Consider the following 72,089-nt stretch of genomic DNA (forward strand, 5'->3'; position numbering starts at 1 on the left):
GACAAGGAACTCACTGCACAGCCTGGAGTGGTGAGTAAGTCAGTCTCCCTGCATGACAAGCCATGCAGAGATGCCGGCAGTGATGTTACACTTGGTAGGTTTGCAGTTGTGCCATGCTCCTTCAATTTTTGGATAATCAATTGAACTGTGTGCTGTAAGATATTCAGAGCTTGCACTATTTTTTATAACCTAACCCTGTGACGCGCCCCCTGGGACATATTCCTTTTTGAGGGGAATACCCGGCACCGGATCAGATGGGGGGTTGTAGTCTCCGAGCGGCTGTGACCCGGCCCGTGCCCAGGGCGTCAAGCTCAGTGTTATGTGGCAGTCCTACAGATGTTATTAAGAGTTCTTTTGTGTCGACTACGCCACCCGTTGTGATGCGGTCACTGTGGCCGCCGCTGCAGCAGGTTCCGCTGAGGCTGATGGTGGATGCGCAGCTTGGTGGGATAACCCCCAACGGGAGGGGTATAGCCTCAGAGGGGACAGGCGCAGAGGATGGGGGTTGTGGTGGTGTAGTGCAGACGGCAATGAAGACAGAGTCGGGTTGTGCAGTTAAGGGTGTTTACTTACTGCAGATGTTGTACTGGTCACTCCAGCTGCTAGTGACCACCCGAGCCGTGCTGCGTCCACCAGGTCCTGGATCCAGCCAACCCCCAAACAAGTCCGGAGCGTGGCCCTGAGCTCTCTTTCTGTCCCGTTCTCTGGCCGTCCCCACCAGTAATCCACCTAGGTCCAGCTCCCTCAGGCCTTCTGTTGGGACACCCTTGGCCCTGGGTTCCCTGACCCTTCATGTGGTGTGCCTTCGGGGTGGATGTGATGGGTGACCGTGGCAGACGCTGCCCACGGTCTCCGGTCTCTGGCTGGGGAATGTTTTTACCCCCACCAGCTTGGGTTCCGGTACCCTGTGCCGACTCCTCACCCGGTGCTCTTATTTGGGTTCTTGGGTCCCTTCAGTCTTCCCCCTCTGGGTCTTTCTCTGCTCCACTCTCTCACTCAGGGTCTTGGTCTTTCTTCTCTCCTCTGCTCCTGACTTGTTCTCTGCAGCTGACTCACTTCCTGCATCTGATCCTCTGCATCTGACCCTGATCTTAGTTGGTGCCCACCTTATATACACCCTCTATGTGTGAGCTCAGGTGACCAGCACCCAATGAGCTCCTAACTTTACCCAGGCTGCTCCCCCTATCTGCCCCTACACTACTTGGGATGTACCACCCCCCTCCCACTCCAGCCAGGAACAGACTCGGTCGTACCTGCACATTTCTAAGTGGGAGTACCGTCGGTCTGCTCCTCGGAAATGGGATGTATGTAGTGCATGCAGCCTACCGAGCTCAGTTCCACACTCCATCCTTGCCCGGGAGTGGAATATCACACCTCTGGGTTGAGGTGCAATACTCCTGTAGCAGCCGAATCCTCAGGGTGCTACATTCCCCCCTGGTAAATCACAGCACGTCCTCGGGCTGTAAGGACAAAAACACCAAAAACATACAAAATTTTCATATAAACATAATAAAACATATAAAACATTATATATATAAAACTTTTCATATAAACATTCTCGTCGTCTCTTGTTTCAGGTTCCTCCTCCGGACACTGTGCAACGTGTGACCGGGTACAGTGCGACAGTCTTTCTAGAAAACATGGTTTTCCTATAAAACCAGTAGGGGGCGCTTTAGGAAGCGCAACTATTTACAGGGGAAGTTGGCCGCTCTCAGTCCTCGGCCAGGTAAGGGAAGGGAATGGCTGCTCACAGTCCTCAGCCTGGTATGGATACGGAATAACGGGTAAACAGTTCACTCATGCTGGTCCCAACGGGGACTATATATATGTAGCAACAGTTTCAGTTTCTTTATACCCCGATTGGGTAACTATTTACAGCTACTGCTCTGCCGCACTCAACGGCGTCTTCCTCCTGCTCTTTCTTTGTGGACAGTTTCAGTTTCAGGCCCGTCCGGGTCCTCTTGCTCCTCCTCCTCGCACCGCAACTCCTCCTCCGTCAGGCGGTGTACGTGGAGGGCGTAAGGTCCTTTGGCACACTTGTGCCGGGTGAAGGTGACCTCGTCTCCGATGTAGAGGTCACGACCTCTGTGCCCCTCCGGCAGATGGGACTCCACGTCTCTGCGCGTGACAAAGACGTCGCCGGGGGTGTTGTTGTCTCGGATGAAGCCCCACCCATGCTGCAGGTTAAACTTTATCACAGTCCCGGTGGTGCGGGGACTATGCGCTGCACGGGGGTCTCTCCTGGCCCGGCTCTTCTGCTCCGCGCTCTTTACTTGAGCTAGCTGTTCCCGGACCCGCCTCTCTCTCCGCTCCCTCTCGAAGTCCTCGAGCTGTTGGCGGCAGCACTCGGCACGCTCCGCTGCAGCTGCCCGAGTCTCTTGAGTGAACCCCATAAGATCTTCTCCGGTGGGGTCCCACTCAAACTGTGCTTCCGCTAGCGGGGGCGAGATCCTTTTTACGGGCTTTGGAGCCGGGATCAGGGGTTCATCCAGGGGTCTCTCTCTCCGGAGTCGGGGATGGTGGAACTCCGGTGGCCATATAAATGGCTGCCCATCCGGGCACGTATGCTGGGCGTACAGGTCCTCTCCCAGATGCGGCACTCTTGGTCTTATGGGCGCGGGCGCGGTGGTGGTGGCGCCCGGGTTGCCCAGGCCTTGCGGCCAGGCCTGGGGCACCTGGAAGGTGAAGGGCACCGTTAGGACGGCGGCGCCCTGGGCTACCTGGCCTTGCGGCCAGGCCGGAGGCTCCGCGGAGGTAGGGGGCGCTGTTGGTGATGCGGCGCCCGGGGGTACTAGGCCTTGCGACCAGGCTGGTGGTATTTCCTGCTTTGTCACGCTCCGGGTCGAGGCGCGTGACGTCACAGGGGTCGCTGCGGCGGCTTCCGGTCGGGGCCTAGTCCATAGCGGTGACATGGCGGCTACGGGCACAGCAGGGGGACTTTCGGGCTCTGCGACGGGGAGCTGGGGCAAGTGGGCGGTTTCCCGGCTTGGGGTATAGGCGTCCCCTTTACCTGCCTCCTTGCGTCCGGCTCCCTTCTCGGCGCCGTCTCCGGCCTTTGGTCCTCCCGCGCCATCCTCAGAGGCGGTCTGTTTCCTCTTCCAGGGTAGCGTGCTCCGTTGACTGGTCTCAGCTTGCTGGGCCATCTCCCGGCTCCATTCCGCCAATATCTCGCGCTGTACCCGGGCCATCCTCCGTGCGAGGCCCTCCAGGGCAGTCTGTGCACACTCCCGGTCTCGGGGGAGCTGTGCAAGGACCTCCACTAGGCCTAGTGGGGTCGTGGTATCTAGCAGGCTCCTGACCAACGGGTCGGTGCTGCTCTGCTCTTCTTCCAGCAGGCTCCTGGCCAGCGGGCCGGTGCTGCTCTGCTCTCCTTCCTCGGTCTTTAGCAGACTCCTGGCCAGCGGGCCGGTGCTGTTCTGCTTTCTCTCCATCTCCGGGTGAGCTCCTCCGCTACTCCTCGTTAGACCTCTTGCCTCCGGGTGAGCTCGCTCCAGACTGCTCCAGGCGGCACCCATCTTCGCTCTTTTCTCTCGTCTCCTCCCACTTCGAGGGCGGTCCCGGGGCAACTCGGTGACTGTCAGCTCCAGGGGGAGTTCTTTCACGCTGACAGACACCTCCAGCATCACAGTCTCTGTTGGTGGGGGCGGTTTCCACTTTTGGCGCCATTTTCTGTCCTGGCCCACGATGGGAGGTGGCCTCTTGCCCTCCTTTGGCACGCCCATAATGGCGTCCGCTGCTCTTCCAAGGCGGGAAATCTGCGGTTTTGGCGGGAAGCGTCGCCCAGTGGCGGGAAACTCTGCAGATGGCGGGAACAAGCTGGAAATGGCGGACAATCGGCGGGAAACGACTGGTGATGGGGTCCGATGGCGTGGACCCTCCGGAACCGGCGGGAGACTTCTTTCTGAGGTAAACTTGCACTTTTCTTCAGGCACGCAGTACCCGGGTGTTGCGGGCACGTAATCCTGCCGACTACGCCAAAGTTGACGCGCCCCCTGGGACATATTCCTTTTTGAGGGGAATACCCGGCACCGGATCAGATGGGGGGTTGTAGTCTCCGAGCGGCTGTGACCCGGCCCGTGCCCAGGGCGTCAAGCTCAGTGTTATGTGGCAGTCCTACAGATGTTATTAAGAGTTCTTTTGTGTCGACTACGCCACCCGTTGTGATGCGGTCACTGTGGCCGCCGCTGCAGCAGGTTCCGCTGAGGCTGATGGTGGATGCGCAGCTTGGTGGGATAACCCCCAACGGGAGGGGTATAGCCTCAGAGGGGACAGGCGCAGAGGATGGGGGTTGTGGTGGTGTAGTGCAGACGGCAGTGAAGACAGAGTCGGGTTGTGCAGTTAAGGGTGTTTACTTACTGCAGATGTTGTACTGGTCACTCCAGCTGCTAGTGACCACCCGAGCCGTGCTGCGTCCACCAGGTCCTGGATCCAGCCAACCCCCAAACAAGTCCGGAGCGTGGCCCTGAGCTCTCTTTCTGTCCCGTTCTCTGGCCGTCCCCACCAGTAATCCACCTAGGTCCAGCTCCCTCGGGCCTTCTGTTGGGACACCCTTGGCCCTGGGTTCCCTGACCCTTCATGTGGTGTGCCTTCGGGGTGGATGTGATGGGTGACCGTGGCAGACGCTGCCCACGGTCTCCGGTCTCTGGCTGGGGAATGTTTTTACCCCCACCAGCTTGGGTTCCGGTACCCTGTGCCGACTCCTCACCCGGTGCTCTTATTTGGGTTCTTGGGTCCCTTCAGTCTTCCCCCTCTGGGTCTTTCTCTGCTCCACTCTCTCACTCAGGGTCTTGGTCTTTCTTCTCTCCTCTGCTCCTGACTTGTTCTCTGCAGCTGACTCACTTCCTGCATCTGATCCTCTGCATCTGACCCTGATCTTAGTTGGTGCCCACCTTATATACACCCTCTATGTGTGAGCTCAGGTGACCAGCACCCAATGAGCTCCTAACTTTACCCAGGCTGCTCCCCCTATCTGTCCCTACACTACTTGGGATGTACCACCCCCCTCCCACTCCAGCCAGGAACAGACTCGGTCGTACCTGCACATTTCTAAGTGGGAGTACCGTCGGTCTGCTCCTCGGAAATGGGATGTATGTAGTGCATGCAGCCTACCGAGCTCAGTTCCACACTCCATCCTTGCCCGGGAGTGGAATATCACACCTCTGGGTTGAGGTGCAATACTCCTGTAGCAGCCGAATCCTCAGGGTGCTACACCTGCTTTACTCTTCTCCACAATTTGATCTGTCTAGTGTATTCCTTGGTTTTCATGATGCTGTTTGATCCTTTATGTTCTCAAAGAAACCTTAGAGGTCTTCACTGAATAGCTGTAGTTACAGTTAGGTCCATATATATTTGGACAGAGACAACATTTTTCTAATTTTGGTTCTAGACATTACCACAATGAATTTTAAACAAAACAATTCAGATACAGTTGAAGTTCAAACTTTCAGCTTTCATTTGAGGGTATCCACATAAAAATTGGATGAAGATTTTAGGAGTTTCAGCTCCTTAACATGTGCCACCCTGTTTTTAAAGGCACCTAGAGTAATTAGACAGATTAAATAATTGTAAATAAAATGTTCATTTCTAGTACTTGGTTGAAAACCCTCTGTTGGCAATGACTGCCTGAAGTCTTGAACTCATGCACATCACCAGACGCTGTGTTTCCTCCTTTTTGATGCTCTGCCAGGCCTTCACTGTGGTGGTTTTCAGTTGCTGTTTGTTTGTGGGCCTTTCTGTCTGAAGTTTAGTCTTTAACAAGTGAAATGCATGCTCAATTGGGTTGAGATCAGGTGACTGACTTGGCCATTCAAGAATATTCCACTTCTTTGCTTTAATAAACTCCTGGGTTGCTTTGGCTTTATGTTTTGGGTCATTGTCCATCTGTAGTATGAAACGACGACCAATCAGTTTGGCTGCATTTGGCTGGATCTGAGCACACAGTATGGCTCTGAATACATCAGAATTCATTCGGCTGCTTCTGTCCTGTGTCACATCATCAATAAACACTAGTGACCCAGTGCCACTGGCAGCCATGCATGCCCAAGCCATCACACTGCCTCCGCCGTGTTTTACAGATGATGTGGTATGCTTTGGATCATGAGCTGTACCACACCTTCGCCATACTTTTCTCTTTCCATCATTCTGGTAGAGGTTGATCTTGGTTTCATCTGTCCAAAGAATGTTCTTCCAGAACTGTGCTGGCTTTTTTAGATGTTTTTTAGCAAAGACCAGTCTAGCCTTTTCATTCTTGATGCTTATGAGTGGCTTGCACCGTGCAGTGAACCCTCTGTATTTACTTTCATGCAGTCTTCTCTTTATGGTAGATTTGGATATTGATACGCCTACCTCCTGGAGAGTGTTGTTCACTTGGTTGGCTGTTGTGAAGGGGTTTCTCTTCACCATGGAGATTATTCTGCGATCATTCACCACTGTTGTCTTCCGTGGGCGCCCAGGTCTTTTTGCATTGATGAGTTCACCAGTGATTTCTTTCTTTCTCAGGATGTACCAAACTGTAGATTTTGCCACTCCTAATATTGTAGCAATTTCTCGGATGGGATTTTTCTGTTTTTGCAGCTTAAGGATGGCTTGTTTCACCTGCATGGAGAGCTCCTTTGACCGCATGTTTACTTCACAGCAAAACCTTCCAAATGCAAGCACCACACCTCAAATCAACGCCAGGCCTTTTATCTGCTTAATTGAGAATGACATAATGAAGGGATTGCCCACTCCTGTCCATGAAATAGCCTTGGAGTCAATTGTCCAATTACTTTTGGTCCCTTTAAAAACAGGGTGGCACATGTTAAGGAGCTGAAACTCCTAAACCCTTCATCCAATTTTAATGTGAATACCCTCAAATGAAAGCTGAAAGTCTGAACTTCAACAGCATCTAAATTGTTTTGTTTAAAATTCATTGTGGTAATGTCTAGAACCAAAATTAGAAAAATGTTGTCTCTGTCCAAATATATATGGACCTAACTGTATACTAAGAATAAATTACACACAGGTAGAATCAATGTCACTTCTGGGGGCTATTAGTCACTCAAGATTTTACTTAAGGCTATCAGCTACATGGGGCTAAATTCAAATGCACATCACAATTTTACTTTACTCTTCACAAATACTTTTCTACTTTGTGCTGGTATATCACATATATATCACAATAAAATAGATTTAAGTTTGTGCGTGTAACAAGGAAAATTTTCTGAAAAGTTCATGGGGTATGAATATTTTTTCAAGGAACTGTATTTAACTTTGAGGTCAATATGTATTAATTAGCTTGTGTTTAATTAAATGTATAGTCTGCGGCCTGAATATACCTAGAAGTTTTAGTGTCTTTATTGATTAAGGGCCTCTAGGGATTCATATTTACATTTTGATGCATCTCACTGCGGTCTAATTTCAGTTCTGTATTTATTTGAGGGTCTCAATTGTTAGAGTGCAATATGTGTGTTCATTGAGATCCGTATTTCTTTGGGAGACATCATTTATTTTTGAGGCTATTCAATGACAAGCAGCCAGCAAGTAAGGAAACTTCAGAGCTGTGAGCTGGCCAAGAGACAACTTGAGAATACCCATCCTTTTAATAAATTAATCCATATTACTTTATAAATTGAAGACTGTGCGATTCCTTTGGTTTAGTGTTATGGCTTACATTTTGTGCCAGTCTATTTTAGCGTGCCAGTTTTGTAAGAGCTATCATGAATCACAAAGTGGAACACAGCGCAAATGCTGTATGAATTAACCACACACAATATGTGCCAATACTTGTACAAAAATGTGCCAAAAAGTGCCTGGACCTTGATACATTGTGGTCATCATGTTTGGCGTGTACTTGTTGATTGGATTTGTTAGGCCGGTTTCACACATCCGGATATTTCCGGTACCGGAGAAAACGGTACCGGAGATATCCGTGCCCCGTGTGACCGTGTGCCCGTGTGTGTTTTACGTGTGACATCCGTGTGTGGCACGTGTGCCGCATCTGGATCACATAGACGAGTGCCTGGGAATCAGCGGTACAGATAGCGCTGTTCCCAGGCGCCGGTGCTGAACGCTGCCGTCATCATGGTTCCCTGCCGGCACTATGATCAGAACCAGCAGGGACCATGATGAGGGTAGTAGTAGTGTACTCTCAGTGTCCCCACCTGTAAAATTAAGAATTAAATAATAAAATCCATATACTCACCTCTCCTAGGTATCCCCTGCTGTCCTGCATGCGACCCCCTGCTGCGGAGAAGCCGGGGAGAATGAGCGGCTCCAGAGCTGCGCTCAGTAACTGACAGGACACCTCTGTTGAGCTGCAGCTCTGGGGCGGCTCATTCTCCCCGGCATCCCAGCTTCATCGGTCGCATGGAGGACAGCGGGGGACACCTAGGTCCGCAAGAACACACTGAGGTGTACACAGACCTATTGATTTGAATGGGTCTGCGTGTGTCAGTGTCTCCGGTACGTGTGTAAACTGTCAACACTCGTACCAGAGATACTAACGTGTCAAAGAGCCCTTAGGCTATGTGCCCACAATGCAGAAATGCTCCTGATTTTTTCCTGAGCGTTTCTGCATCTCCCTGGCAGAAAAAATGCATGCGGATTTTACATGCGTTTTTCTGCCAGGGACAAGCGTATGTCCGGCGTTTTTCACAAGCGATTTTAGCATCACTTAGAAAAGTGCTTGACAACTTGGTCACACTATATAAATCCATGCAACCAGTAAGGATTTATATAGTGTGACCAAGTTAATAGTTAAAAAGACAGGTAAAAACTAAAAAATAAACATTATACTCACCTTCTGATGGCCCCCGGTCTCCTTCTCTGATGCGTCCGATGTGTTGGGCGGCTCGCGGTGGTCTAAAAGGACCTTCCATGATGTCATTTAGTCATGTGACAGGTCACGCGATCGCCGACGTCAGCAGTCGCGTGACCTGTCACATGACTAAATGACGTCATGGAAGGCCCTTTTAGACCATCGCGAGCCGCCGGGGAGCCAGGACGCATCGCTAAAGAGATCGGGGGCTATCAGAAGGTGAGTATAATGTTTATTTTTATTTTAAATTCTTTTTTTTTTACAGGTACTATGGTACTCGGGTCTGGAGGAGAGTCTCCTCTTCTCCAGACTCGGGTACCATCCGCACATTGAATCGTTTAATATCCGCATGTGCACATGTAGTGATGCGGATATTATGCGATTCAATGCAAGTCAATGGCGGTGAAAACCCCGCGATTACGCACAAATAATGGTAGTGCTGGGGATTTTACCGCAATGATAATCTGCAGCGGAAATTTCCGCAGCATGTGCACAGCGCATGCGGTTTTTCATTGGGGAACATTGCAGACCTTCTACCAAGCATTTTTTAAGTGTTTCCGCGGCAGAATTGCCACTGCGGAAACTCTTAAAAAATGCAACGTGGGCACACACCTTTGATAGCTTCTGTAACTACTGCGGCAGACATTTGATATTTAAACAACCAAGCAACCCACGACTAAAATTATAATGATACTTGTCCCAGGATATGAAGACATTCTAGAGATAAAGATTAAAATATATTTTTATTTAACAAATCCATAAAATGACATGGGCGGACACTGACTGCTTGGGACCCCTGTGCAAGAAATGTGTATGGGCCCCCCACCATTTATGGCGACAAAGCTAGAGATACAGTGCCTATAAGTAGTATTCAACCCCCTGCAGATTTAGCTGGTTGACACATGTGGAATTAACTTGGCATTGTGACATTTGTACTGTAGATCAGCCTGGAAGTGGGAAATGCACTGCAGCAAATTTTTTTTTTTTTTTTTTTTTTTTAAACGTTAAAAGTTAATTCAGAGTGTCATTTATTATTCAACCCCTCAAACCACAAGAATTCTGTTTGGTCCCCCTAAAGTATTAAGAAGTAGTTCAGGCACCAAGAATAATGAGATTCACATGTGTGGATTAAAGATCTCTTTTGCCAGCCTTTTCTGACTATTTAAGACCCTCCCCAAACTTGTGAACAGCACTCAGACATGGTCAACATGGGAAAGACAAAGGAGCATTCCAAGGCCATCAGAGACAAGATCGTGGAGGGTCACAAGGCTGGCAAGGGGTACAAAACCCTTTCCAAGGAGTTGGGCCTACCTGTCTCCACTGTTGGGAGCATCATCCGTAAGTGGAAGGCTTATGGAACTACTGTTAGCCTTCCACGGCCTGGACAGCCTTTGAAAGTGTCCTCCCGTGCCGAGGCCAGGCTTGTCCGAAGAGTCAAGGCTAACCCAAGGACAACAAGGAAGGAGCTCCGGGAAGATCTCATGGCAGTGGGGACATTGGTTTCAGTCAATACCATAAGTAACGTACTCCACCGCAATGGTCTCCGTTCCAGACGAGCCTGTATGGTACCTTTACTTTCAAAGCGTCATTTCAAGGCTCGTCTACAGTTTGTCATGATCACTTGGAGGACTCTGAGACAGACTGGTTCAAGGTTCTATGGTCTGATGAGACCAAGATCGAGATCTTTGGTGCCAACCACACACGTGACGTTTGGAGACTGGATGGCACTGCATACGACCCCAAGAATACCATCCCTACAGTTAAGCATGGTGGTGGCAGCATCATGCTGTGGGGCTGTTTCTCAGCCAAGGGGCCTGGCCATCTGGTCCGCATCCATGGGAAGATGGATAGCACGGCCTACCTGGAGATTTTGGCCAAGAACCTCCGCTCCTCCATCAAGGATCTTAAGATGGGTCGTAATTTCATCTTCCAACAAGACAACGACCCAAAGCACACAGCCAAGAAAACCAAGGCCTGGTTCAAGAGGGAAAAAGTCAAGGTGTTGGAGTGGCCTAGTCAGTCTCCTGACCTTAACCCAATTGAAAACTTGTGGAAGGAGCTCAAGAATAAAGTCCACATGAGACACCCAAAGAACCTAGATAACTTGGAGAAGATCTGCATGGAGGAGTGGGCCAAGATAACTCCACAGACCTGTGCCGGCCTGATCAGGTCTTATAAAAGACGATTATTAGCTGTAATTGCAAACAAGGGTTATTCCACAAAATATTAAACATAGGGGTTGTATAATAATTGACCCACACTTTTATGTTTAAAATTTAATAAAATTCAACTGAGCAACATAACTTTTTGGTTTGTAAGATTTATGCTTCTGTTCATAAAACCTACTCTCGTTTGCAGTTTGAAGGCTCTAACTTATTTGCATCTTATCAAACCAGCTAAATCTGCAGGGGGTTGAATACTACTTGTAGGCACTGTATATATATGTGTGGCTATATATACACCTCTTACATAGCCTCCTTTATTATGTATATTGCCGTCCCTTATTACACAGTGCCCTCTCTTGTTATGTACAGCACCGTCCCTTACATATTGGATTATTTATAGCCCCCTGTCTTTATTACATACTGTTACGGATCCGGGTGGTGGAACCTCTGTGCTGCGGTGCAAGGAAGGACCAGAGGGGCGTAACTAGGTATCAACTCGGACTGACCAAGGTCGTACGGTGGCTCAATCGACTCCGTGACCAGGGAAGGACCGAGCAGAGGGACCAGGTGCTACTCTGGGCCAGACCTTGTATGAGAGCACGTGACTCCCACGGGTCAGAAGGCAGGGACTGACCGGTACAGCAGAAGAGCACGGCAGGCAGGCTGACAGGTGATCCGGATAGACAGACTGGCAGACACGGCAGGTAACAAGCAGGAGCCTCCAGGTAGGCTGGCTGGTAGGCACGGCAGGTAACAAGCAGGAGCCTCCAGGTAGGCTGTCTGGTAGGCACGGCAGGTGACAGGCAGGTGCTTCCTGACACCTGGCAGGAGCGGGGCGTGCTGGTGCCGCCCTGCACACGCCGTACCCCCTGGGATCCTTCACGTAGAATGGAGCTTGCTCCCTGCTCCTTCCCGGGCCTCTATCCTGGGCCCTAACTTGTGGAGCCGAGTTCTGACTGAGCCTCTGCTCCTGGACTGTTCCTCTGAACAGCCCTCACTAGAACTGCACTGCACTGTAGACCTAATATGGCTTCCTATTATATACTTACTGTATATGTGCTCTGTGTATCTGTTTCCTCCACCCACACCCACTATTGGTTCCCCCTACCTTTGGGTTCCCCCCCTACTCCAGCCAGGGCCAGGGCTCAGCAGAAAACTACATTGTGTCTTGCCCCTCCTGCTGGCCTGGAGAAGTGTTGTGTTGGATGTAGGTGGTTGGGGTTCCATGCAGCACTCCCATCCTACCTGAGAGAAGGGAGACACCACACCTCGGGGTGAGGTGCAGTATCTCTGTGGCGACTGAACACTCAGGGGCGCCACATAAGCAGGCGGGCAGGGCCCATAGACAGACTGGCGGACTGGACTGTAGACAGACTGTTGGGCTGGAGAGTAGACAAGCTGGCGGACAGGACTGGTAGTCAGACTGGCGGACAGGACTGGTAGTCAGGCTGGTGTACTGGACTGGTAGTCAGGCTGGCGGACTGGACTGGTAGTCAGGCTGGCAAACTGGACTGGTAGTCAGGCTAGCAGCGGGACCTGAGGGCTGAAGCAGAGTTTAACACACAAAGCTACAACCTTGCATGGGCACCTCCATTTTGGAGGAGGTGCCTTTTATATGAGAGGTCCTTCGGCCATTGGCCGGGGACTCCTTAGGATGGCGCGCGCGGCCTCTTTAAGAGGGAGGGAGCGCGCGCGCGCCTTAAGCACAGTGCCCGGGAAGATGCGCGCGCCGGCAGCAGCAGGAGCGCCGGAGGACGCCGGGCGGGGAGCGCGGCGGTAAGAGGGACGGCGTCTCTGCCTGTCAGGGGGCAGAGACGCCGATACTACACATACCATCTTCTCTTGTTAAATATATAATGCAATAACGGCTAATGGAGCATGGGAAAGCTTCTTTTCTTATAGAGTAGCTGATGCACTGGTCTTCTGGTCACCGGGTGCTCCATCAGCAGTCATTTTATATCTAACAAGAGAGGACTATTTAATAAAGAGAGGGCGATGTGACTGACAAAACTAACAAGAATACGCTATGTAAGGGACAGCACTGTACATAGCAGAGGAAGCTATATAATAAGAGATGGCACTATATACTGTATACCGTATTTTTCAGACTATAAGACGCATCGGACCATAAGACGCATCTAGGTTTTAAAGGAGGAAAATAGGAAAAAAAATTAAGCAAAAAATGTGGTCATGATGCCCTGTTATGGGGGAGGGGATCTACTGCTGACACTGGTATTGGGGTAATGTCCCCCAATTCTGTTAATATCCTCCATCCTGGTATGTATGGCCCCTGCTTCCTGGTATAAGTGGCTTCCATCCCATCCTGGTATACCTGGCCCTCAACCCCATCCTGGTATGCATGGTACCCCTTGATCTCCCATCTTGGTATTCATGACACCACTTGATTCCCCATCCTGGTATGCATGGATCCCTTTTATCCCCCATCCTGGTATGCATGGCACGCCTTGAGCCCCCATCCTGGAATGCATGGCACTCTCTAAGCCCCCATCCTGGTATGCATGGCACCCCTTGAGCCCCCATCCTGGTATGCATGGCAACCTCTGAGCCCCCATCCTGGTATGCATGGCACCCTCTGAGCCCCCATCCTGGTATGCATGGCACCCCTTGAGCCCCCATCCTGGTATGCATGGAAACACTTGAGCCCCCAACCTGGTATGCATGGCACCCCTTGAGCCCCCATCCTGGTATGCATGACACCCCTTTATCCCCCATCCTGGTATGCATGGCACCCCTTGAGCCCCCATCCTGGTATGCATGGCACCCCTTGAGCCCCCATCCTGGTATGCATGGCACCCGTTGAGCCCCCATCCTGGTATGCATGGCACCCCTTGAGCCCCCATCCTGGTATGCATGGCACCCCTTGAGCCCCCATCCTGGTATGCATGGCACCACTTTATACCCCATCTTGGTATTCATGACACCCCTTGATTCACCATCCTGGTATGCATGGCACCCTCTAAGCCCCAATCCAGGTATGCATGGCACCCCTTGAGCCCCCATCCTGGTATGCATGGCACCCCTTGAGCCCCCATCCTGGTATGCATGGCACCCCTTGAGCCCCCATCCTGGTATGCATGCCACCCTCTGAGCCCCCATCCTGGTTGCATGGCACCCCTTGAGCCCCCATCCTGGTATGCATGGCACCCCATGAGCCCCCATCCTGGTATGCATGGAACCCCTTGAGCCCCTATCCTGGTATGCATGGCACCCTCTGAGCTCCCATCCTGGTATGCATGGCACCCCTTGAGCCCCCATCCTGGTAAGCATGGAACCCCTTGAGCCCCCAACCTGGTATGCATGGCACCCCTTGAGCCCCCATCCTGGTATGCATGACACCCCTTTATCCCCTATCCTGGTATGCATGGCACCCTCTGAGCCCCCATCCCGGTATGCAAGGCACCCCTTGAGCCCCCATCCTGGTATGCATGGCACCTCTTGAGCCCCCATCCTGGTATGCATGGCACCCCTTTATACCTCACCTTGGTATTCATGACACCCCTTGATTCCCCATCCTGGTATGCATGGCACCCCTTTATCCCCCATCCTGGTATGCATGACACCCTCTAAGCCCACATCCTGGTATCCATGACACCCCTTGATTCCCCATCCTGGTATGCATGACACCCCTTGAGCCCCGATCCTGGTATGCATGACACCCCTTTATCCCCCATCCTGGTATGCATGGAACCCCTTGAGCCCCCATCCTGGTATGCATGGCACCCCTTGAGCCCCCATCCTGGTATGCATGGAACCCATTGAGCCCCTATCCTGGTATGCATGGCACTCTCTGAGCCCCCATCCTGGTATGCATGGCACCCCTTGAGCCCCCATCCTAGTATGCATGGAACCCCTTGAGCCCCCATCCTGGTATGCATGGCACCCCTTGAGCCCCCATCCTGGTATGAATGACACCCCTTTATCCCCCGTCCTGGCATGCATGGAACCCCTTGAGCCCCCATCCTGGTATGCATGGCACCCCTTTAAACCCCATCTTGGTATTCATGACACCCCTTGATTCTCCATCCTGGTATGCCCTTTATCCCCCATCCTGGTATGCATGACACCCTCTAAGCCCCAATCCTGGTATGCATGGCACCCCTTGAGCCCCCATCCTGGTATGCATGGCACCCCTTGAGCCCCCATCCTGGTATGCATGGAACCCCTTGAGCCCCCATCCTGGTATGCATGGCACCCCTTGAGCCCCCACCCTGGTATGCATGATACCCCTTTATCCCCCATCCTGGTATGCATGGAACCCCTTGAGCCCCCATCCTGGTATGCATGACACCCTCTGAGCCCCCATCCTGGTATGCATGGCACCCCTTGAGCCCCCATCCTGGTATGCATGGCACCCCTTGAGCCCCCATCCTGGTATGCATGGCACCCCTTGAGCCCCCATCCTGGTATGCATGGCACCCCTTTATTCCCCATCCTGGTATGCATGACACCCCTTTATCCCCCATCCTGGTATGCATGGAACCCCTTGAGCCCCTATCCTGGTATCCATGGCACCCTCTGAGCCCCCATCCTGGCATGCATGGCACCCCTTTATACCCCATCTTGGTATTCATGACACCCCTTGATTCCCCATCCTGGTATGCCTTTTATCCCCCATCCTGGTATGCATGACACCCTCTAAGCCCCAATCCTGGTATGCATGGCACCCTTGAGCCCCCATCCTGGTATGCATGGCACCCCTTGAGCCCCCATCCTGGTATGCATGGCACCCCTTGAGCCCCCATCCTGGTATGCATGGCACCACTTTATACCCCATCTTGGTATTCGTGATACCCCTTGATTCACCATCCTGGTATGCATGGCACCCTCTAAGCTCCAATCCAGGTAGGCATGGCACCCCTTGAGCCCCTATCCTGGTATGCATGGCACCCCTTGAGCCCCCATCCTGGTATGCATGGCACCCTTTGAGCCCCCATCCTGGTATGCATGGCACCCTCTGAGCCCCCATCCTGGTTGCATGGCACCCCTTGAGCCCCCATCCTGGTATGCATGGCACCCCTTGAGCCCCCATCCTGGTATACATGGAACCCCTTGCACCCCTATCCTGGTATGCATGGCACCCTCTGAGCCCCCATCCTGGTATGCATGGCACCCCTTGAGCCCCCATACTGTTATGCATGGCACCCCTTGAGCCCCCATCCTGGTATGCATGGAACCCCTTGAGCCCCCATCCTGGTATGCATGGCACCCCTTGAGCCCCCATCCTGGTATGCATGATACCCCTTTATCCCCCATCCTGGTATGCATGGAACCCCCTGAGCCCCCATCCTGGTATGCATGGCACCCCTTGAGCCCCCATCCTGGTATGCATGGCACCCCTTGAGCCCCCATCCTGGTATGCATGGCACCCCTTGAGCCCCCATCCTGGTATGCATGGCACCCCTTTATACCCCATCTTGGTATTCATGACACCCCTTGATTCCCCATCCTGGTATGCATGACACCCCTTTATCCCCCATCCTGGTATGCATGGAACCCCTTGAGCCCCTATCCTGGTATGCATGGCACCCTCTGAGCCCCCATCCTGGTATGCATGGCACCACTTTATACCCCATCTTGGTATTCGTGATACCCCTTGATTCACCATCCTGGTATGAATGGCACCCTCTAAGCTCCAATCCAGGTATGCATGGCACCCCTTGAGCCCCTATCCTGGTATGCATGGCACCCCTTGAGCCCCCATCCTGGTATGCATGGCACCCATTGAGCCCCCATCCTGGTATGCATGGCACCCTCTGAGCCCCCATCCTGGTTGCATGGCACCCCTTGAGCCCCCATCCTGGTATGCATGGCACCCCTTGAGCCCCCATCCTGGTATGCATGGAACCCCTTGAGCCCCTATCCTGGTATGCATGGCACCCTCTGAGCCCCCATCCTGGTATGCATGGCACCCCTTGAGCCCCCATCCTGGTATGCATGGAACCCCTTGAGCCCCCATCCTGGTATGCATGGCACCCCTTGAGCCCCCATCCTGGTATGCATGATACCCCTTTATCCCCCATCCTGGTATGCATGGAACCCCTTGAGCCCCCATCCTGGTATGCATGACACCCTCTGAGCCCCCATCCTGGTATGCATGGCACCCCTTGAGCCCCCATCCTGGCATGCATGGCACCCCTTGAGCCCCCATCCTGGTATGCATGGCACCCCTTTATACCCAATCTTGGTATTCATGACACCCCTTGATTCCCCATCCTGGTATGCATGACACCCCTTTATCCCCCATCCTGGTATGCATGGAACCCCTTGAGCCCCTATCCTGGTATGCATGGCACCCTCTGAGCCCCCATCCTGGCATGCATGGCACCCCTTGAGCCCCCATCCTGGTATGCATGGAACCCCTTGAGCCCCCATCCTGGTATGCATGGCACCCCTTAAGCCCCCATCCTGGTATGCATGACACCCCTTTATCCCCTATCCTGGTATGCATGGAACCCCTTGAGCCCCCATCCTGGTATGCATGACACCCTCTGAGCCCCCATCCAGGTATGCATGGCACCCCTTGAGCCCCCATCCTGGTATGCATGGCACCCCTTGAACCCCCATCCTGGTATGCATGGCACCCCTTTATACCCCATATTGGTATTCATGACACCCCTTGATTCCCCATCCTGGTATGCATGGCACCCCTTTATCCCCCATCCTGGTATGCATGACACCCTTTAAGCCCCAATCCTGGTATGCATGGCACCCCTTGAGCCCCCATCCTGGTATGCATGACACCCTCTAAGCCCCAATCCTGGTATGCATGGCACCTTTGAGCCCCCATGCTGGTATGCATGGCACCCCTTGAGCCCCCATGCTGGTATGCATGGCACCCCTTGAGCCCCCATCCTGGTATGCATGGCACCCCTTGAGCCCCCATCCTGGTATGCATGGCATCCCTTGAGCCCCCATCCTGGTATGCATGGCACCCCTTGAGCACCCATCATGGTATGCATGGCACCCCTTTATCCCCCATCCTGGTATGCATGGCACCCCTTTATACCCCATCTTGGTATTCATGACACCCCTTTATCCCCCATCCTGGTATGCATGGTGTGACGCCCTGCGGCTGCAGGCGGTTACAGAACTCCTGGGTGTTGCACAGACGGATTCTCCCCAGTGGCCTCAATACATGCAGACACCTCCACCCAAGTCCACTAGATGGAGCCCTGTCAGGTATATATATACTGGGGGGTGGAGTTCAGGAAGTCAGTCAGTGGGAAGCAGTGAGTGCGACACGATGCTGCAGCACCAGACAAGCTGAAGTCTGTGTGCTGAAAGCCAGGCTAGGCCCAAGCTGCGGGCTAGTCTGGCTAGTGGAGAGCCTAGAGTGGGCTAGAAGACAAGGAGAGGAGAAGAGCCATGAGGGACAGAGGAACCACAGAGGGTTCGTCCCCTGATGCAAGCCGGGCACCGGGCCCGAGCCTATTGGGACCTCCATGCCCAGTAGGGAATCCGGTATAGTGAGGAGGATTTTATATCCCTCGGTCCACCCGTGAATACCGCACATTTAGAGGACTAGGTACCACGAAGGCCCCGGCGTCCAGGGATAGTGGTAACCAGGGGAAAGCCCTCGCCGCCAAGCATAAGGGTGAGAGAAACATCAAGGAAGCTAGACCCTGTTCCAGGCAGGTCAGAAGCTCCAGGGAGAGAGACAGGAAGATACAGAAAGGAGGCCTTACATCCGCTCACTGGGGAGCAAGTCCTGAAGTGCCCACCACTTACAAGTACCCCGGACCATACCTGCCTACCATCTGCAGTAAAGGTACTGAAACTAGCCCCGGTGTGTGTGTCGATTCTTCCTCTGACCCGGCTGGGTCCCCTCTCTCCTGCATCCCTTCAAACTCCACACTGCCTCGGGGGCCCGCTCCGCCTGTGGGGAGCAGAAACATCCCCGCTGCCATCCCATCACCCCCGGAGGTCTGCAGCAGCGCTGGTAATCCTTACCAGGTACCACAGGTGGTGTCACGAACTATTTATTTTATTTTTATTTCTATCCAAGTTCCAATCCCCCTTTTTGGTTGACCACCCTGGGCCACGGACCGGGCCAGCCACTGTGACATATTCCCCCAGCATCCATAGGCCCGGCTGCCGAGTATGCCATTGCCCTGGGGGTGCGTCAACTTCTGGCGTCACGAACAGGATTGCGTGCCCGTTGCCACCGTGTACTGTGTGCCTTAAAAGACTGTAACACTTACCGTGGTGAAGATTTCCCGCCATTCCTGAGGTTTCCCGCCATTATCCACCATTTTCCTGTTGCCTCGTGGGAAGAAGAGGGGCGTAACCGCGCGTAGTCCAGGCCCCACCTCACGCACTGACGCAGCATCAGGTCCTGGAAGGAGACCGCCGTGCCAGGAAGCGCACACCCTGATGTCAGACGCAAGGGGACGCCAGGTCCTGCACCGGGAACTGCTAGTCGAGCAGTTCTCCTCTTCCCGTCCGGGGGACCGCAACCGGCTCTACAAGCAGGAAGGTAGGCCGCAGTTAACTAGGGGGGCACAGCGATGGCGGATGATAAGCAGAACGCCGCAGCCCTCGACAACGCCCCTGCCCCGGGGGCGCGTCACATGGCACCCCTTTATCCCCCATCCTGGTATGCATGGCACCCATTGAGCCCCCATCCTGGTATGCATGGCACCCCTTGAGCACCCATCCTGGTATGCATGGCACCCCTTGAGCACCCATCCTGGTATGCATGGCACCCCTTTATACCCCATCTTGGTATTTATGACACCTCTTGAGCCCCCATCCTGGTATGCATGGCACCCCTAGAGCCCCCATCCTGGTATGCATGACACCCTCTGAGCCACCATCCTGGTATGCATGGCACCCCTTGAGCCCCCATCCTAGTATGCATGGCACCACTTGAGCCCCCATCCTGGTATGCATGGCACCCCTTTATCCCCCATCCTGGTATGCATGGCACCCCTTTATCCTACATCCTAGTATGCATGGCACCCCTTGAGCCCCTATCCTGGTATGCATGGCACCCCTTGCGCCCCCATCCTGGTATGCATGGGACTAGTGATGAGCAAGCACTAAAATGCTCAGGTACTTGAAGCTCGGTTTGGGCACATTGGAATACTCGGCTGCTCGACCCCCCCGGCGGTCTGCAGAAGGTCAAAAATTGCCCAAATCGATGGGAACAGTGCTCAATTAAACTTCAGGCAGGCAGAATATATAGGCAGACAGGCAGGCAGGGTATATAGGAGGGTGCATGAAAAACATAGCAGGGCATTCAGAACACACTAGTGCCCTCCGATTTTCATGCACCCGTCTCTTTAAAAAAGCCGGCCGGCAATTCATCAGCGGCATACACCGGTACCCGACAATTTAGAACAGAAAGCATAGAGCATCACACATAGATTAGATAGATAGAAACATGTCAGTCACATATACAATAAGTACAGTGACAGTGTTGGTTACTGTACTTGTCATTTAGTGTTAAAATAAAGGATTTATTTAAAAAAAAATTGGCGTGGGGTTCCCCGTAATTTTAGTCTCTACCGGAGGTTAAGCAGACGGCTGGGGCAGATGCTTGAAGCCTGGGAAGGGGGTAATACCCATGGGGCTTCCCAGGCTACTAATATCAGCTCCCAGCTGAATACCTAGCCTTTACTAGCTATTAAAATGGGGGACCCCCAAAAAAATGACGTGGGGTCCCCCTTATTTTAATAGCTAGCAAAGGCTAGGCAGACAGCTGGGGGCTGATATTACTAGCCCAGGAAGGGTGCCATGAATATTGGCCCCCTCCTAGGCTAGAAAAACCAGCCGTCAGCCACCCCAGAAATGGCACATCCATAGGATGTGCCAATTCTGGCACTTAGCCTTACTCTTCCCACTGCCCTGTAGCGGTGGCAGTGGGGTAATAGGGCTGGGGTTGATGTCAGCTTATAATGCCAGGTGACATCAAGCCCAGGTTAGTAATGGAGAGGCGTCTATAAGATGCCCCCATTACTAACCCCATAGTGAAAGTAAAAGAAAAACACCAACACCCAGAATAAAATCCTTTAATTGAAATAAAGACACAATACTTTAATGTTCTAAATTAAACCATACTTACCGTATCGCCCATTCCAGCTGAAGCCAACAATCTCCTGCAATAAAAGTAAAATAATAAACCAACCTCATCCTTACCTTTCCATGGTTCCCAGGACGGCTCCAGCTCTGCTACATTCACATGTCAGGCTGGATCGCAGCCGAAAGTTGCCATCCAGCTTGCCATGCCGCAGACACTGAGAAGCGCAGGCATGCTTGCGCGCCTCAGTGTCTGGCTGTGACGGCATGAGGTGAGCTGAGTTCATTGGACATGAACTCGGCTCATCTGGATGCCGTCACAGCCAGACACTGAGAAGCTTCACTGAGGAGCTTCTCAGTGTCTGCGGCATGGCAGCGTTCTGCAGCAATCCAGCCTGTCATGTCAATGTAGCAGTACTCAAGCTCCGAGCATCTCGAGTACTGAGATGCTCAGGCGAGTACCGAGCAGTGGCGAGCATGCTCGCTCATCACTACTAGGGACAGCTGCAGGAGCAGGGAGGGTAGCTGAATACAGCCTCTAGTCAGGGCTTAGGGCTTTACAGTCAGTTCCTAAATATATAACTGCCGCAGTTGACCACATTTTATTAGGGGATGAAAAAATGTACTACATTGTCATCCATACAGTTTACCCTGCTTTGTGTGAAATTATGGTGGTTTAAAAAAAACACTTTGCTACTACAGGTGGCCCAATTTTTTTGTTCCAAAAATTGACTATTGCCATCCATACATTTTAAAATGCTTTGTGTTAAAATTACGGTGGTTTGAAATTTAAAAAAAAAACGCTTGGCCTGCTACAGATGACCAATTTTTTTTTATTAATACATTTTAATTTCAATTAATCAAGGAAACTTGGTTTCCAGACACGTAGCAATTAGAAAATGTGTAAGGCGTCCGGTAAGGGACGGGGAAGTCGAAGTGCTGATGATGGTGTACGCAGATGCCAAGGATGTGGGGCAGGTGTGACTGTGCCTGTTGCTCGAGAAAAAGCAACACGACCATCCACAATACATAGCTTTCTGTCCCACATTGCAGGGAGGCACGGAACACCACTTCTGAAGCCACACCAGTGCGAACAGGTGGTCGGTTGGATAGCAGAAACGCTTCCAGCAGGCTTGCCAGCACCAGCCAGTCTTCCACACGGTACAGTCTAACCAGCCAAGAGTCTGGATCACTTAATCATTACCCTGATCCTCCTTCCTCCCACCATGTTGAATCCCAGGAGATCAATGATCCCAGACTAGGGACTCTGAGGAGCTCTTTACATCATCATTTCTTGATTGTGGCCTCTCTCCCTGCATGTTCTAAGAGGGACAGGACATGTTGTTTAGTGCACAAAACGTACTGCAGCCATGGCACAAGAAGATGATGGTGGGGAATGGTAAGACAAGGGGGCATCTTCTACGTCAGGAGGAAAGAAGGTTTAATCATAATCACCGACGCGGATTCTTTACTGTAAGAGCAGTGAGACTATGGAACTCTCTGTCTTTTGATGTTGTAATGAGTGATTCACTACTAAAATTTAAGAAGGTCCTGGATGCCTTTCTTGAAAAGTATAATATTACAGGTTATATATACTAGATTCCTCGATAGGGCATTGATCCAGGGAAGGAATTTTTTTCATCAACATGGAGCTTAGTGTTTGCTACATGTTTTTTTTTTGCCTTCCTCTGGATCTGTGACGCTTGCAGCCCTGCCCTGGGAAGATGGGGGATACTCGGAGCCGGGTCAGATGTTGAGGGGGATGCAGCCGTGGCCTGGACCCGTTCCGTGCCCAGGGCCGTCACATTAAAAATGATGTTAGGGCTTTCCGGGTTGAGTGGTAATTGTCGACTACGCCAACTGTGGTGTCTGGTGAAGGGCCACCAGCGCCGCTACAGTCCGCTGAGGCCCGGTGTCATGGCGGCTAAAGTTCTCGCTGCTCCCCACAGGCGGAGCGTGGCCTCAGGGCAGGCAAAGCAGGATGGAGGGGGAGTAGTAGTGTGGGAGTACGGGTACCGCGTTGCGTGGTATGGCGCGTAATGAACAGTCCGGAGGCCATAGGGATGAATTTCCAAGGCTTTACTCACAGTTCTCTTAAGCAGCGCAAGGCTTCTCCCTGCTCCTCGCGGAGTCCTGCGGCCACCAGGGACGGGGGTCCGACTACCTCCGAGGAAGTCCAGTGTTCCATAGCGACCCTACACCAGAGTGTTCCTGCACTACAGACTTCACCCTTTCCCGTCTGTGCGTGTGTAGTAGATAGGCCAGGTCTCCCTCTGAGCTCCTCTCAGGTGTAGGGCTCGGGTGGCAATTCCTCTCCATCCGAGGCCCGGTGGGATCCTCAGGGCCTAACCGGGCTTTCCCGTCCTGGACATAGAGTTTGAGGACGGGTGTCGGGGGCCGGTATCCCTCTTGCAGCCGGAATCCCTCTGAATAGATCAGGTAGGCGAGGACAGGTGGCGTACTCCGCTCCGTCTGCATCCTCCCCGGGAACCATTTGCTAGGGAGCCCCACTCTAAAGCTCCCGGGCCTTCTTGATCCTGGTCCTTGGCCGGGTTGAGACATTCCTTGTCTGCAACCTACCTCTCGTCCCAAAGATCGGGGTATGAGGGCTGCGTCCCATACCGGTGCAGGCCCACACAGGATCTGCGCTCCCGGAGGGAAGTCACATCACACACAGTTCATGACAGCACAGTTCGACCACTAAGAAGGACAGGTCCACACAGGAACAGGTTTGAACCATCAAAGGATTGAAGGACCAGAAAGAACCAGCAGAAAGACCGAAGGACCAAGATCCAAGATGGCATTCTATTAAATATGAAATTAGAAGTGTAACTAACTAACTGTTCCTCCACCCACACCCACTAACTGGTTCCTACCACTTTGTGTTCTCCAGTCTCCCTGTAACCAGGGGAGCAGCACCTAGTGCATACTAGCTCCCTCTGGTGGAAATGTGGTGTTGGATGCAAAAGGTTAGGTCACTACCATCACACTGGCCTTACCTCAGAGGAGGAACTCCACACTCCATTAAAGAAGTGCAGCATTCCTGTGGCGGTCGAACCCTCAGGGGCGCCACAGATCAACATGTTAGGCTATGGGTTGAACTAGATGGACTTAGTCTTCCTTCAACCTTAAAAACTATGTTACTATGTTATGATGATGAGACACAATTACTGATTAAGAGTGTTGAGCGAGCATGCTCGACACTGCTCGGTACTCGCCCGAGCATCTCACTACTCGGGATGTTCGGCGAGCACCAAGCATTTCCGGGTTGGCGCTCTTTACACGTTTGGCGCTCTTTACAGAGCCAATGAACATGCAGGGATTGCCAGCCAGTCACTGTAATGCCGCAGCCATGTTGTTTGTGGGCATTTGTGGCACCCCACGGGGTCTGGTCGCCACAGTGGCAGAAATACCATGTCTGAGAGCGACCATGGGTTTTCCTGATCAGGAGCACTATTGCATGCAATGCCTCCTGCCCCAGTCCAGAGAGGGGAGGAACCTGCCCTTTATAAACTGGATCTGGGGCAGGTGAGTAGTTCCAGAGACAGGAACAGAGCAGCAAGGAGCTCTGGAGGCAACACAGGAGCAGAGAGCCAGGGATTGGAGCTGATAGAGCTCATTCTGGCAGAAGACGCAGAGAACCGGACACCGGAGTCCGAGGCTGTGAGGATATCCACATCCAGCAGCAGAAACCAACTGGCAGGGGATTTCAGGTCCTCTGGCCATAGAAAGCCCGGAGGCTCAGTCACACGCAAAGAACCGGCACCGCCATCGAGGAGCGGAAGGTAATAAAGGCCCCAAGTCACCAGCCATACGGGTGAGCACCACACGGTACACTCAGGGACGTGGGCTACTACACGACTACAGCAGGGTAGCCAGGAAGAGTGCAGTCAGATGGGAAGGCCTACACCTCCACCTGGCCAGGGGGACTCTTGTTCGCTCACAGACTGACCAGGCCTCTAATGGTAGCCAGTACTCCTGGCAGGGCCTTCTTCATTACCAACAGTAAAGACCCTGAACTGCACTGCACGGACTCTGAGTCATTTCTGCTGCGCCCATGTACCACAACTCTCACCATCTACACACGCTGCCCTGAGGCTATACTCCTCCCATGGGGAGTTATACTACCCTCTGCTGCGCACACAACATCAGCCTCAGCGGTCTGCCCCGCAGCAGCGGTTCTCAGTGACCGCAATCCACAGGTGGCGTAGTCAGACATTTCAACATTAAAAACCAAGTAAACAGATCCGCCACTGGTTTGACCACCCTGAGCCACGGAACCGGGTCGCCGACACGGAGACTACAACCCCTGACATTACACAGAGACCCGGCTCCGGGTATTCCCCCACACACGGCCCAGGGGGCGCGTCAACTTTGGCGTAGTCGGCAGGATTTTGTGCCCGCAACCACCGGGTACTGCGTGCCTGAAGAAAGACGTTGATACTTACCGTGGTGAAGTTTCCCGCCATCCGCAGCCGTTTTCCCGCCATCCACAGCCATTTTCCCGCCATTGGGCGCCATCTTTGGGACGCCGCGCGGGAAGAAGAGGGGCGTGGACGCCAAAAGCGTGCGAGAGCTGAAGCCCCGCCTTACGCACTGACGATGCGCAAGGTCCTGGAAGGAGCCCAGCGGACGCCGACGTCACCAGCGCGTGACGCAAGGTCCTCTACCAAGCCTTCGGAGCCGCGGCCTACAGAAAAGAAGCAACGGAAGGTAGGCCACGGTTAACTAGGGGGGGAGGAAGACACCAGGAATGGAGGGAGCTCCCACCGCCAGCGCGGCTGCTGCCGCAGTGAATGCCGTTCACGATGCCGTATATATCCCCGGAGCCGCATGGTTACCCCAGTACTCAGGGGAGTCGCATACCCTGAGCGACTTTAAAGAAAGACTGTATAGCCTATTCAAAGTATACCCCCTGTCCGAGGAACAAAAAGTGAGCATCCTGATAGGCCAGTTAATCAGAGCAGCCCAAAGGGAAGTGAAGTCCTGGTCAGCCAGGAAAAAGGGGACTGTAAAGGAAATACTGGCCCGTCTAAGGGACACTTTTGATACCCGCACCTCAGCAGAGATTAAACTAAAATTTTATGGATGCAAACAGCGGGCACAAGACAGTATACGGGACTATGCTTTGAATTTGCAGGAGGTCCTGAGAGCCATTAAGCAGGCAGACCCTGACAGGGCCATCCGGGTGCTCCGAGAACCGGCACCAGGTGGCGCTGTAACCCACAGGCGCCCTGCTATCACCTATCACCAGGAGGCGGCGCCCTTGTTTGCAGAGCCTGTGGGAACTGATGCACAGGCTTTGGACAAAGCCCCGGTTGCGGGCCTGCACCATCAGGTCCAAGAGCTGACCAAAAGCGTTGCCGCGCTAACCAGAACTGTGCAGTCTTTACAGGTGTCCCCTCCAGGAAAGATCCAGCTGGCTTCCAGTCCGGAGGATGTCCCTTGGCGCCGACAGAGGAGGATCCCATCGTCCAGAGGAAGGCCCAGCGACCGCTACGACCAGGACGGACAACCCATCTGCCGCCGCTGCAACCAACCAGGACATATGGCAAGGTACTGTCATTTAAACGGGCCCAACCTGGGGCAGAGGGCCGACCCCCAGGCATAAGACCATCAGGCCCATTGAGCTGGTGTGATAATTACGTAGGGGGACGACCGGTCTTGCCTGTGGTGCTAGATGGCATTCCTATGAGTGCACTACTGGACACCGGGTCACAGGTAACCACCATCCCCTATGTGCTCTTTAAGCGGTACTGGAATGACTCAGATATTACCCGCTACCCAGATGACGATTTGAGCATCATCGCAAGCAATGGTCAGCCCGTTCCGCAGGTAGGATTCAAGGAGGTGACCATCAAAATTGGTAAAGTTGAACTGCCAGCGCAAGGACTGATTATTGTGGACATTGACCGTCGTGAAAGCCACCCTAAGATAACCTTGGGTACTAATGTTATTGAAAATTGTCTTGCAGAGATAATTATCATATTACAGCAGGTTGCGGTGAACGCCAGCTCCAGCCAGCAGCGTGTCCTACAAAAAGAGATCAGAGCCCTGATGAAAAGGCAACAGGTAGAACTGTCTGGTGGTGAGATTGGTAGTGTTAGGATGAGTGACCCGTTCCCTATCGCCATGCCCCCAAAAAGTGAGATGATGATCTGGTGCCGGACTGAAATCAGGTTAAGAGGAAGGGACTACCAAGCCATGGTAGAACCCGTCTACTCAGACAGTAGGCCCACCATTTTGACAGCACGGTGGGTGGTCGATGTACGCCATGGGAGGGTACCCGTCCGCATCCTAAACATTGGGGAAAGAGAAGTATACTTGCCCCGGTATGCCACTCTAGCCAAACTGTTCACCGTTAACCAAAACTCTGTAAAGGCCGTGGAACCCTTGCCTCCATTTCAACCAGAGAAGGGTAACGGCTCCAAGAAACAAATGGAGGACTGGTGTCAGAAGCTGCATGTGGGCACCGACTCCACTCCCTCACACCAAAAACAGGGAGTCTACCGGGTGGTGCAGGAGTACGAAAGAGTCTTTAGCAAACATCCGCTAGACTTTGGGCAAGTAAAGGGGGTAGAAAACCACATCCCCACAGGAGACCATCCACCCATAAAGGAAAGATACCGACCTGTACCCCCTGCACACTATCAGAATGCCAAGGGAATGTTGCGAGACATGAAGGAGACTGGGGTAATCAGGGACAGCTGTAGCCCCTGGGCAGCTCCACTAGTTCTTGTGAAAAAGAAAGATGGCACTATGAGAATGTGTGTAGATTACGGAAAGGTCAACCGTATCACACACAAAGATGCGTACTTGTTACCTAGGATAGAGGAATCTTTAGCTGCATTAAAGTCTGCTAACTTCTTCTCCACTTTGGATCTTACTAACGGGTACTGGCAGGTTCCTGTAGCAGAGGCAGACAAGGAGAAGACCGCGTTCACCACCCCGATGGGTCTCAGTGAATTCAACTGTATGCCGTTCGGGTTCTGCAATGCACCAGGAACCTTCCAGCGGTTGATGGAGTGCTGCCTGGGGCACAGGAAATTCGAGACGGTCCTGCTATACCTGGACGATGTCACCATCTATTCCAAAACATATGAGGACCATCTGAAACACCTGGCAGAGGTGTTTGACGCCCTGGCAGGCTACGGCCTAAAGGTGAAACCCTCCAAGTGTCATCTACTGAAACCAAAGGTACAGTACCTGGGACACGCGGTGAGTGCTGACGGAGTAGCTCCAGACCCTGATAAAATCACAGTGATTAAGGACTGGCCAAGACCCTCCAGCGTAAAGGAAGTGCGGTAGTTCCTCGGATTGGTAGGCTACTACCGAAGATTCATCCCCGGGTTCACCAAAATGGCAGCCCCTATGCAAGACCTCCTGTTAGGTCAGTCAAAGACCAAGAATCAGAAGCCGCGCTTCAGGTGGAACAAGCTGGAAGAGGAGTCTTTCCGCCAGCTGAAGATGGCCCTCACAGGGGATGAGATCCTTGCTTACCATGATTACGGCCAGCCTTTCATCCTCCACACAGACGCCAGTAATGTGGGGATGGGAGCCGTACTATCCCAGATCCAGCAGGGCAGAGAGCGGGTAATTGCTTACGCCAGCCGAAAACTACGGCCCACAGAGAAACCCTGAGAATTATAGCTCCTTCAAGCTAGAGTTCCTGGCAGTGATGTGGGCAGTGATGGAACGTTTCAAACATTACCTTGCCTCTGCCAAGTTCACTGTGTACACGGACAACAACCCATTGACACACCTGGACACTGCAAGACTTGGTGCCCTGGAGCAAAGATGGATGGCCCAGCTGTCCAACTATGAGTTTACCTTCAAATACCGGGCGGGACACACAAATGCCAACGCAGACGCCCTGTCCAGGATGCCAAACTTGCCGGACGGAGGGGAAGATCCAGAAGAACTGGAAGAGATTGAACTCCCTGCGTTCCACTGTCATGGGATTACCCAGTGTTCCCACTGTGTAAGGGATAAGCACTCTACCACGTTCAATCCCTTACCCCACTACAGCTGGGCGGAGACGCAAGACAGTGACCCAGCCGTCCGCCTGGTAAAAGAGATGCTGACACAGGATGATGCCCGCCTTGACCCAGACGCTCCGGAAGAGACCATACAGCTGTGGAAGGAGAAGAGTAAACTGTTTCTCTACAAGGGGAAGCTGTGCCGGAGAATTGTGAACTCCCGGACACATGAGCTGACCTGGCAGGTAGTAGTCCCGAGACGAGACGCGGCTATGGTCCTGGAGGCATACAACGACGGAGCAGGGCACTTTGGATGGAAGAAGATGGAGTTCCTGTTGCGTGAACGGTTCTTCTGGGTAGGCATGAGAGGGGCCATTGAGAGATGGTGCAGAGACTGCGGCCCGTGCCACCTGAGAAGAAAGGACCGTGCCAGCCAGAAGACTCCCCTGCAGCCCATCATCACCAAGCAGCCACTAGAACTGGTAGCCTTGGACCATGTGAAGCTGGCTCCAAGTAGGTCTGGGTACGTCTACGGACCACTACTCCCGGTTCCTGGTGGTGGTCCCTGTCAAGGACTTAACAGCTCAGACAGCAGCTAGAGCCTTCCAGCAGCACTTCTGCCGTCCACACGGGTATCCGGGGCAAGTGTTGACTCACCAAGGTCCAGCCTTCGAAACGGAGGTCTCCGAGGAGTTCTGCAACCTCTATGGCTGCAAGAAGATAAGGACAATGCCCTATCACCCCCAATCCAACGGATTGTGCGAGAAGATGAACCAGGTGGTGATAGACTTGCTGAAAATGTTGCCCCTGGAAGAACGCAGTCTGTGGCCTGAAAAACTGCCTGATCTGGTGGACTTGTATAACCACATCCCAGTAAATTCCACCAACTGCACCCCGGCTTACCTAATGAGAGCAAGACCTGGTAAGCTGCCTATTGACCTGGATATGAGAGTCCTGACACCCGAGGACACCTCGCCAGAGGCAGACTGGGATACAGAACGGCAGCAGCAGTACCGGAAAGTGCAGGAGAGTGTGGAGAGAAGTCTGTCTCAAGCAAGAGAAAGGCAAGAGAGGACTTACAACCAACATGCTCCCGCTGTTCCCCTGGCACCTGGAGAGAAGGTCTTGAAGAGGAAGAGGCGGCTCCATAAGTTAGACGACCAGTGGGAGAAAGACCCGTACACAGTACTGCCCTCAAGCCATGAAAATCCAAAAGTATGCGTTATCAGTAAGGATGGAGGAGACACCACAGCCACTGTCTCCAGAGACTACCTGAAGAAGTGTCCCGAGCAGCTGCAAAGCACTGATGAAGACCAAGATAGCCCTCAACCCGCAGAGGAAAGGGAAGAAATGGTCAGTACAGTACTCTGAGAATTTCCCCGGTCCTGGACACAAATTAACAATGCTATCGTGGTACCCGTCCTAACCTTTCTCCAGCCAGCCCCTCAAGGGCCTACAGAAGAGCAAGTAGTGTTGGGAAAGCAACCGGCCAAGGAGGCAGAAGATTCCATACCAGCTGCCCAGGAGAATCAACCCTCTGCTAGTAGTGAGCCTGCCGTGCCCGTGGTAAGCCAAAGAGTACGCAGAAAGCTGCCTAACCTACCCATAACATCTCCAAACACCTGTAGTGCAGACACTAGCGAGCCCACTACACAGGGGTGGAAACAGGGGACACAGAAAGAACACCACCAGATAGTGTGTTACGTAGGTCCACCAGGAGCACTAAAGGTCAGAAGCCCGCTCGCTGGAGAATCTAGAAAGAAAATGATATATACCTGTATATTGAAAATGTTGAAATGTTTTATGTTTATTGCATGAATAATAATTATGTTTCTCAAGTTACCCGACAGGGTCTATGGACTGACAGGTTATGGACAATGAATAACCGGAACTGTACCTTGTAAATAGTTGCACCTGTTAAGTGCCCCTTTTGTGCCAGACCACAGAACAAAAACTCGTGGAGATGGCTGAAGACGTGGTCCAACGCCGGATCATCGATGCCCTGTAGCCACCCCAGGGCCTATGTGGAGGGTTTGGGACGGGTCCCTCAAAATACATCTTGGGTGACATGGACACCTGGTTACGGAAGCGCCGTGAACTATAAAGACTCAACTCCTTGTACATATGTTGTTGTGTTATTGCTTATACCCTGTTATGTATGTTTTCATAAAATGTGTTTAGTCCCGGAGTACTAAAATTTACCAGGGGGGAATGTGGCACCCCAGGGGGTCTGGTTGCCACAGTGGCAGAAATACCATGTCTGAGAGCGAGCATGGGTTTTCCTGGTCAGGAGCACTATTGCATGCAATGCCTCCTGCCCCAGTCCAGGGAGGGGAGGAACCTGCCCTTTATAAACTGGATCTGGGGCAGGGTTAGTGATTAGTTTCAGAGACAGGGACAGAGCAGCAAGGAGCTCTGGAGGCAACACAGGAGCAGAGAGCCAGGGATTGGAGCTGATAGAGCTCATCCTGGCAGAAGACACAGAGAACCGGACACCGGAGTCCGAGGCTGTGAGGATATCCACATCCAGCAGCAGAAATCACCTGGCAGGGGATTTCAGGTCCTCTGGCCATAGAAAGCCCGGAGGCTCAGTCACACGCAAGGGACCGGCACCGCCATCGATGAGCGGAAGGTACTAAAGGCCCTAAGTCACCAGCCATACGGGTGAGCACCACATGGTACACTCAGGGACGTGGGCTACAACACGACTACAGCAGGGTAGTCAGGAAGAGTGCAGTCAGACGGGAAGGCCTACACCTCCACCTGGCCAGGGGGACTCTTGTTCGCTCACAGACTGACCAGGCCTCTAATGTTAGCCAGTACTCCCAGCAGGGCCTTCTTCATTACCAACAGTAAAGACCCTGAACTGCACTGCACGGACTCTGAGTCATTTCTGCTGCGCCCATGTTCCACAACTCTCACCATCTACACACGCTGCCCTGAGGCTATACTCCTCCCGTGGGGAGTTATACTACCCTCTGCTGCGCACACAACATCAGCCTCAGCGGTCTGCCCCGCAGCGGCGGTTCTCAGTGACTGCAATCCACGGGTGGCGTAGTCGGACATTTCAACATTAAAAAATAAGTAAACAGATCCGCCACTGGTTTGACCACCCTGAGCCACGGAACCGGGTCGCCGCCACGGAAACTACAACCCCTGACATTACACAGAGACCCGGCTCCAGGTATTCCCCCACACACGGCCCAGGGGGCACGTCACATTACAGTGATTGGCTGACCGCACAGCGTCACCTCGAGTATTTAAAACCGGGCGCCGCCATCTTGGACACAGTCGCTCCGAATCAGACAGTGTAGGGTCAGTGCTGCAGAGCTAGGGAGAGATTTATACTGCGAAATAGTGTAGGGTCTCTAAAGCCTGCCAAATCAAACAAACAGTCCTTCTCAGGACTAATATCCATCCCAGATATCATGCAGGCAGGCAGGCTGTATAGGAGACGCAGTGGTTATACCAACAAACACTGCATTACAGTCCTGTGTGCTCCTGCTGGTCAAATTGCTAGACTTATCCCAAGGTCTCAGGGGCCAGGAAAAATCCTTTTTTTTTCATCTAAATCCTGTTTTGTTTTCTTTTCCTCAGTCAGACTGTACAAATACCCATCTTATTAACTTTTTGGTATTTCCCCCCCACCCCCCAAATAAAAAAATTGAGTGTCTCGCTGACTGTTTAGACACCAATATATCTGTTTAAAAGAGTCTGGTGTAGGCCAGAGAACTAGAACTGTGTTTTTCCTCTTCCACGGTTCAAATCTGGGTGTTATCAACCTGCTTGCCTTATTTCCATTAAAAAAACAGTTTGACTGTGTCGCTGACTGTTCAGACACAAATATATCTATTTTAACAAGTCTGGTATACACCAGGAAATTATAACTGTGGTTTTGCAGTTCCACGGTTCAAATCTCTGTATTATCCACTTTTTTGTCTTTTTTGCATAAAAAAATACATTTTCAGTGTCTCGCTGACTGTTCAGACACCAATATATCTGTTTAAAAGAGTCTGGTGTAGGCCAGAGAACTAGAACTGTGTTTTTCCTCTTCCACGGTTCAAATCTGGGTGTTATTCACCTGTTTGCATTTTTTCCATTAAAAAAAACAGTTTGAGTGTGTTGCTGACTGTTCAGACACAAATATATATATTTTAACAAGTCTGGTATACACCAGGAAATTATAACTGTGGTTTTGCAGTTCCACGGTTCAAATCTCTGTATTATCCACTTTTTTGTCTTTTTTGCATAAAAAAAACATTTTCAGTGTCTCGCTGACTGTTCAGACACCAATATATCTGTTTAAAAGAGTCTGGTGTAGGTCAGAGAAATAGAACTGTGTTTTTCCTCTTCCACGGTTCAAATTTACTACTATTTACTACAGGCCACCTGGGCAAACTGAAGATATGGATGAACTCTTTATGTATCAAATGACCAAGTTCTCAAAAAAATATGACGTAGTGGTCATGGGAGATTTCAACTATTCAGACATTTGTTGGGAATCTCTCTCAAGTAAAACTAACAGGTCAAGCAAATTCTTATCCTCTCTTGCTGACAACTTTATCTTCCAAAAGGTATGGGAGAAAACAAGGGGATCTGCTACTTTGGATCTAATCCTTATAAACAAGGAGGAAATGGTTGAGGAGGTAAAAGTAGCTGGGACCCTAGGAGGCAGCGATCATGCTATTATAGAATTTTGGATAACTAGAGGAGGAAGACATGTGAGGACTCAAACTTTCAGAAAGGCAGATTTTAAGCGACTCAGAAAGAGAATAAGAGGGATCCAATGGCTGGAGGTCCTTAAGGACAAAAATGTCCAGGAAGGATGGGAAATTTTTAAAAATGTGATTCTCAAAGCACAATCGTTAACAATCCCGAAAAGTAGGAAGAATGGGAAGCATTTAAGGAAACCAGGATGGATGAACACAGAACTTAAACACATGCTAAAAAGAAAGAAAGAAATGTTTATCAAATGGAAAGAGGGAGGCATATCTAAAGAAGATTATAATGCAGTCTGCAGATCCTGCAGGGCACGTATCAGGTTAGCTAAAGCTGACAATGAATTAAGGCTTGCAAGAGAAGTCAAAAGCAATAAAAAGGATTTTGGGGGTATGTCAAAAGTAAAAGAAAAGTCAAAGATGCTATAGGATTTTTACAGGATGAAAATGGTGAAATGGTAAGAGGATGTTGAGAAGGCCGAACTTTTTAATTCCTATTTTGCATCAGTTTTCTCTCAGAAAGAAAATGTAACATAACTGATCTTCACTGTCCTATTAAAGGAATAGAAGAATCCAGGTTATCTGTAAACAGAAAGACTGTGAGGGAATATTTAGCTAACATAAATGAGTTCAAGTCTCCAGGTCCATATGAATTACACCCCAGAGTACGGAAGGAGATCGTAGAAGAAATTTTAGAACCACTCTCCATAATCTTTGAAAATTCTTGGAGAACAGGAGAAGTCCTAGAAGACTGGAGAAGAGCAAATGTTGTTCCTATCTTCAAAAAGGGAAGAAGGTGGACCCAGGGAACTATAGGCCGGTGAGTCTGACTTCTATACCAGGAAAGATCTTTGAACAAATTATTAAACAACATGTATGTAAGTACCTGGATAATAATGAAGTGATTAACCAGAGTCAGCATGGGTTTGTAACTAACAAGTCATGTCAGACTAACTTAATTTCCTTCTATGACAAAAATCACTGACTGGGTGGATCAGGGAAATGCTGTAGATATAGTATATTTTGACTTCAGCAAAGCATTTGACAAAGTATCTCAAACCATCCTTATTGAAAAAATGATGAAGTATGGAATGGACAAGGTAACTGTTATGTGGATTCATAACTGGCTTAGTGATCGGACTCAAAGAGTGGTCGTAAATGGCTTCACATCCAGTTGGATGAATGTCTCAAGTGGGGAACCACAGGGCTCTGTCCTGGGACCTGTATTGTTCAACATCTTTATCAATGATTTAGATGAAGGAATTGAGGGTAAACTGATTAAATTTTCTGATGACACGAAGCTAGGAGGGATAGCTAACACTAGAGAAGAGAGAGAGAGGCTTCAAAAAGACCTAAATAAACTGGAGCAGTGGGCAGCAACTAACAGAATGGTTTTTAACAGGGAAAAATGCAAAGTACTACATCTGGGCAATAAAAATGAAAAAAGCATATACAGAATGGGAGGAATAGAGCTAAGCAACAGCACATGTGAAAAAGACTTAGGTATACTAATAGATCATAGACTGAACATGAGTCAACAATGTGATGCAGCAGCAAAAAAAAATCTGGGATGTATTAACAGAAGCATACACAGTCTAGATCATGTGAAGTCATTATGGCACTTAACTCCTCTTTGGTCAGACCTCATCTGGAATACTGTGTCCAGTTTTGGGCACCACATTTTAAAAAAGACATTGACAAACTTGAGCAAGTTCAGAGAAGAGCGACCAGAATGGTGACCGGTCTGCAAACCATGTCCTATGAGGAACGGTTACAGGATTTGTGAATGTTTAGCTTGCAAAAAAGAAGACTGAGAGGAGACTTAATAGCTGTCTACAAATATCTCATGGGCTGTCACATTGTCGAAGGATCATCTTTATTCTCATTTGCACAAGGAAAGACTAGAAGCAATGGGATGAAACTGAATGGGAGGAGACACAGATTAGATATTAGAAAAAACTTTTGACAGTTAGGGTGATCAATGAGTGGAACAGGCTGCCACGAGAGGTGGTGAGTTCTCCTTCAATGGACGTCTTCAAACAGAGGCTGGACAGACATCTGTCTGAGATGATTTAGTGAATCCTGCTTTGAGCAGGGGGTTGGAGCAGATGACCCAGGAGGTCCATTCCAACTCTTACATTCTATGATTCTATGAAATCTGGGTGTTATCAACCTGCTTGCCTTTTTTCCATAAAAGAAAACAGTTTGAGTGTGTCGCTGACTGTTCAGACACAAATATATCTATTTTAACAAGTCTGGTATACACCAGGAAGTTATAATTGTGGTTTTGCAGTTCCACGGTTCAAATCTCTGTATTATCCACTTTTTTATCTTTTTTGCATAAAAAAAACATTTTCAGTGTCTTGCTGACTGTTCAGACACCAATATATCTGTTTAAAAGAGTCTGGTGTAGGCCAGATAACTAGAACTGTGGTTTTCCTCTTCCACGGTTCAAATCTCCTTTTTATTACCCTTGTGCCATTGATAGTGTGAGTATAAGCTATTTTACTTCATTTACAATGGGCAAGGCGTGTGGCAAGGGACGTGGAACTGGACGTTCTGGTGATGGTGCGTGCAGAGGATGGGGCCGTGGCCAAGGTGAAAATGTGCCACAACCAACAGCCACATCTTCTTGCTCCCAGTTCTTGACTGAATTACTAGGGAATGCACACAACAGCAGCTCTATTACGAACTGATTATTGTGCATAGGTTATTCATTGGATAGCAGATAATACTTCCAGTTACCTGGGCACCACCACCTCCGATCTGTCTTCCACACGGTCAAGTGTTAGAAGCTGTGAGTCTCGACTGCATACTCCTCCTCACCCTGATGCTCCTTCCTCCCACCATGCCGAGTGTCGTCAGACAGCAACTGATCCCACACTTGGACACTCTGAAGAGATGTTCAATGGTCCATTTCCATATTTGGGCCCCTCGCCTGCTCCGCTTGAAGTGGTGGAAGAGGAGATCCCATGTAGCGATGGCCAAATATTTGAACAGCCACGGCCACAGGAAGGCGACGCTGGCAATTTGTCACAAGAGGTGGACAATGACGAGACACAATTGCCACGAAGTGAGGAGGAGGACTGTGGTGTGGAAGTGGAAGAGGAGGAGGTGGTGGATGATCTAGTAACTGACCCAACGTGGCAGGAGGACACGCAAAGCGAGGCCAGCAGCACACAGGGGGAGGGAGGTAGAGTACCCCAACAGGCAGGAAGAACTATTGTGATGGCCACAGACAGAAGGCGGGCAACCGTTCCCCGTACCACCAACTTAAGGGACGTTGCCAGTACAACCGGTAGGTCTTCCAGAGTCTGGAATTTTTTTAAAGACTGTTGATAACCCCAAAAAGGCCATTTGTACCACCTGCCAGGCCAGCATCAGCAGGGGTGACAAAACTACCAGCCTGACCACCACCAGCACGATCAGGCACATGGCAGCAAAGCACCCGACTTTGTGGGGCAAACCCCAGGGTCCACAACCAGTGTCAGCGGGAGTCACCACTGCTTCTTCCGCTGTTGTGCGTGTAATAGAACCCCCTGTTGTGCGTGCAAGGCTATCCCCTGTCCATACTGCATGCAAAGATGCCCTCTCCTCTCAGTCTTCACTTGTTATGGCAGTTTCTCAAGAAACAGTATCAACGTCCACGTCCACGTCCCTCTGCAGAGTTCAATTGTCCATATCCCAGAGCTTTGAACGAAAGCGCAAATTCGTAGCCAACGCCCCACAGGCCACAGTCCTAAATTCGCACATTTCACTACTGCTTGCGTTGGAAATGCTGTCTCTTAGGCTGGTGGAGACGGAATCCTTCCGCAACTTTATGGCAGTGGCCGTCCCTCAGTACTCGGTCCCAAGCTGACACTATTTTGCCCGGTGTGCCAACCCCGCACTACGCAAGCATGTGTCCCAAAGCATCTGCCGTGCCCTCCACAACGCAGTTACTGGGAGAGTCCACCTGACAACGGACACGTGGACAAGTGCTTGTGGCCAGGGATGGTACATCTCCCTGACGGCACAATGGGTAAACATAGTGGAAGCCGGGACCCAGTGGGACCTTGGGACCGAACACATCCTCCCCACACCGAGGATTGCGGGCCCTATGTCAGTCAGAGTTGACCCCACAGTGTACAGCTCCTGCGCATCACCCTCCTCCTCCTCATGTTCAGCCTCCATCTCAGATATCACCACATCAGTTACAAGCTAGAAGCACTGCAGTACTGCCTCAGCCAAGCGGCAACAGGCTGTGCTGAAACTCATAAGCTTAGGTGATAAACCTCACACTGCTTGTGAGTTGTGGACAGCTGTGAAAGAGCAAGCAGATCTGTGGCTGAGACCGCTGAACTTACATCCAGGCATGGTCGTGTGTGACAATGGCCGTAACCTGGTGGCGGCTCTGAGGCGAGGCGAGATCAGACACGTACCATGCCTAGCTTATGTGCTTAACCTCGTGGTTCAGCGGTTTCTTAAATCGTACCCCGAGTTGCCAGATCTGCTCGTCAAAGTACGCCGCCTGTCATCTCATTTTCGGAAGTCGGCTACAGCTTCCGCCACCCTTCCTGTGTTGCAGCAGCGTTTGCAGCTTCCAGCACACAGACTGGTGTGTGATGTCCCCACACGTTGGAACTCTACCCTCCACATGTTGCAAAGGATTTGTGAGCAGAAAAGAGCAGTTGTGGAGTCCCAGCTGCAACAAGGCCGTCGATATTCAGGTCAGACTCCACACATAAGACCTCAGGAGTGGACCTGGATGTCTGACATATGTACCATCCTGACAAACTTTGAGGAGTCCACCAAGATGGTGAGTGGCGATGACGCCGTCATTAGCATCAGCATCCCAATTGTCTGTCTTTTGCAACGCTCTCTGCAGAGAATTAAAGAGGAGGCATTGCAGCCAGAGTATGATGAGATGGATCAAGAAGCCGTGGAGGGCGATTACACAGCCCAGCCTCATCTCATCCCAACGTGCATTGGGGGACAATGAGGGAGAGGAGGAGGAGGAATAACAGGAGCTGGTATCATGCACTGTAGACGGTAGTACCTGTACAACTGTCATACAGTCGGTTCAGCGTGGGCGGCCTGAGGACAGGGGGGAGGAGGAGGAGGAGGAGAGCATGGTCAGTCATCATCTTGGTGAGGACACGGAAGTCTTGCCCGTTACCAGTCTGACACGCATGGCTGACTTTATGTTGCGCTGCCTTAACCGTGACCCTCGCGTTGTCAAAATGTTGGGTGACAGTCATTACTGGTTGGTGACACTTTTAGACCCCCGCTACAAGGAGAACTTTTACTCTCTTATTCCTGAGGTGGAGAGGTCTACAAAATTGGGGCAGTACCAGAAGGCCATTGCTGCAGAACTGTTAAAAAAATTCCCATCTGAACACGCTAGCGGCAGAGGTCACAGTTCGTTGACCAACCAAGGCGTACAGGCGAGAGAGATGCAACTCCAATCCAGCAGAGGCAGGGGAACACTGTCAACATTCTGGGACAGTTTTCTGAGACCCGCCCAGCTTACAGGCCCTGAGGCGCTGGGTACTCTCGCAAGGAGTGGAAAGTTTCAAAAGATGGTGAGGGAGTACCTTGCCGACCGTACCAGCGTCCTCCGTGATTCCTCTGTGCCTTTTAATTATTGGGTATCCAAGCTGGACACTTGGAATGAACTCGCTCTGTACGCCTTGGAGGTCCTGGCCTGCCCTGCCGCTAGCGTGCTATCGGAGCGTGTTTTTAGTACCGCTGGGGGAATTATAACTAATAAGCGCACTCGCCTGTCAACTGTCAATGCTGACAAGCTGACCCTTATCAAAATGAACAAGAGCTGGATTGGGCCAGACTTCTCATCACCACCAAATGACAGCAGAGTAACATAAAGTCAAATCCACTGTGTTATTTCGGGAGGTGTATTCCCATGCACCGCTTCACACCCACACATGGGTAAATGCTTCCTCATTTTGGCTGTTTTTTGCTCTTCTCCTTATCCTCAGCCTCCACCACCACTATACCACCAGGGTGACCGTGGTCCGTGTTTCCAGCATTGCAAGTTCCTCCATCCTAATTTTTGGCAGCTTTTGCTTGGAAGGCATAGGCAAAGACTATGGGAGACCCACTACCCAATAGTGGAAATAATGTTTTTAATATGCCGTTTTTTCCATTTATAGCAACTGGGTCTCCTGTGCACTGTTGGCCTAAGCAGTGAATGGAAGGCTTTCCAAAAATTATGAGGAACTGCAATGCCCCTTGAAACAGACGTGGATTACAGCATACTAAAAGCCTTCTACCCATTATTGGGGAGTGGGTCTCCCTTAATGTTCGCCTTTGCATTGAAAAGTAAAAGCTGACTAAAATTAGGAGGAGATGCAAGCCCATTGGAAGAATGGTGGAGGTCGCAGGGGAATAAAAAGACAATAACAATGCCCCTTGGAAAAGTGGTGGAGGTCGCAGTAGCTTAACAAGACGGTATTATTGCCCCTTGGAAAAGTGGTGGAGGTCGCAGTAGCTTAACAAGACGGTTTTAATGCCCCTTGGAAGAGACGTGGAGGTCGCAGTAGCTTAACAAGACGGTTTTAATGCCCCTTGGAAGAGACGTGGAGGTCACAGTAGCTTAACAAGATGGTTTTAATGCCCCTTGGAAAAGTGGTGGAGGTCGCAGTAGCTTAACAAGACGGTTTTAATGCCCCTTGGAAATGACATGGAGGTCGCAGTAGCTTAACAAAACGGTTTTAATGCCCCTTGGAAAAGTGGTGGAGGTCGCAGTAGCTTAACAAGACGGATTTATTGCCCATTGGAAAAGTGGTGGAGGTCGCAGTAGCTTAAGAAGACGGTTTTAATGCCCCTTGTAAGAGACGTGGAGGTCGCAGTAGCTTAACAAGACGGTTTTAATGCCCCGTGGAAAAGTGGTGGAGGTCACAGTAGCTTAACAAGACGGATTTAATGCCCATTGGAAAAGTGGTGGAGGTCAAAGTAGCTTAATAAGACGGTTTTAATGCCCCTTGGAAAAGTGGTGGAGGTCGCAGTAGCATAACAAGACGGTATTAATGCACCTTGGAAAAATGGTGGAGGTCGCAGTGGAATAAAAAGACAATATCAATGCCCCTTGGAAAAGTGGTGGAGGTTGCAGTAGCTTAACAAGACGGTTTTAATGCCCCTTGGAAGAGACGTGGAGGTCGCAGTAGCTTAACAAGACGGTTTTAATGCCCCTTGGAAGAATGGTGGAGGTCGCAGTGGAATAAAAAGACAATATCAATGCTCCTTGGAAAAGTGGTGGAGGTTGCAGTAGCTTAACAAGACGGTTTTCATGCCCCTTACAAGAGCCATGCAGTACAGCATATTAAAAACATTATTCCCATTATTGGGGAGTGGGTCTCCCAGAGTCTTTGCCTATGTCTTCTAAGCAAAAACTGCCAAAAATTAGGACGGAGGAACTTACAATGCTGGCAAACAAGAGCCATGCAGTACAGCATAATAAAAACATTATTCCCATTATTGGGGAGTGGGTCTCCCATAGTCTTTGCCAATGCCTTCCAAGCAAAAGCTGCCAAAATTTAGGACGGAGGAACTTACAATGCTGGCAAACAAGAGCCATGCAGTATAGCATAATAAAAACATTATTCCAATTATTGGGGAGTGGGTCTCCCATAGTCTTTGCCTATGCCTTCCAAGCAAAAGCTGCCAAAAATTAGGACGAGGAACTTGCAATGCTGGCAAACAAGAGCCATGCAGTACAGCATATTAAAAACATTATTCCCATTATTGGGGAGTGGCTCTCCCATAGTCTTTGCCTATGCCTTCCAAGCAAAAGCTGCCAAAAATTAGGACGGGGGAACTTGCAATGCTGGCAAACAAGAGCCATGCAGTACAGCATATTAAAAACATTATTCCCATTATTGGGGAGTGGCTCTCCCATAGTCTTTGCCTATGCCTTCCAAGCAAAAGCTGCCAAAAATTAGGACGGAGGAACTTGCAATGCTGGCAACACGGACCACGGTCACCCTGGTGGTATAGTGGTGGTGGAGGCTGAGGATAAGGAGAAGAGCAAAATGCAGCCGAAATGAGGGAGCGTATACCCATGTTTGGGTGTGAAGCGGTGCATGGGAATACACCTCCCGAAATAACACAGTGGATTTGACTTTATGTTACTCTGCTGTCATTTGGTGGTGATGAGAAGTCTGGCCCAATCCAGCCCTTGTTCATTTTGATAAGGGTCAGCTTGTCAGCATTGTCATTAGACAGGCGAGTGCGCTTATCAGTTATAATTCCCCCAGCGGCACTAAAATCACGCTCCGATAACACGCTAGGGGCAGGGCAGGCGAGGACCTCCAAGGCGTACAGATCGAGTTCATTCCAAGTGTCCAGCTTGGATACCCAATAATTAAAAGGCACAGAGGAATCACGGTGGACGCTGATACGGTCGGCAAGGTACTCCCTCACCATCTTTTGAAACTTTCCACTCCTTGTGAGAGTACCCTGCGCCTCAGGGCCTGTAAGCTGGGCGGGTCTCAGAAAACTGTCCCAGAATGTTGACAGTGTTCCCCTGCCTCTGCTGGATTGGAGTTGCGTCTCTCTCGCCTGTACGCCTGGGTTGGTCAACGAACTTGACCTCTGCCGCTAGCGTGTTCAGATGGGAATTTTTTTAACAGTTCTGCAGCAAGGGCCTTCTGGTACTGCCACATTTTTGTAGACCTCTCCACCTCAGGAAAAAGAGAGTAAAAGTTCTCCTTGTAGCGGGGGTCTAAAAGTGTCACCAACCAGTAATGACTGTCACCCAACATTTTGACAACGCGAGGGTCACGATTAAAGCAGCGTAACATAAAGTCAGCCATTCGTGCCAGACTGGTAACGGGCAGGACTTCCGTGTCCTCACCAAGATGACGACTGACCATGCTCTCCTCCTCCTCCTCCTCCCGCCTGTCCTCAGGCCACCCACGCTGAACCGACTGTATGACAGTTGTCCAGGTACTACCTTCTACAGCGCGTGATGAGATGAGGCTGGGCTGTGTGTAATCGCCCTTTACGGCTTCTTGATCCATCTAATCATACTCTGGCTGCAATGCCTCCTGTTTAATTCTCTGCAGAGAGCGTTGCAAAAGACAGACAATTGGGATGCTGACGCTAATGATGGCATCATTGCCACTCACCATCTTGGTGGACTCCTCAAAGTTTGTCAGGATGGTTCATAGGTCAGACATCCAGGTCCACTCCTGAGGTCTTATGTGTGGAGTCTGACCTGAATATCGACGGCCTTGTTGCAGCTGGTACTCCACAACTGCTCTCTTCTGCTCACAAATCCTTTGCAACATGTGGAGGGTAGAGTTCCAACGTGTGGGGACATCACACACCAGTCTGTGTGCCGGAAGCTGCAAACACTGCTGCAACACAGCAAGGGCGGCGTAAGCTGTAGCCGACTTTCGAAAATGAGCTGACAGGCGGCGTACTTTGACGAGCAGATCTGGCAACTCGGGGTACGATTTAAGAAACCGCTGAACCACTAGGTCAAGCACATGAGCCAGGCATGGTACGTATGTGATGTTGCCTCGCCTCAGAGCCGCCACCAGGTTACGGTCATTGTCACACACGACCATGCCTGGATGTAGGTTCAGCTGTCTCAGCCACAGATCTGCCTGCTCTTTCACAGCTGTCCACAACTCACAAGCAGTGTGAGGTTTATCACCTAAGCTTATGTGTTTCAGCACAGCCTGTTGCCGCTTGGCTGAGGCAGTACTGCAGTGCTTCCAGCTTGTAACTGATGTGGTGATATCTGAGATGGAGGCTGAACATGAGGAGGAGGAGGAGGATGATGCGCAGGAGCTGTACACTGTGGGGTCAACTCTGACTGACATAGGGCCCGCAATCCTCGGTGTGGGGAGGATGTGTTCCGTCCCAAGGTCCGACTGGGTCCCGGCTTCCACTATGTTTACCCAGAGTGCCGTCAGGGAGATGTACCGTCCCTGGCCACAAGCACTTGTCCACGTGTCCGTTGTCAGGTGGACTCTCACAGTAACTGCGTTGTTGAGGGCACGGCAGATGTTTTGGGACACGTGCTTGTGTAGTGCGGGGATGGCACAACGGGCAAAATAGTGTCGGCTGGGGACCGAGTACCGAGGGACGGCCACCGCCATAAGGTTGCGGAAGGATTCCGTCTCCACCAGAGTAAAAGGCAGCATTTCCAATGCAAGCAGTCGTGAAATGTGCGAATTTAGGACTGTGGCCTGTGGGACGTTGGCTGCGAATTTCCGCTTTCATTCAAAGCTCTGGGCTATGGACAATTGAACGCTGCGGTGGGACGTGGACGTGGACGTTGATGCTGTTTCTTGAGAAACAAGTGAAGACTGAGAGGATGGGGCATCTTTGCATGCAGTATGGACAGGGTATTTCCTTGCATGCACAACAGGGGGTTCTATTACACGCACAACAGCAGAAGAAGCAGTGGTGACACCCGCTGACACTGGTCGTGGACCCTGGGGTTCACCCCACAAAGTCGGGTGCTTTGCTGCCATGTGCCTGATCATGCTGGTGGTGGTCAGGCTGGTAGTTTTGTCACCCCTGCTTATGCTGGCATGGCAGGTGGTACAAATGGCCTTTTTGGGCTTATCAGCAGAGTCTTTAAAAAAATTCCAGACTCTGGAAGACCTACCGGTTGTACTGCCAACGTTCCTCATGTTGGTGTTACGGGGAACTGTTGCCCGCCTTCTGTGTGCCGCCACCACACTGCTTCTTCCTGCGTGTTGGGGTACTCTGCCTCCCTCCTCATGTGTGCTGCTGGCCTCGCTCTGCGTGTCCTCCTGCCACGTTGGGTCAGTTACTAGATCATCCACCACCTCCTCCTCTTCCACTTGTAGACCACGATCCTCCTCCTCACTTCGTGGCAATTGTGTCTCGTCATTGTCCACCTCTTGTGTCAAATTGCAAGCGTCGACTTCCTGTGGCCGTGGCTGTTCAAATATTTGGGCATCGCTACATGGGATCTCCTCTTCCACCATTTCAAGCGGAGCAGGCGAGGGGCACAAATATGGAAATGGACCAGTGAACAGCTCTTCAGAGTGTCCAAGTGTGGGATCAGTTGCTTTCTGACACTCGGCATGGTGGGAGGAAGGAGCATCAGGGTGAGAAGGAGTATGCGGTCGAGACTCACGGCTACTAAAACTTGGCCGTGTGGAAGACAGACCGGAGGTGGTGGTGCCCAGGTAACTGGAAGTATTATCTGCTATCCAATTAATATCCTGTTCACACTGATCAGTTTGCAATACTGGTGTTGTAGTGTGCTTACTTAGTAATTCGGTCAAGAAGTGGGAGCGAGAAGATGTGGCTGTTGGTTGTGGCACATTTTCACCTTGGCCACGGCCCCGTCCTCTACACGCACCATAACCAGAACGTCCAGTTCCACGTCCCTTGCCACGCGCCTTGCCCATTGTAAATGAAGTAAAATAGCTTACACTCGCACTATCAATGGAAAAAGGGTAATAAAAAGGAGATTAGAACCATGGAAGAGGAAAATCACAGTTCTATTTCTCTGGCCTACACCAGACTCTTTTAAACAGATATATTGGTGTCTGACCAGTCAGGGAGACACTATTACAGTTTTTTTTTATGGCAAAAAATGCCAAAAGTAGGATAATACAGAGATTTGACCCATGGAACTTCAAAACCAGAGTTCTATTTCTCTGGCCTACACCAGACTTTTTTAACAGATATATTAGTGTCTGGACAGTCAGGGAGACACTATTACAGTTTTTTTTTATGGCAAAAAATGCCAAAAGCAGGATAATACAGAGATTTGACCCATGGAACTGCAAAACCACAGTTCTATTTCTCTGGTCTACACCAGACTCTTTTAAACAGATATATTGGTGTCTGACCAGTCAGGGAGACACTATTACAGATTTTTTTTTAGGCAAAAAATGCCAAAAACAGGATAATACAGAGATTTGACCCATGGAACTGCAAAACCACCGTTCTATTTCTCTGGCCCACACCAGACTATTTTAAACAGATATATTGGTGTCTGAACAGTCACAGCCACACTCAATTTTTTTTGGCGGGGGGAATACCAAAAGGTTAATAAGACGCGTATTTGTACAGTCTGACTGAGGAAAAAAAGATAATACAGGATTTAAATGAAAAAAAAAAAGAATTTTTTCTGGCCCCTGAGACCAGGGGATAAGTCTAGCAATTTGACCAACAGGAGCACACAGGACTATAATGCAGCGTTTGCTGGTATAACCTATACAGCCTGCCTGCCTGCCTGCCTGATATCTGGGATGGATATTAGTCCTGAGAAGCACTGTTTGTTTGATTTGGCAGGCTTTAGAGACCCTACACTAACTATTTCGCACTATATATCTCTCATTAACTCAGCAGCACTCTCCCTACACTGTCTGATCCCGGGCAACTGTGTCCAAGATGGCGGCGCTAGGTTTTAAATACTCGAGGTGGCGCTGTGCAGCCAGCCAATCACTGTAATGCCCACAAACAACATGGCTGCGGCATTACAGTGACTGGCTAGCAATCCCTGCATGTTCATTGGCTCTGTAAAGAGCAACAAACGTGCAGGGCGGAGACCCGAGCTCCCGCCCGAGTAACCCGGAAATGCTCGGTGCTCGCCGAACATCCCGAGTAGTGAGATGCACGGGCGAGTACCGAGCAGTGTCAAGCATGCTCGCTCAACACTAGCCCTCTGACCTCCATGTCACTTCCAAGGGGCATTGGAGTGCCTCGAAATTTTTGGTAGGCATTGTACTCACTGTATGCCCTATAACTGTGTAGCCGAACCACTCCTTTTGGTACAGAGACATATCCTACAAGACACGTGTGGTTGACTGGCCTGATATTGATGTGAATGGTCCCTGTTCCTCCTGCTCTTTCTCCTTTGCCACCACTTCATCCATCATTTATCACCTGAAGCTTTGTTTTAACGGGAGTCATAGAACTGGGATAGTAGCAGGAAAACATCCAGCCATCCTCGGAGGAGGTAGGATATGCGCCAAAACGCTGACCACCTCAGGCCTAGCCGCTACTACATACATGCGCTTGCATTCCAAGGAACAGAAAGCTAAGGAGATGGATGGCCTCATGATCATGAATAATTTACTCGTTGTGTAGGAGGTCGACCACTGCTGCTGTCTGCATTCTGAACTTTTTGTTGAAGCCTGATTGACCCAGTACCCGCAATCCTCTATGTCTGGAGGACGTGTTGCATCCCAGTGTCCAACTGTGTCCCGGCTTCCACAATATTAACCCAGTGTGAAGGCGTCAGTGAGATGGACCATCCCTGGCCACATTCACTTGTCCACGTGTTTGTGGTTAGGCTGTCCTTCCCACTAAATGCACTAGGGAGGGCACAGGTATTGTTTTGGTATGCGCGCTTGTGTATAAGGCGCACCGGGACAAATAGGGGCGGCTGGGGACCGTTTATGGACACCAGGCCGCCGATGCAGCGATGACGTGGTGGCCAGATTCCGCTTCCACATGCCTAAAAGGCCCAATTTCAAGTGCAAGCAAGCAAGCAGTATGGTATTACAGCCTGGGGGTGGGTGGGTGGCAGGCTGCATACTTGCGCTTGCATTGCAAGGAAAGGGGGAGGTACAATTGAACACTGCCCTGGGACAAGGACTTGCACGGGGATAGTTGCAAGTCTGCATCTTCTGATGCGGCAAGGATCATTTCTGATGGGCACACTTTTAGGCAGTGACCTGGGTGTCAGAGATGAATGCATTTGTCACGGTTGAAAGCAGTACAAAAGTGCAAAAATGCATAAAAAATGCTACTTGTGAACATAGCCCAAGGTGTGGAGGAGTATTTTTGTTTTTGATTATTTATTTTACCTTATACACAAGTCTTTACCCTGGAAAGGAACTTCCTTAACATATTTCAAAGGAAAACAGTTTCAGTTTCGTTTTTGAACGTTTTATTGTGAGCCCGTAAAAATGGCTTAATACCTCTGACCATGTTGTTGACAGCAGTGACCTGGGGGTCAGAAATGCTTCCTGGGGCGATCCCCATGCTGTGCCCATGTCATTTGAGCACTGTCACTATGGTTTTGGGCACTTTTTAGGCTTTCTACAGACTGCCGGGGGTGCTGCCGCAAAAATGGTCGGGTCTCCCATAGACTAACATTGGGCTCGTTGCTCGGGTCGAGCACCCGAGTATCACGGTGAGCTCGGCCCGAGCTTCGAGCACCCGAGCATTTTAGTGCTCGCTCAACGCTGCTGATTAACTCCCATTATACTCGTTACTCGAAACGAGCATTAGGAATTGCTTGATTTGAGTAATGAGCATCCAAGAATTTTAGCGCTTGCTCATCACTATTGGTGATGCAATAAGACCATATCTAATGAACATAATTATGTGTACTATAAAAAATGAATGATCACTTAAAATAGGAGCACAGGAATTCATTATGCTCGAATGAAAACAACTTAGCATGTTTATTGTAGATGTGACGCCCTGCTGTGCATGGAGTCACAGACCAAAGGGGGGTGCATTTCAGGTTTTCTCCACAAGAGGCCCTCAGAGCATACACACACCTCCACCCTACCTCAGAACCACCAGAGGGAGCCCTTTAGTGAATATATAAAGGAGGGTGGAGGCAGGAAGAGAGGAAGTTCAGTCAGTTGTCTAAGGAGTGAGTCCAGTCAGGAGTCTCTGCTGAGACACAGAAGGTTAGTGACTCAGCAGGTTTCTGCTGAGAGGAGTTGTTTGGAGTCTGCTGCATGCAGCTCAGAGAGAGACAGCTAGGAGCGTTGCCGACGCTCTAAAGAGCGGCAGAAGAGGCAGCCAGCTTACTGCCAGTGTGTATAACCTAGTGAGGGCCCAGAGTAGGCCGAAGGCTAGTGGAACAGTAGCATCGGGGACCGAGGAGCTTCATAAGCTCACCCCAGAAATATACCGGACACCGGCTCCGAGTCTGCAGAGCAGTATACCCTCTGTGGAAAACAACCGGATCTTTCCTGGAAGACTTCAGGTCTCAGGATAGCCCAGGAGCTGACACGTAACAGGACCAGGAGGCACTGAGGCTCCGCCATACCAGGAGCGTGCTCTTCAGCAAAAGGCCCTAACACCAGGTCAGCCGGCGCAACACAAGGACTAAGTTAGGCCTAGTTTCAGACAGGCCATAAACTACACAAGCGGCAAGGATACAGGAGGCCCTATACCTGCTCACTGGGGAGAGACCTGCAGTGCACCCCTCACCCTACAGTGCTCCGGGCGGTACCGCAACTCCACCAGTAAAAAGGTACTGAAGCCAAACGTGAGTGTGTCTCCCATTTTTCCTTGGACCCGGCTGGGTCACCGCCATATAGTGCACCTTACCTGCCCTGAGGCCTAGCTCCACCTGTCGGAAGCTACCCCATCATAGCTGCCATAACACCGGCCTCAGTGGACTGCCGCAGCGCTTGTGGTCCTCACCAGACACCACAGGTGGCGTCACGAACTTTCATTTTCCATTTAACCCCTTTTTTTAAGAGAGACCCCAGGGTACGGGCCCGGGAGCCGACCACCGCGACATCCCCCAAGGCCAAGCATTAAGGCCCGGGCGCCGAGTAGTCCCCATCCCCTGGGTGCCACATCTCTCTAACTGGCGTCACGAACAGGATTGCGTGCCCGCGGCAACAGAAGGAGTTGTGCCCGTTGCCACCGGGTACTGTGCGCCTTAAGAAACTGTAAAAAAAGCTCACAGTGGTGAAGCTTTTCCCGCCATTTTCTGGAGTTTCCAGCCATTGGCTGCCATCTTTCCGGTCGCCATGCGAGAAGAAGGGCGTAACCGTGGGAAAACTAGAGGGCGTAACCGCTGAAAGCGCGCAAAGTCGAGGACACGCCCCACGCACTGACGCAACGTCAGGTCCTGGCAGGAAGCCCAAGCGAACGCTCTGACGTGGAACGTAAGCGACGCAAGGTCCTATCAGAAGACCTCCGCCTGCGGAGCTGCGGCCTACAGAAGGAAGGTAGGCCACGGTTCACTAGGGGGGCGCCAAGATGTTGCAGCAACAGCCCGACGTCGCTGACCTGGCTAACAGCCCCGATGATGCGCCCGCAGCCGCCGCCGCGCAAGACGGAGCAGCCGCCCCATTACCAGGGCCTGTAGCCCCTATTGTACCATTGAATTTACCGTACATGCCTGGGGCAAAGTGGCTCTCCCAGTACAACGGCAAGCCGGACACCCTGTCCGGATTCAAGCGCAAAATATGCAGCATCCTGGACATGTATTCTATAACCGGCAAACAAAGAGCAGCAGTAGTTGTGGGACAATTGACTGGTGCTGCGGAGAGAGAAGTAGAGACTTGGTCGGCCGCAGACCAGGAATCAGTGTCCACAATTTTCAAAAAGTTACAGACTGCCTTTGAGGACCGCACTGAGGCAGACCTCCGGATGAAGTTCTACCAATGCTCTCAGAAGCCGGAGGACAGCGTTCGGGACTATGCCTGCCGTTTACAGGTGGCCCTGCGAGCTCTAAAACAGGTTAGTCCAATTAGCATAACCAATGAGAGTAAAATGCTAAAAGAACAATTTGTCCGGGGGCTGAGGTCCCAAGCGGAGAGCAGGACTGTGCGTTGGTGGTCCTTGGACCATCCAGATGCTACCTTTGACATCCTTAAGGACATGGCTATCAGGGGACTGCAACCCCTGGAGACAGCAGATACGTCTATCCAGCGTTACCAGGGTGGGGCCACTCCAACGCCAGCAGCACCCACCTTTTCCCCGCTGGCTGCTGAAGCCAAAGTGCAGGCAGTGCCCCCTACTGAGCTGGACTGTCTGCGCTCAGAAGTGCGCCAGCTGACCAAAAACCTGGCCACTGTGATGAGTGCCCTGCAACTACGGACTGAGCCAGAGACGGAAGGAAAGATCCTGCTAGCCGACTGCCCTGAGGATGTCCCCTAGATGAACCGGAGGAGAAGGAGGACGTCGCCACCCCGGAGGAGGACATCGCCACCCCGGAGGAGGACATCACCACCCCGGAGGAGGACAACGCCACCCCCAGGAAGGACCAACAACCAGCGCCATCCTCACCAAGAGTTCGTCTGCCACCTCTGCCAGAAGGCAGGTCACACAGTGCACCAGTGTCCTTTAAACGAGCAAACCCTGGGTCCGAGGGCCAGCACCCAGGAATAGACTCAGCAGGCCCCTCAGACTGGCACTGCAGGTTCGTGGGAGGAAGACCTTTCCTATCCATCATACTTGACGGCATTGCGATACCTGCCCTGCTGGACACCGGATCCCAGGTAACAATCATACCTGATATCCTCTATAGCAAATACTGGTCCATGGACAGTCTCCAACCCCCAAACCCAGACTTTTCAGTATATGCCTCTAACAGCCTCCCTCTTGACCTACTCAGGGTTAAGAATGTAGCAGTAAAAGTGGGGAGAGTGGAGTTAAAGGACCAGGGACTCATTGTAGTGAAGACTGTCAATGAGGAAAATGAACTGAATATGGTACTAGGCACTAACATTGTTGGTAACTGTTTGGAGGAGGTTGTGTTTTTACTCCAACAGCTCGCTGACGTTGCCAGCCCAGGGCAGAGGAGAGCGATCCAGAAGGAGATCCGAGCCCTGACGTACCAGCAGCTAGCGAAGCTGACCGGCGGTGAGATTGGTAACGTGTGGGTAACTGACCCGATACCCATTGTAATTCCCCCAATGAGTGAAATGCTTATCTGGTGAAGAGCAGCAATAGGTCTTAAAGGACAGGGTTACCAGGCAGTAGTAGAACCCCTTAGCTCAGAGCACAGACCTACACTCTTAACCGCCAGGGGGGTAGTAGATGTACGCAATGGGAGGGTGCCCGTCTGTCTTCTTAACTATAGGGAAGACGAGGTTAAATTACCACGTTATGCCACTATTGCCAAACTCTACACTGTAAATAATAACTCTATTCACACGACAGAGTCCTTAACCTCTGCAGACCAAGTGGAGGATAATGACCCTACAACACAGGAGGGGGATTGGTGTCAACAGCTCCACTTTGGGACAGACACCACTCCTGCCCACCAGAAACAGGGAGTACACCGGGTGGTTCAGGAATACGAGCAGGTATTCAGCAAACACCCGCTTGACTTTGGGAGGATTAAGGGGGTACAACATCACATCCCCACAGGCAACCATCCCCCCATCAAGGAACGGTACAGGCCTATACATCCAGCACACTACCAGAAAGCCAAGGAGATGTTGCATGACATGAAGAAGGCAGGGGTAGTAAGGGATAGTTGTAGTCCCTGGGCAGCTCCCCTAGTTCTAGTCAGGAAGAAGGATGGAAGCATGAGAATGTGCGTAGATTACCGTCAAGTAAATCGCATTACACATAAAGATGCATACCCTTTACCACGTATTGAGGAATCCCTGGCTGCCTTGAAGTCTGCAAATTACTTTTCCACCCTTGACCTCACTAGTGGGTACTGGCAAGTAGCTGTGGCTGAGGAGGATCGGGAGAAGACGGCCTTCACCACCCCGATGGGACTCTGCGAGTTCAACAGTATGCCTTTTGGACTCTGCAATGCCCCCGGAACGTTCCAGAGACTGATGGAGTGCTGCCTGGGACACCGCAACTTCGAGACTGTGTTATTATACCTGGATGACGTGATTGTGTACTCCAAGACGTATGAGGACCACTTGAAGCACCTGGCGGAGGTATTTGAGTCACTGTCCCAGTATGGGATGAAGTTGAAGCCCTCCAAGTGCCACCTGCTCAAGAAGAAGGTACAGTACCTGGGACACATTGTCAGTCCAGAAGGGGTAGCACCAGACCCGGAGAAGGTCACTGCCATCCAGAAATGGCCGGAGCCGAAGAACCTCAAGGAGGTGCGTCAGTTTCTGGGACTGATAGGATACTACCGGAGGTTTGTAAAAGATTACACCAAGAGAGCAGCACCTCTGCAAGACCTCCTGGTAGGACAGTCCACCAAGGGCAGAAATCCCCCGTTCCACTGGGGTAAAGAACAGGCTGAATCATTTCAAGAAATGAAGGAGATCCTGACAGGTGATGAGATCCTTGCCTACCCTGACTACAGCCAACCGTTCCTGCTGTATACTGATGCCAGCAATGAAGGATTGGGAGCCGTCTGAAGTCAGAAGCAGAATGGCCAGGAGAAAGTCATTGCGTATGCAAGCAGGAAGCTCCGCCCGACCGAGAGGAACCCAGAGAACTATAGCAGCTTCAAGTTGGAGTTTTTGGCCTTGGTCTGGGCCATTACAGAAAGGTTCAAGCACTACCTAGCCTCCAGCAAGTTCACTGCCTACACTGACAATAACCCCTTAACTCATCTTGAAACAGCCAAGCTGGGAGCCATGGAACAACGATGGATGGCTCGGCTGTCAAACTACCAATTCACCGTAAAGTACCGGGCGGGCCGCAAGAACGCCAATGCCGATGCCCTGTCCAGGATGCCTCACCACTCAGACGCAGAAGAAGAAGTGGATGACCTGGAAGAGGTTGAACTACCTGCCTTCCACCGGAATGGGATGACCCACGAGCTACGAGCCTCCAGGAGGCAACTCGGTAAGAAGTTAAACACCTTGCCTCACCACAGCTGGAAAGAGACCCAGGACAGCGACCCGGTTGTCAGCCGTATCAAGGAACTGATAACCCAAGAAGGTTCCTCCCTGGAGAAGGATGCATCTCTCCAAGCAAAGCAGCTGTGGAATGAGAGAAGCCGGCTGTTTATCTACCGTGAGAAGTTGTGCCGGAGGTACGTCAATCCTAAAACCCACGAGATGGTGTGGCAGATAGTGGTCCCCAAGATGGACATCCAGATGGTGTTGGAGGCCTACCACGATCAAGCGGGGCACTTTGGCTGGAAAAAGCTAGAGACCCTGTTGAAGTGCCGATTCTACTGGGTGAGGATGCGCAGCTCCATTGAGGGGTGGTGCAGAGACTGTGGACCCTGTGGCCTCAGAAGAAGAGACTACAGCCGCCAGAAGGCACCTCTGCAACCCATCAAGACGACTCGCCCTTTGGAGATCGTGGCCCTGGACCATGTCAAGTTGTCACCTAGTCGGTCAGGATACTCCTATGCCCTGACCATGGTGGATCACTACTCCAGGTTCCTGGTGGTCGCCCCTGTCAAAGACCTGACAGCAGAGACAGCAGCCAAGACGTTTCAAGCGTACTTCTGCAGACCCCATGGATACCCTGAGCAGGTAGTGACTGACCAAGGTCTGGCCTTTGAGGCTGAATTGTTCAAAGAGTTCTGCCATCTGTACGGGTGTAAAAAGATCAGGACTACACCGTACCACCCCCAAACTAACTGTCTCTGTGAAAAGATGAACAACATCATCATGGATCTACTGAAGACCATACCACTAGAAGAGAGAAACCAGTGGCCAAACCTACTACCTGACTTAGTGGATCTGTATAATCACATACCAGTAAGCTCCACCAATTGCACTCCGGCATATCTAATGCGAGCAAGACCTGGGAAGTTGCCCATGGACCTGGAGCTTGGTGTGGTAGAACCTGAAGCTGATGCGACCACTGAGGACTGGGACACAGCCAGACAGGAGCAGTACAGAAGAGTACAAGCCTGTGTCGAAGACAGTCTCACTCGGGTGAGGGATAAACAAGAGGCACAATACAACAGAAGTGCACCAGCAGGACCCTTCACACCAGGAGAAGTGGTATTGAAAAGGAAGCGGAGGAACCACAAGCTTGATGACCAGTGGGAGAGAGAACCCTACACTGTGTTGAATTCAAGGTTTGACAACAGGAAGACATGTTTGATCAGCAAAGATGGAGGGAGAACAACTGCAACAGTATCTCGGGACCATCTAAAGTTGTGTCCGGATCTGCTAAAACCCCAAGAAGAAGTGCCCCTCATCATCCAGGAGGAACCTGAAGAAGCAGTAATCCATACTGACTTAGGTGACTTCCCGGCAGATTGGCCTCAAATAGGAGGAGCGGTGATCGTCCCAGTACTCTACTTCTTCCAGCAACCAGAAAACTCTCTACAGCAAGTTGGACCTGTAAGTGCTGCTGAAGAGCCAGCTCAAGAAGGATCTCCGGCTGGAGCAGAGCAAGAAGGCCCAGCCAATGGTATACTTGCCAGTCCCATAGAGAGGTTAAGGCAATTTTACAACTTACCCACACGAAGGGCAGACAGGGTAACTGATGATACAGACATTGATAACCCACAGACCACTGCATTACGCAGATCAGTACGCAGCACGAGAGGTAAACCCCCTGCTAGGTACATTGAATAAAATAGTACAATTTCTGAGAATGTAGATAGTTACCCCTGAGGTATTATGTATTATAGTACGTATTATATTAATATGTGTAACTTATATTTCTTCCCTTTGAATGGACAATTCAAGTGATATGGACACTTTAACCCTAACCTGTTTATTCCTTATATATGAACTCTGAGGTTGAGGACTTTGCGCTCCCTGGAGTGCCCCTTTGAGCAACCTCTCCGGAAGAGACTTGGACTTTCTGGTTGCTCACTGCCTACTGCTTTTGCAATGTATATATATATTTTTATTCATGTTTTGTTATGCAACGTTCAAGTGTTCTAACCTCCCATTAAGGGAAGCTTGTTATTTCTATTGTTTACAAAATTTGCTTCAGCCCGGGAGTGCTGACTTTAACTAGCGGGGAATGTGACGCCCTGCTGTGCATGGAGTCACAGACCAAAGGGGGGTGCATTTCAGGTTTTCTCCACAAGAGGCCCTCAGAGCATACACACACCTCCACCCTACCTCAGAACCACCAGAGGGAGCCCTTTAGTGAATATATAAAGGAGGGTGGAGGCAGGAAGAGAGGAAGTTCAGTCAGTTGTCTAAGGAGTGAGTCCAGTCAGGAGTCCAGTCAGGAGTCTCTGCTGGGACACAGAAGGTTAGTGACTCAGCAGGTTTCTGCTGAGAGGAGTTGTTTGGAGTCTGCTGCAAGCAGCTCAGAGAGAGACAGCTAGGAGCGTTGCCGACGCTCTAAAGAGCGGCAGAAGAGGCAGCCAGCTTACTGCCAGTGTGTATAGCCTAGTGAGGGCCCAGAGTAGGCCGAAGGCTAGTGGAACAGTAGCATCGGGGACCGAGGAGCTTCATAAGCTCACCCCAGAAATATACCGGACACCGGCTCCGAGTCTGCAGAGCAGTATACCCTCTGTGGAAAACAACCGGATCTTTCCTGGAAGACTTCAGGTCTCAGGATAGCCCAGGAGCTGACACGTAACAGGACCAGGACGCACTGAGGCTCCGCCATACCAGGAGCGTGCTCTTCAGCAAAAGGCCCTAACACCAGGTCAGCCGGCGCAACACAAGGACTAAGTTAGGCCTAGTTTCAGACAGGCCATAAACTACACAAGCGGCAAGGATACAGGAGGCCCTATACCTGCTCACTGGGGAGAGACCTGCAGTGCACCCCTCACCCTACAGTGCTCCGGGCGGTACCGCAACTCCACCAGTAAAAAGGTACTGAAGCCAAACGTGAGTATGTCTCCCATTTTTCCTTGGACCCGGCTGGGTCACCGCCATATAGTGCACCTTACCTGCCCTGAGGCCTAGCTCCACCTGTGGGGAGCTACCCCATCATAGCTGCCGTAACACCAGCCTCAGTGGACTGCCGCAGCGCTGGTGGTCCTCACCAGACACCACAGGTGGCGTCACGAACTTTCATTTTCCATTTAATCCCTGTTTTTAAGAGAGACCCCAGGGTACGGGCCCGGGAGCCGACCACCGCGACATCCCCCAAGGCCAGGCTTTAAGGCCCGGGCGCCGAGTAGTCCCCATCCCCTGGGTGCCACATAGATGTGGGATCAAATTCCAGTGTAAAATTAAATAGTGATATTTTTCATTTCAAGAATCTTACCTTAGACAAGCACTTCCGCAGGGCTTCAGGACCTGTATTAGAATTTCCTTCACACACAGAGCAAACACAAACAACAAGTTATCTCAAAATGTATGAATATAATCAATGTTCCCACACAATGTCACAATCTATCTACATACCTGCAGCGAGGCTGAGACCGGCCAGTACAAGGAATACGATCATCTTCAGTCTGCAGATAGTGGAGCTCAAGGTATTTATGGTGCCAGTCAATGTCCTTCTGTTATAGCCCTAAAATTGGAGGCAATCCTAAACACACAATATGGCCCTGTGCATATTGGAAACTGTCCTAGATGTTAGAACTATTTCAATCAAGTTTATTGGTTTAGGTAAGACAATATTTAACGTTTGCAAACATTTGACATCCTGCATTAAATGTAAACTTTAATATACCATGATGCTGTTTTTACTGTTTAGCTTGTCTACTTTCCAGATTTTGCTCTATCCTAATATGATAAATGCATTACTGCAGACTACAGTAGGAAACCCCCAAATCTGTTACAGCCTAAACATAAAAATAGTGCAAAATTGATCTAATCAACACAAAATCTGTGTGTGTATGTGTGTGTGTTGTGTGTGTGTGTTGTGTGTGTTGTGTGTTGTGTGTGTGTGTGTCTTCAGGTTCAGCTCTGTCACAATCTGTGTTGTGCCGGACCCCTTTAACTCCATGATGAGGAAACCAGATAAGTCATTACAAACAAAGTCCTTTTTACTGACATACAACGGATAGCAAGAAATAAACTTGTTCTCTTCTGCACAACACAGAGGCACATTCTTGATTGTCACTGACGGCGACACTGTACTTTTGATGTATGTAGCGCCTCTGCGGGTCCAGTTGCCACAGAGGTACTGCATCTCAGCCAGAGGTGTGGTACCCCACTCTCGGGTAAGGAGGGAGCACTAACCGGGACACACACACTCACATCCAACACCACACCACTCCATTAGGGAAGGGCAAGATTTCTCCTGAGGGAGAGCACAGACTCGGTCCCTGTCTGGAGGATGGAACTAAGTAGAGGAGGTGGGTGGTGGAAGTAGTTTAGGGGGAGCACTGAAGGGAGGACTGAAGGTAGAGGGGACCACGTAGAGTGACAGTTGGTGGCGTGGGTCACATGTCAGAGAGTATAAAAGGAAGGGTAGAAAGATCTAGAAGGGTCCTAGGAGCAAGAGCGCATTGAGTGAGGACCATGGAAGAGAGAGTTAGTCAGTCAGAGCTGTGGGTAACAGGAGTCTGTCACTGGGAGTGAAGAGAGAATACCGGAGCAGTGAGAAAGGCTCCACAGACAGAGAAAGGATCTTGGGGGCACGTGAAGTGCGGAGTTCACCCATGCGCCAGAGTTCACACTGACCGTGAAGGGATCAGGACGCAGTAGGGCAGAGGTCCCCAACCGCCGGTCCGCGGACCAGGACCGGGCCGTTGGGGTTTTTCAGCCGGTCCGCGGCACCGCCACAGACAATCACTAAACATTGACAGTGTGCTCTGGTCTGCGGTGGCTCAGAGCACACTGTGTGGGGTGGATGCTGCCCGCTGTTCTAGACTCCCGCAGGGTAGACCTGTAGAGGACCTGTGATGACATCAAGGTACATAACTGTGATGTCACCACAGGTCCTGAAGCAGGATGAAGCAGGGGCGGAACTACCGCCCGTGCAGCCGGTTCATTGAACGGGGGCCCCGAGGGAGAGGGGGCCCCTCCAGCCTCCAGCAGGGCCGCCATCAGGGCATGACTGCCCTGACTCCAGTATGGGGCCCGGCCGGTAGGAGCCCCCTCGGAGCCCCCTCTTGTGCGTCTCTCTCCTCATGGGGCCCCCGGCGCCATGCAAAGCGCCGGGTCCAGGACATCTCATAATTCCTCTGACTTCCGGTCATGTGACGGCGCCGTCACATGACCGGAAGGCAGGAGAACCTGGTGTCAGCGATTTGGACGAGCGCCAGGATTCTGCACGGATCGCATGGGGGTAAATATAACAAGTTTTATTTTTTTTTAAATACAATTAACTAGGAGTGGGGGGAATGGGAGATGCACATGGGGGGAGGGGAGAGATGAGAGATGCACATGGGGGAGGGGAGAGATGAGAGATCCACATGGGGGGGAGGGGAGAGATGAGAGATGCACATGGGGGGAGGGGAGAGATGAGAGATGCACATGGGGGGGAGAGATGAGAGATGCACATGGGGGAGGGGAGAGATGAGAGATGCACATGTGGGAGGGGAGAGATGAGAGATGCACATGGGGGGGAGGGGAGAGAAGAGAGATGCACATGGGGGGAGGGGAGAGATGAGAGATGCACATGGGGGGCAGGGGAGAGATGCACATGGGGGGGAGGGGAGATATGAGAGATGCACATGGGGGGGAGGGGAGAGATGAGAGATGCACATGGGGGGAGGGGAGAGATGAGAGATGCACATGGGGGGGAGGGGAGAGATGAGAGATGCACGGGGGGGTGAGAGATGCACGGGGGGGATGAGAGATGCACGGGGGGATGAGAGATGCACGGGGGGATGAGAGATGCACGGGGGGGATGAGAGATGCACGGAGGGGATGAGAGATGCACGGGGGGTGGATGAGAGATGCACGGGGGGGGTGAGAGATGCACGGAGGGGGATGAGAGATGCACGGAGGGGGATGAGAGATGCACGGGGGGTGAGCTGCACATGGGGGGGTGAGAGATGCACATGGGGGGTTATGTTTACATAACTTTGTTGCCTTATGAAGGGCGGGGGGGGCCCCCAAAAATTTCTTGCACAGGGGCCCACTACAGTCTGTGTCCGCCCCTGGGATGAAGTAAATGCAGCTGAACAGCAGCTGTCAGGACAGCTGCCCTGTCCTGCTGCAGGGCGTGATGGGGCCTCAGTGATGCGGCTCCTGGCACAGCACATTATGTGGGGCTCCTGGCATAGCTCCTGGCGGGGACCTGGTCTACACTATATGATAAGTATGCACTAAACTCCAAATCCCTCCATTACCCCGCCCCCATATGACCAAAGCCCCGCCCACCCCACCCCCTCCTTGCTGGGCCATGGAAAAATGATCTTGCTTCAAGCCGGTCCCTGGTGCAAAAAAGGTTGGGGACCACTGCAGTAGGGGACCGGCCCCAGACTAGTGGAGGACTGCAGGACTCAGCTAGCATACCGGAGGTTGCGGTATTGTGGCAACCTGCTGTTCACAGGTACCACAGGACCCAAAAGGGTGCATGGATGGACTTCTCCACAAGAGGCCCTCATTACAAACAAACACCTCCACCCTTCCACCTCATACCACCAGAGGGAGCCCGATAGGGATATATATATGGAGGGTGGAGCCAGGCAGTTCAGTCAGTCAGAGTCTCAGTCTGAGAGGAGAGCGTGCTGACGCTGAGGGCAGTGAAGACGCAGCACGCCTGCTGCTGCATTGAGGGCCCTGAGTGTGGCCGAAGGCAAAGAGGAGAGGAGAGAGGAGTTGAGGGGGCAGAGGAGCATCATAGGCTCACCCTGAGTATACAAACCGGACACTGGGTCCGCGCCTACAGGGTCCCTTTATACCCAGTAGGGATCACCGGCATACCAGGAGAACTACAAGTCCCTGGCCGACCTGAAGCTAAACCCATTACAGGACCAGGAACCACGAAGGCCCCGGCGCCTAGGGATAGTGGTTACCAGCGGAAGGTCCTACTACCAAGCGACAGGTGAAGAGAGCAACACGACACAGAAGCTAGGCCCAGTTGCAGGCTGGCCAGGAGCTTGGAGAGAGGGAGACACGGATCAGGAGGCCTTATACCCGCTCACTGGGGAGAAGTCCTGAAGTGCACCCTTCCTACCGAGTACCCTGGACCGTACCTGACATCCGCACCAGTAAAGGTATTGAAGCGAATCCCCTGTCTCTGTCAGTTACTCCTGCTGCGCCATCCCGACTGCACTACAAGCCCCAGCATCACCACCCACCATCAAACTCTACACCTCCCTGAGGCCCGCTCCACCTGTGGGGAGCTGTTCCATCCTAGCTGCCCTATCAACTGCCTCAGAGGTCTGCAGCAGCGCTGGTACAAATTACCAGAAACCACAGGTGGCATCACAATCAAACTACAAATCCCATATAAACTATCCCCTTTTTGTTGACCGCCCTGGGCCACGGACCGGGCCAGCCACTGTGACATATTCCCCCCAGCATCCATAGGCCCGGACACCGAGTACCCCAATGCCCTGGGGGCGTGTCCTCTCCTCTAAGTGCCGTAGCCAAAACCACACACATTCACTGAAAAAGTGGCCATATAGGACCAAGGGGACAGAGAGGACGTCGCCCGACAAGGCCCGGGGCCACTGGCTCAGGACAATGTGTGTGAGGCACAGGGCAGGAGGGCGAGAGCCAGCGCTGAGAGACGACCCGGGAAAGGCACACAAGAAGGAGGTCCCTATCAAGTGCACCCAAGTTATCTGAGAGTTGGCTGGATCACTTCCCTGGAGGACACAGGACTCGGTGGGCTGTTATAACCTGGCTAGCCGTTGTAATCTGGAACAGCAAAAAAACTGTGAGTAAACACTTGAAGACTGCACCTCGCTGTGTCCTTGACTTAATTGCTGCGTCACCTGCCTTGCACTACAACACCAACATCCAAGATCATCTCTTTAACTGCCCTGGGGCCTAGCTCTACCCATGGAGAGCTGAACCATTTCTGCTGCATCACCAATGGCCCCAGTTGATCTGAACAGCAGCGGCGGCCACCTATAGTCACATACCACGGGTGGCGTCACGAAACTTAATCCCCAAAAACTTTATCTCCCTCTTTTCTTTATTTATTGACCGCCCTGGGCCACGGACCGGGACACTGCCACCGTGACTACCCCAATAGAAACGACCGACCCGGCTTCCGAGTAACCCCACGGCCCCAGGGGGCGCGTCAACTTGGCGTCACGAACAGGATGTACCGACCCGTTACACCGGGTCTCATGCGCCCAGAGACTGTGTTTGAGACTGAGTAGTGGCGCCCACCCAGAAAGAGCAGGCGCCATGCGTATGTCCAAGGAAGATAAACAACCTCCCATCGTGGGCCGGGCTACAAAATGGCGCGAAGAGCCATGCCCGCCTGTTGCAACGACGACCATATCAATAAACTTGTCCATCGGCCAGGGGGACACGCCTCCTGGTGTGGCCAACAGCAAAATGAGAACGATCCGCCCACGAAAGGGGAGAGGGAGGAAGAAGCCCTGGGAGAAAGGCAGATACACTGGCGGCTGCGGAGGAGTGACAACTAACCGGTACATGTAATGGCGGGGAACGGCACCTCGCCTCCAGTCCGTGGCGTGGAAGCAGAAGACTCCCCTAGTAACCTGGAAGGAGTCCTAAAACAGCTAACCCCGGTGGATTCGGGGTTTCTGCAGACTGAGATGCAGGATCTAGGCCAGCAAATGGAGCAGGCCCAGAAGGCGGCAGTGGAGAAATGGAAGGACGAGCAGCTAGAAAAAGTCACCCAGCAGTGGTCACTGTCGTGGCATGCAGCAACTGCCCCTGCCCCGGAGGGGACTAAGGAGAAGGAGACGTGCAGCACCGGAGAGGCAGCCGCAGCAGGTAACGTCCATGCCCCGGTAGCTGAAGAAACCCTAGTTGGGCCCCTGGGGTCACCAGCACCCGGCTGGATGTACAAAAGCGCCTTGTGGGACTGGTCTGCACGAGTGGAGGATCAGCTAGGTGCCCCATTGATACCTGCGCCTATGCCCCGGGTCGTCTGTACAGAAAGGGTGGAGTACAGATAGGAGAACCCGGATGGAGATCTAATGGGGTTCCCTGGGGAGGCCCAAGTAAAGGAGACATCGGAGAAGACCCTGAAACAGGAAGAGTTCTGCCGGCAGCAGATTCGAACGCTGGAAACGGAGGAGAAGGAGCAGCAGACCAGGTGGCAGGCTTTGGAAGAGAGGAATATGAAGGCCAAAGCCAGGGCCCGGAAGGTCGCACCTGCCAAACGGGGTGTAAGAATGCTGGGCACCGTAGTAAAATTTGACCTACGAAAGGGCTGGGGTTTCATCAGAGAGCCCAATGCTGCCCAGGATCTCTTTGTTACCATGAGGGACGTGGAATCCCACCTTCAACAAGGACACCCTGATCGTGACTTGTACCCTGGTGATCGAGTCACCTACACCCGGCATCGAGGAGAGAGGGGGTGGTACGCGCTCAATGTGCGGAAGGCGAGTACTGAGGACATGCCCCTGACATCCGGTGCCGCTGACCCCTGCCGACGGCAAGCTCCATAGCTGCAGCTTCAGCCCTGGCTGCAGCAAATAACCAGGGAGCGCCAGTTAACGACAGGGAAGACTACGTGCTACCCTGGAAAAAGGCACCCCGGAAGGGGCAATAAGAATTTGAATTGTGGGATCGCATAGGAAGAAAATGTGAATAGTTACCCGGTTGGGTGTATATATAGAAATTTATAAGCTACTAACTGTGTAGTACCCGGTAAACAAAGGACGCTGTGGTTGTGGACGTTGAACAGCCCGAACTTTTATTGTATAAAGTTGGCACTTCTTAATGTGCTTCTTGTTGGTTTTATAGGCCATTGAACAAAAACCTGCTTGGCGTGGCCGAACACGTGGTCCAACGAATGGATCAGCTATGCCCTGCAGCCACGCCCAGGGCCTACGTTGGGGATTTTAGAACGGGTCACCCATATTGCACTTGAAACAGTGAGATGGACACCCTAGAAGGGATCTCACTGGAGCCTACTGAACTTGTTTGACAAAGTGTTATTTAAAGTGATCTTATATTGTTTTATATACCCGGTAGTTATATGTAATGTTTAAGAAAAAGTGCCTCCCATAAAGGGAAGAAAAAGTTATTTATTTACCGTTTTTACCTGTGAATGCATTCTAAAAAAATTTGCACGTCTTAAATTCTTGTTTTCTACTCTGTTCCAGCCTGTGAACGTGCTGTGTTTAACGTAGGGGGGGCATGTGGCGCCCCTGCGGGTCCAGTTGCCACAGAGGTACTGCATCTCAGCCAGAGGTATGGTACCCCACTCTCGGGTAAGGAGGGAGCACTACCCGGGACCCACACACTCACATCCAACACCACATCACTCCATTAGGGAAGGGCAAGATTTCTCCTGAGGGAGAGCACAGACCCGGTCCCTGTCTGGAGGATGGAACTAAGTAGAGGGGGGGAGCACTGAAGGGAGGACTGAAGGTAGAGGGGACCACGTAGAGTGATAGTTGGTGATGTGGGTCACATGACAGAGAGTATAAAAGGAAGGGTAAAAAGATCTAGAAGGGTCTTAGGAGCAAGAGTGTATTGAGTGAGGACCGTGGAAGAGAGAGTTAGTCAGTCAGACCGGAGTCTGTCACAGGGAGTGAAGAGAGAAGACCGGAGCAGTGAGAAAAACTCCACAGTCAGAGAAAGGATCTTACGGTTACGGGAAGTGCGGAGTTCACCCGTGCGCCCGAGTTCACGCTGACCGTGAAGGGATCTGGTCGCAGTAGGGGACCGGCCCCAGACTAGTGGAGGACTGCAGGACTCAGCTAGCATACCGGAGGTTGCGGTATCTCTAAGTGCCATAGCCAAAACCACACACATTCGTTGAAAAAGTGGCCATATAGGACCAAGGGGACAGAGATGACGTCACCAGACAAGGCCTGGGGCCACTGGCTCGGGACACTGTATGTGAGGCACAGGGCAGGAGGGCGAGAGCAAGCACAGAGAGACGACGCGGGAAAGGCACACAAGAAGGGGGTCCCGATCAAGTACACCCAAGTTATCTGAGAGTTGGCTGGATCACTTCCCCAGAGGACACAGGACTTGGTGGGCTGTTATAACCTGGCTAGCCGTTGTAATCTGGAACAGCGTAAAAACTGTGAGTAAACACTTGAACACTGCACCTCGCTGTGTCCTTGACTTAATTGCTGCGTCACCTGCCTTGCACTACAACACCAACATCAAAGATCATCTCTTTAACTGCCCTGGGGCCTAGCTCTACCCGTGGAGAGCTGAACCATCTCAGCTGCGTCACCAACGGCCCCAGTGGATCTGAACAGCAGCGGCGGCCACCTATAGCCGCATACCACGGGTGACGTCACGAAACTTAATCCTCAAAAACTTTATTCCCCTCTTTTCTTTATTTATTGACCACAGACCGTGTCACTGCCACTGTGACTACCCCAATAGAACCGACTGGCACGGCTTCCGAGTAACCTCACGGCCCCAGTGGGCGCATTAGATGAACGTTACTGGAGATTTACATGTGAAGCTGAGGACCTCCATAATACCAGTGTAGCACCACCCGGGTCAATGTGTTTCACTGTGACTACTTCACTCCAACTAAACTTTCTGGGCACAGATGTAGGAGATTGCTACAAACAGAAAAACTGATCAGCACCTCCTAGCTAGTGTGAACAGGTGCCAGCTAAGAAAACAGTTATAAAAAAATATATAGCTTCACTCTAGGTTGCTAGTATGGTAAATTTAGACAATTGAAACTACATTACTGTCATTAAAAAAAGTAAAGTGCTGCTTAATATACATATGGAATTTTGGAAAAATGGAACAGCAATATTGCTGAAGGACAATTTACAGTAAAAGGAAGGTACTTGCCACATAAATTGGCCAAAGTACATGAGCCCAACAGCTAACGTCAAAGCGTACCCTTGTTGTTGGGTCCCTGTCCTAAAAAAGACACCTCACTTGGACTAAAAAGACTTCAATTTATGGGGGCAGGAAAGAGTCAGTTAATTAAAACCACCTACAGCTGATGGGAATAGGAGTGCACATGTCACAGGAGTTTGCAACAAATATAAAAACTGACCAGCACCTCCTTGCTAGTGAGAACAGGTGCCAGCTAAGATAACAGTTATAAAAAATATATAGCTGCACTCTAGGTTGCTAGAATGGTAAATTTAGACTATTGGAACTACATTACTGCCATGAAAAATAGATAATTGCTACATAATGTACATATGGAATTTTGGCATCTGTTCACACTAGCTAGGAGATGCTGGTCAGTTTTTCTATTTGTAGCAAAATCCTGTGACATGTGCACTCCTATTCCCATCAGCCATAGGTGGTTTTAACTAATTTCCTTCCTGCCCCATAAATTGTAGGATTTCTAGTCCAAGAGAGGTGTCTTTTTAAGGACAGGGACTCAACAACAAAGGTACACTTTGACGTTAGCTGTTGGGCTCATGTACATTGGCCAATTTATGTGCTAAGTACCTTCCTTTTACTGTAAATTTTCCTAGAGCAATATTACTGTTCCATTTTTCAAAAATTCCATATGTATATTATGTAGCACTTATCTATTTTTCATGGCAGTAGTTCCAATTGTCTAAATTTACCATTCTAGCAAGTTAGAGTGCAGATGTAGGAGATTCTCTTGCTGTCTTCTTTCTATATATTCCCAATCCCACTAACACCGTCTCACAAACCACAGCTTCCAGGTCTGTTCAGCTAGGGTTGAGCAAGTATGTTCTGTCAGAGTATGCTCGGGCCGAGCTCCGAGTATTTACTGCTGCTCGGTGATAAGGTTAAATCGCTCCCGTGTGCATGATTTGCAACTGTTTGACAGATTTATTACATGTGAGGAATGTGTAAGAAATAGACATTCCTCACATGTAGTAAAACTGTCAAACAGTTGCAAATCATGCACACGGGAGCGATTTAACCTTATCACCGAGCAGCTGTAAATACTCGGAGCTCGGCACGAGCATACCCGGCGAAAGGGTTAATAGAACATACTCGCTCAACACTATTCAGCACTAAAGACATTCCTAACAGTCTCTTAAAGACATTCCTAATACTCTACTGCTGTAGGTTCCCTAACTTGCCTGGTTAAGGGAGAACAACGCTGCCACTGAAGCTCTATTGCAGAAACTTGCTTTCTTTTCCACTGATTCCTTCTCACACACACCCAATGATGAATCTCTTCTTCTTGGAGTGTGTCCATTCTTATATCTCTCCCGCCAACAACTGAACTCTACAACAGGAACTAACTCACAGGTCCCCAATCCTCCTCCCCACCTATGAGCCGGCCCTACAGTTAAACCTGTCACTCCTAACTAACAGGAACCACAAAAATTATGAAATCCGGCACTCTTTTTGATGTTTTATTGATAACAAAGTATAGTGTTTATAAATTGACGTTTCGGTCTCATTGACCTTCATCAGAATATACACTGAAATAATAAAAACAATATCCATGTTAAAAAACACTTCAAATAACACAAAACAGAAAATGAAAGATAAGCAAGAACAAAAAACAGGAACTGCAGCCCCAGGAGGACAACACATATTTTAAATGTATGAATATGTATTGTATCATATCAGTGATTTCCAGAGGGGTGCCACACCATCCCCTCTACCCCCCACCCATGTCCAAAAAGCCAGCACTTGCAACGGGGCGCTCTATTGGTTATTAGTATGGCATGTACGAATGTAAAATTTGATTAGTAAAACATAATAAAAATTTGTTTGCATCACAAAAACAGTATTTTGTAATGTAGACAGATGCTGTGAGCACCGACAAACTTTTCACTATTCCAAATCATGTTAAAATGGCTGCTGCATTCCCCGCCTTGGCTTTTATACAAGGCAGGTGGGGATTGTGGGGCCATCAGAAGGTGTTTGCAGGACTATGGACTGTGTGTGGAGGAATGTGGGGGCATTTGGTGTGTAGTGGGCACTTTGCAGGCCTCATATTGTGTTGACCATGAAAGAGGCACCATACTCTGTGTAAACACTAATGGGCTTAACTAGGGAGAATATTTCTATGTGAGCACATATAAAAGACTGGGCAAGATTAAAAAGGTGGCTTAGTGGAAAATTGATGTATGCCGCTTTAATAACTTTCAAAGCTGGGGGGAAAGCATAGTTTCTTTTACAATTAGTGTCAAATCAAGACCACAGTACCCTCTAAAAAAATATTCATATGTTTTATTGATTTCCAAAGTTTCGAATTTAGCATTGATTATACCCGTTGTAGTGAGACGGTGTTCACACTGTACAGTAATGAGGAAGTGACCCAGCAAATGTCTTTATTTTCCGAAAACTCACAAAGTAAAGGTAATTGGTATCCTCCGGATCGCATCCGGGTCGTAACACAGTCCGTCTCCAAACCCGTTACTGTGGGCGACTGCACCGCCGTGTCGTGCTGAGGTGTGCCAGGAATTTTGCTTTCCTAGGCTCTGTGTTTGCTTCACACAGGCCTGTGTTGCAAACCCACCTGCTCTGCGGCTTGCAGACAAAACACTGACCGAACCAGACCTTTGCTGCAGGTTTTTAAATGGAATCTATGTTCATGAGCCACTTGTAAGACCCGGCTGGAGGGTGAACTGCCCCACTGCCATCCTGTAGTTCACTCCCAAAAATAAAAGCCCATGCCAGGTTTTCTTAAATCCAATTTAGCCAAATAGCTTGACCAAGTTCAAACTTTACTTTTATTCTGCACTGCAACCACAGCTGTGTCTGTGATTGCAATGCACTCCAGCAGGTTCAATATGCCTCTATGCGCATTCTGGGGGATACATACCGTCGCTCGCATATGATCCCTCTCACTGCCTCACATATCCCCCCCTCTGTTCAAACTTGTGGGGTTGAACACCTGTCACCATACAGGGTGCCCATGACAGGGCATCCGCATTTCCCTGCGACTTCCCTGCCCGATATTCCACAAAAAACTAAAATTTTGTAGGGACAGGAACCATCTGGTGACTAGTGTTGAGCGAATTTACTCGGTGAATGTTCTAAAGTTTAAAATTCGGCACGAATATGGCACATTCGGATTCGTGGTCGGAAAGGCAAGCAAAATTTGGTAAAATCAGAAACTGTTCAACGAATAAGCGTGGGAACGCAAATATGGGGCAACCACAGCATTTTGAACAGTTTTGCTAGCATAGTGCAAGTGTATGCTGAGCGGGGAGACATGGTAGATGAGTGTGGGGACTGTGTAGAGTGCAGAACAGATCAGATCAGCGGCGTGCGCTTTTTTTTTTTTCTCTGGCAGGCGGTAACTTTAAGTCAGGAAAGCGCGGCCAGCCAATCAGAGCGCAGGAAGCATCCACACTGTCCAGACAAAAGGGCTTGTGCAATTGGCTGCTGAAATCACATGTCCTCCCTATATTAAAATCGTCCATGTTCCCTCAGCGCCATTCTATCCATGTAACTGCTGGAGACAGACGCAGCTCAGTGTGCTCCTGTGTAATGACAGATATTAGCTAGATAGATGGAAGTCAGATAGTGTAGATAATTCCTGGCCTGTGTACCTGTGCAATCGATGGTGCAGCACATTTTTTTGTTTTCTTGTGCAAGTACTGAGATTCTGACAGAAAGAGCAGGGCCCATGCCATAGAACAGTGTTGTGCACCGCTTGTATTGAGCTCCATGCATGAGTATACCTTCAATCTATTTTTGCACTTGCTAATGTGATCAAGCAAGCGCAGCCCACCTTTTCATTTTGTGGGGTAGTAATTCTGCTATATGCAGAATCTGCAGAGCTTCTGATTGCAAAAACATTTTTTTTTCTGTTGCTAATGTGATAGTGCAAGCTGTGTAAGCCCAGTTTTTCCCTTTTTTGGTGGGTGAAATGCAGCTGTATGCACAGTAAAAGAAATATATTTTTTTGGTTGGCAGGCAGAGTCCACAAAAGTTTTTTTTCGTGACACAAACATGATCCAGTCTGCTAAAAGCCAGATACTATGTTAGTGGCGTTGAACTTCAGCTGGTTTCAGAGTAAAAAAATAAATTTTTTCTCTTGCTAGGCACAGTCCAAAAAATATTTTTTTCGTATGACAAACGTGATACACTGTGCTATAAGCCAGCTACTACGTCAGTGGCGGTCAAATTCAGCTGTATGCACAGTCAAACAAATATATATTTTTTGTTGGCAGGCAGAGACCACAAAAGTTTTTTTAGTGTCGCAAAGATGATCCAGTCTGCTAAAAGCCAGATACTATTTAGTGGCTTTGAACTTCAGCTGGTTTCAGAGTAAAAAAATACATTTTTTCTCTTGCTAAGCACAATCCTAAAAATATTTTTTCATGTGACAAACGTGATACACTGTGCTATAAGCCAGCTATTCGTCAGTGGCGGTAAAATTCAGCTGTACGCAGAGCTTATGCAGAGTAACAAAAAAAATATTTTTTGCACTGAGTAGCGTGATATAGCAGGCTAGATCTGAGTTTGAAATGTTTTGGAGCATATATTCTGTATCATACTGGGCCCATCCACAGTAAAAAAAAAAATTCTTCTGTTCCTAATGTGATACAGCAGGAGACATCTCAGTTTGAAAAAGTTTGGAGAATATTTCCTATGTTATACAGGCCTCATCCACACTAAAAAAATACTTTCTTCTGTTCCTAACGTTATACAGCAGAGGACACCTCAGTTTGAAATTGTTCGTATCATATCTTTTATGATATACAGGCCTTATCCACAGTAAAAATATACTTTCTTCTGTTACTAACCTGATAGAACAGGGGACATCTCAGTTTAAAAATGTTTGGAGAATATCTTGCATGCTTTATCGGCCTCATCCACAATAAACAAAGAACAAAGGAAGGGGAAAAGGGTGGAAAAACAGATTGTGAATAAAAAATAATATTGAAAATAAAAACTAAACTGAACCATACATCCTGTGAGGATGTATATAGGGTCACTGCTAGATATATATAAATTAAGTAGCTGTGACCCTGTAGATCCAGCAATAAAATTATGGGGTTCCACAACCAATGTCCCTTTAATTAAATGGTTGGGTGATGTATCGAACTAGGAATCTAAAATATGCCTATCCCCAAGAAATATATTCTAGATGAAAAAGGCTCCACACCAACATTGCAGGGGACTATATATAATAAGAGCACCCGCTGCAATCCTCATGTACAGGTCAAAAATTCCCTGTGGATTGCTGTCATATGGAGTCACTATTAATTTTGCCAGTGTTATATGAGCTGACACACCGCTGATGGGGATCGCACCAATGTTTCATGTGGTCACATATGTCAGTCATGCGGGGACAGGAGTCTAAGTCACCTCAGGAGTCACACAGGCAGAGTGTGGTGCCTTGCGGTTAGATGAATGAGTAGACCACCCGTCTACACAGTAACACCTGACCAGGAGCAGTGCGGTCTCCCAGACTGATCGCATGCACATGGTACACACGCTGTCTGTATAGCCGGAGACAAACAAGCTCCAGAGAGACGCTACAACGATCTGCTGTTCATGTCAGCTGACATACCAGAGACATGAGCGGCACATGGGGACCGGACGTAGAGAGCCTAGTTATGCTGTCACATATAATCACAGGACAGATCGTCCCTGACGCTTGTTTCGCCGGGGGTACCTTCTTTTTCTAAGGGCGAAGTCGGCCGCCTCTTTAAGCTATTTATACACCCTGTCATGATTGACAGGTATGGCAGCCAATCAAATTGTAAACAGACAAACAGGTCCTATCCAAAGACAACTGACAACTTCTGTTACTGGATGGCCTACTCCACTCCCTTTCTTTGGCAGCAGCACAGCGATACGCCTTGTTGATAAGGGCCAGAAAGAGCAGGCCCTCCAGTGGATGGCAAGCTCTGCTTCAAGTGCCCTCTCCTCTTCTTCCTCCACCTCAACATCACACACAGTACAGTCCATAGAGGCGGCACCCCAATTACCCATGCTTCCTCTCACGTCACAACAGTCCAACTGCCCAACTGACTGTAGCAAATCATAGATGGGCGAGTCTGTAGAACTGTTCACCCATTCTATACCATGGGCATCAGAAGTGTACTCCAAACTGTCACAGAGTCAAAAGGGGGAAAGCATCTGCACCGATGCCGAAATTTTTTTTAGCTTGGATTTGGGGCAGGACGAAATAGGGTCTGAGCAGGTTCTTGACCCTCGTCATCAGACGTTAACCGCAGGGGAGGGAGGTGATCCCGATGAGACTCAGATACCTGTGGCTCATGCGGACTGTACTGTGCTGTCAGGGCAGCAAGAGGAGAAGGTCACTGTGAGGACGAGGAATGGGATAACACATTGGATGATGACGAGGTTGAAGATCCTACTTTGTGTGAACCCAGAGTCACGCAGCCGAGTAGCTCATCTGAGAAGGTGGAGGAAGAAGATGAGGAGGTTACATTTCGCCGTACGGCGCAGACACGGAGTGATGCAAGCACGAGGAGCACTGCACAACCGTGACTGTGGCGAGCAGTGGTTACAGGTCTGCAGCTTGCAAGGGCGGCAAGCAGGGTCGGACTGGGGTGTCTGGGGCCCACAGGGAGAACTGACTCTAGGGGCCCACCTACAGCCATATGCAAATATATGTTATCCTCTATCCCTGTTATAGTGGAGCATTGACTGGAGGCTCCGGCACATCTACTGTGCGACACTAACTGGGATGTACAATTACGGTAGTTTGCATTAAAGGGGTTCTTTGGTTAAAACAAGTTATCACCGATCCATGGAATCCACAGGATCGGTGATTACTTATTGATTGTTTGGGTTTAACATTGGAAAACGCACCTATCGGAAGAATGGGGAAGTTTCATCCCTGACAGGACACTTATCCCCATTTTAAAATGCAGCGACTGCTGGGACGTCTGACCACAGCTCTATTCATTCTCTTGGGGGGCTTCCAAAAAAGAGCAGCGCTCACAGTCACT

The 72,089-nt window shown here is 50.7% G+C and overlaps 1 long non-coding RNA gene across 1 annotated transcript; it reads right to left on the reverse strand.

The window, feature by feature from the left end:
- Nucleotides 1-22,139: 22,139 nt before the first annotated feature.
- LOC141156409 (uncharacterized) lies at nucleotides 22,140-56,696 on the reverse strand. The gene is made up of 3 exons (XR_012247609.1): nucleotides 56,620-56,696; nucleotides 56,480-56,526; nucleotides 22,140-22,325 (listed from the first exon to the last, which is right to left on the reverse strand). It is a non-coding gene; the product is annotated as an uncharacterized lncRNA (long non-coding RNA).
- Nucleotides 56,697-72,089: the final 15,393 nt, after the last annotated feature.

Source organism: Phyllobates terribilis, unplaced genomic scaffold (assembly GCF_046119375.1).
Source record: "Phyllobates terribilis strain yellow unplaced genomic scaffold, ASM4611937v1 Scaffold_8__6_contigs__length_399053987, whole genome shotgun sequence".
Classification (NCBI taxonomy): Eukaryota; Metazoa; Chordata; class Amphibia; order Anura; family Dendrobatidae; genus Phyllobates; species Phyllobates terribilis.